Here is a 63,759-nt window from a genome sequence, read left to right on the forward strand (position 1 = left end):
AGCACACACTGATTACAGCTCGTGCCGCACTCGCCACACAACAAACCACCTCAGGGATGAAAACCTAAGTGCAGCTGTGTGGCAGGTGATACCTCAGCACCACACAAGTCCAAATGGTACAGTGTGAGTTTTTTCCAGTGGCTGGAGTGCCGATCCTGCCACCAACCCCCAAATTTCCCTGTAAGTTGGAGGACCTCCTTACATGCAGTATGTGAAAAAAAATCTGTAGACTAGCTACTAGCCTTTATGATGCTATGAGTGGGAAAATTTATAAAAGGTCCATTACCTTTCTGACTGGAGGTTTCACAATAAAATCTTCAAAGGGATCATCCACTTTAACCATGTTGAAATTTTCATGCAAAATACCGATTTTCTTCTCATTATCCCAACCAGTTGGACTATGGAAGAAGGGAGAATTAAATTAATTAAAAACAGAATAAATCCTTATAGCTAGTGGTCCAATTGATCCTGTATTTCCAATTGTTTGCAGTGTTAATGGAAAAACTGATAACTAACAACTCGGCCACATTTATCATGATTTAAACCAAGTTTTACACTGTAAAGCAGGGGCACTTGAAACCCAGAAGGAAAGATAAGCCACTCACATGAAGACAGCATCCTTCTCCACCACCAAAGCAGGTGTGGAGAACTGGAAGCCATATAGTCTGTGGACAATATATTTATAGAGAAGGTCTAGGTTCTTCTCCTCTTTGACAGAAGTATAAATCAAGGCAGCTCCGTCTATAGGGCTTGATTAAGGGCAGATTCACAATGGAATTTCAAGAGCGTGAAGGGGAAGTGGTTTATTAAGAGATGGGAAAGCCAGTGTGGCTGACTATGAAAGGATACAGCGAAGGCAGAAACGTCGAATGTGGGACTGAATGAAGTCAAAGTGCTCCTCTCTGTAGTCATGCTCCTTCTCCAAAACACTCACTGTGTCACACTGAGAACAAAGAGCACAATTACTTACAACAGAAAACTCAGATGCAGGTCATACCTTTCTAACAAAGAAAAAGATTCCTTCCTGCTGCTCTGGGACAGTTCCACTCTCTGATCATGTCTGAATAACCACAGAACGATTACAAGACCAGCTAACACTTCCTGAATTTAAAGGCACCAGTGGCGGAAAGTTCAGGTCCAGAAAGTCCAAATCCAGACCAAGGTTTTATTTCAACCAGCCAGTAGAATACCCTGTGACTGTGACCTTTAGCCTCAACCGGTGGGTTGAAACAAAACCTTTGGTCTGGATTTGTACAAGGCCTTACCCTGAAGATCAGCATATTTCTTTTTTTTTTATTTTTTTTTATCGCCCATGCCTTACAAAAGTAGTTACTGCAAACACAAAAGAACTCAGAAACTTTGAAAGACAGGAATGGATATCCTCCAAGCAGTGGAAACCATTCCAACACACTGTTGTACAGGACATATCATGCATGTGAAAAAGCACATGAGAAGTCAGAATAACTAGTGGATAATATAAACTTATAAACTTTTAGTACAAACCCCGCACATACACATACATTTGATCAATTTTAGCATCCCCAACAGTAGCTGCTTATCTGCCGTGTCCCAGTCTCTTGTAAGTCACTTCGTATTGTCTCGTATTGTCTCTTGTCTGTGTCTTTTTGCTTTGTCATCATTGTCGGATGACACAAGGTGGCACTATTTTTGCCTCCTGTATGCTTGTTATTTGTTTTATGTTGCATTTGAGGTTTTTGTATGTTATGAGCCCCCCCATCTACGTGTGATAAAAAAGTGAATGTAAGCATTTATTCTTTTTTTTTTGTATACATGTTGTAATTAAACATAAAGTTGTCCTCCGAAGAGGGGGGGGTGGTGGTGGGCAAAAAAAAAAGAATATATAGTGGAATATTTCTTTGCTTGAAGCAGCTACCATGGAAAAGTTTGGAAACTGAATAAAGGATAATATTCATCACGATAATTGTTGCCTTTCAGGCACAACTGGTAGCAGACATCAGAAAAGAGGGATGATCAGGCAACAAATCATGAAAACCACAGACCAGAGGACACAAAGAATCGGTTGTAATTTTAAGCAAAAAATATTACAGCCCAAGAGCCATTGGGACACAGCAAACCTATTTCTAACTACGGGTTCAAAACATCTATGGAATGTCCTGATAAGAAGTGAATCTCAAAACTTTAAGATCGGAAGGCTACTTGACTCACCTTTGTGCAAACTACTAGCACAGGAACACCCAGATTGTGCGTTAATACATTCTCCCCTAGTGGCAACACCACTGTCTCATCTGTCCCGCTGGAAGGGATCCGTCTCTGTGGCGAGCCTAGGGGGGCCTCCTCAGGTCCTGTGTACTCCTGAAAGTCCTTCACCACTGGGAACAGACAGACAGGAATGACTTTCACTGATCAAATATACGGAAGGCACTCATCACTGCAAACCTATGAAATGCTGCCTAAAGTTCCTAGTAGTCTTTACTTTCCTTCATTGATACTGTGGTTAAGTCAACAGCATGTTTGTGAAGTACTATTTGCCACACTTGAGGACAAGAGAATCTGGTAAATAAATGGTCGAACGATAAATTTGAGCCATGATAATTGGGCAGCAGCCAGTTTCATAAAGGAAATTTTCTGTGCTGTAGTATAATTCTAGCAGAAACTAGACATCATTCACAGAATGCACTGCTTATTCAAACACGCAAACACAGTCAAGCAGACAGCTCAATTCACAGCCCAATGCAGAGCTAACCTGTCAGAAGCCTACCCCACAGACACTCAAATACTCCTGTGATGCACCTCGACAATGAAACAAAAGCTGTCTTGTATAGCCTACACATCAGTCCCAAGCTCCTTTTCTGAAATGGTTTCATACTTGTCCAAGGAGAACAGCTGGCAACTGGAGGATGATTACATCTCTTTGCTGTTGAAAACTGGTCCTCGCATCTCTGCCAGTACATTCCACGCAGCAGGTAAGAACTTTCAGGACAGATCACTAGGCTTTTTTCAGCACAACTGGACTGAATGCTACTTCTCTACTGCCTGTCATGTCTCTCACAGGAGGAAAAAAATAACCCAAGCAGGTGCTCAACACAGAAACAGAACATTATCTTCTGGGGGGCCCACACTGTATAATTTATCAGGAAGCACCAGCCTTTTTAGAGCAAGAAATGCATAAAACTTGACATGCTACAGCAAGGGAACTCGTAGTCTTACTATTTTAACGTGGGAAGAGAGCTGAATGAATGTGCTCTGTGTGACAGCTGTATGGTAATAAGCTCAGACATCTGGCAATACAGGGTATTTTTAAATAAAATAAAAAATAAAATTTGTCTAGAAGCTTCTAAAACTCCCTAACGTTCACATAGCTGATTCTGCATTTTGAGATCACAGCCCCACATCTGAAACAACCTGGGAAGATCATATTTCCTTTAGGTCTCCAACAACACTGAAAAGGTCCGGAATATGCCAACGCTCATAATTTGTGGCTGCCAGAGTCAGTCTGAGAATACAATGATGGCTGCCCCAGAATTGGTAACGTGACGGGTCCCCACTAAGTGCCGACACTGGTTCCAATGAAACCGAGGGCTTTGATAGAGGCTGCAGCTGCTGAGACATCACTTCCAGTGCTAAGCAGAGTTTACCAGTTATGTGTAGCTGCCACATATCAAACAGAACCTTAGCAGGACAGCTGAGAGCCTGGTGGAATGGCATTCACAGGGACTGCTTCACAAAAGGGAGACTACAATTAGTACTACAATAGGCTTTCTGCTAGAACCACATTAGCATGGGAGCGGAGAGCCTGGTGGAATGGCTTTCACAAGGCTGCTTCACAGGGTCACTTCCTACATTCCTATTTTGATTCAATCAAATGAAAAACTGGGAACTGATAAACTGAGAGAAAAACTGTCAAGGTCCATGGTTCCCATAATACTAATGTTCTTATTACACAAATAAAACTTCTTGGGTTAAAACATGACAAATCACTTGACTGGTACTTAAAATCAAAGTTAGATCACATGGTTCCTGGCTGACTGCCCAGCAAAAACACTGTTTTAAAACCCATGACTTTTGCGTTAAAAGTAAAGCAAAAGAAGGCTAAGTATCTATGAGCCCCAAGTCTTTCACAGCCTGAGCAGGGTGGAAACAAAGCAGATAGCAATTCATCTTTTACAGTTTTTCCATTTTTCTCTATACAGAGGGAATTTGCAAAGTAATGACAGGTTACTATAAGTACAACAGAACATTCCGACAGCAAAGTTTTATAATGCTAAGCATCAAGTGCATAAATTTATAACCTGTATTACATGTTGAAATGGAAGCCAAAAACTTCATATAGTTACAAAACAAACATACATGACACACGTTAAGGGTAGAGTTGAAGATTTGATTTACACACAGGGATGAGTAAGTGTCAGTTCATAAAAAGCACATGATCTCCAGAATTTTAACGATGTCACAACTTACACACAAAACATGAGTCTGGTCTGAGATTAAACAGCCTTAATGACAGTTTCCTCCTCCCTACTTAGTTTTGGGCAGTGCTAGAATGACCCCCCCCCCCTTCCTCCCTCATATCTTCCTCCACACTGTGACCCTGGTGTCAAGAAACATGATGCAACTCCCTGCAAGAGCAGCAAACTGGATCCGGTCCCTTTGTTTCGCTGTCTCCCCGTACAATGACGTCACTCTCCATCCCCCGCTCGCCCACACAACCCCCCTTCTCCAGAGGAGGGCGCCAAGCTGCTGCAGTCACAGTGTCACTTACGAGCTTGACCCTATTTCAAGTCCTTACACATGTTTGTTGCTGCAGGAAGCCAAAGATGTCTGGCTTATCAGCCAAAAAGCAGGAGTGCTTTCCTACAGACCCCAGAGACACATTAGTAAGTGGAAGGTACCGGCTCCAGCAGACATTTTCCATGGCCCTTCTTAAGCTGTCATCTAATCTCGATATTCGGCATTTTAAAACAAGGAACCGATTTAAACTCAACAACGGACACTTCACCACCACACTTCCTCTTTCTATCCTCACACACTGATGGAATTTTCCAACAACATATAAGTAAAAATCCCATGTTTTTTTTGCTTTTTTTTTTTTTAAAAACCATGGTTCTGTGTAATTATTCAAAACAGCTGAAACGTACTTCCACAGCTGTTTTAGTTACTCATTTTGAGTTTAAATGGCCCTTGGTGACTTTTTCAACTTTCTATGATGAATTTAACTGGAAAATGTTTGCGTTAAACCCTGGCTGTGTGTTAAACCACAGTCTGATATTAAGAATACCACATATTACATAGGATGTAAAAATAAATGTCAAAACAAATCCTAAGGGCCGTGTTTCAGCATTAAATACAGTAAAATACTGACACTGTAGTGCAGTATTCAAGTACTTTGCCTATGGGTAATTATACAAGCATTTCCATTTCTATTGTGGGTGTTATTTAAGTACCTTGGCTTCATTAGCACAGACCTAGTGTTCTCATTCACCAGGTTAATAACCAAAACAGCAATGCAAGACTCACACTTCTGTTCCAGCTCCTTCAGCTCCTCTGGTGGGATCCTGAGCTTGTCCACCTGGTCACGGAGGACACTGGCCCACTTCTGAAGGGACTCCATGATGTTCCATGGGCGAGACATATCCACCACAAACATGGCCAGGGTGTCCCTCAAGGACTCCGCTGATGCAGCAAATTTCAACAGACCTTTATGATAGAGGTCACCATCCAAGATCCACACATTACAACGCGTCAGATCTGTAAGTCACAGAAATTCAAACACACACTCAATCTCAGAAAGTAACATTCAATGTGCAAACTCTGTTTTATACCATACTGCTCAAAACCAAAGAGGTATCCATCATTTAGATAAGACCATTAAATGGATGCCGAAGACCAGACTTCACTTTCCAAAAAAAAAAAAAACACAACACTAAAATAATTCTGTACTACTGCATATGACTCATCAGGATGGTTTTTCAACCAGCAAAATCAACTGCCATTGTTATTTCAGAATTGAAGACTTATTTCAGAAATGTAGTATTGAAGACTTATCACTCAAACTCATGAATACATTAGATTGCTTCCACAAGTTAAATGCTCACTGCAAAGTCAAAGCATCCTGCATATTATTCTATTCTGGCATTAAAAGCACACACCTCCAAGACAGGCAGACGCTTAAACCTACCATCTCTGTCTTCATCGTGGACATTCAGGTACAAGTACTCAAGTCCTCTTCCTTTTTTATTGTGCTCGGCACCCTGGAGTTTTGCCATAAGGGTTGTCTTTCCTGAACCATCTTCTCCTGAAAACCAAGTACAGAAAACCAGTCATTTTAAGACTGGAAAAGGCTTTAACGTCCTCCTTCTTGCTTTCTTTTGAGGCACACATACAGGCGTGAGAGTGAAGTTTGGAGACAGTGCCTAGGGTCAGCATGGGCCCCCCAGCAGTTTTGGGGGTTAAGAGCCTTACAAAAGGGCCAAACAGTAATACAATAAAATAACCATCATGGCCATGCAAAGACTTCTTGAGAAGTGGGTGCTCAAAGTTTTAAAAGGGGGGCACTCAGTACCTTTAAAGCTTATGCACAAAATCACATTAAATAGTTTGGTGATCAGGCACCTCCAATGCGTTCCCATTCACAATCAGTAGTTTTAAATAATATGATCCTTCTTTTGTCCGATATTATTTATAGAATTAAAAAAAATATATTTCATATCACTCACCTTGAACTAAACTAAAATTTACAGAATTACAGAATCTTGTCTCATTAATATATGGCAAATATACTGATGTACCAAAACAATGCATTTTGCCACATATTACAATGACATTTCCTGTGAATGCAGGGGTCCAAGAAAAACTGGTAATAACACTGCACAGGTAGACACAGTACACAAATTCACATGCAGCGTTACAGCACTACTCACCGAAAACTAAAATATTTTTCCCAGATGGTAATTTCGAGCTGGAGCGGGTAGAGACGTCGCTGAGAATGGAGTGCCTACAGCGGGAACACTGTTATTGTCACACAGACTTCTGCAAAAAAAAGTATCAGTTACAGAGGCCAAAATAATTGACCTCCGTTTAGAAACCAACCTCTGAAATCAATTCTTCTGAAATGACATCTCTTATTTGCATCTTTTAATACTGTCAATTTTGGCCGAGATCTATGGATTTGTTGCTGTAACGCCTCCAATTTCCCTCTGGATCAATAAAAGTTCTGTTTACCTCTCTATACGTCTCTCTTTCCATCTAGTTCTTCATCTACATTTATATCCTTGTATATCATCCATCTATTCAATACAGGCTTTGTTCGGGCTCAGCGTGCTAGCTGTCAATAGCGTTAGCATCACGTTATCGACAGGCCAGGAATCACCACATGCCGGTAAACCAATCTCAGAATTATGCTTTTTAAATTCCCATAAAAGGTGATCGCACTGATAATTAACAAGCGCTTAAATCCCGTATGTAGCTAATTTTGCCATCTATTTCTGTGGGAAGTGTCCACAATTTTTGGTTAAACCGCCGCTTTCCATAGAAGGGTGCGCTGACAGCAGGTTACAGCCCAGAACAGACTCATGCAGGCAGCGACCGCTGCGAAATGGGGCCCGTCAGCTATCACGTACATTTCTGAAGCTGTGGAGACATTGTTGTTCCGATATTAAAACACAACACCGTGTTGGTCGTGGGTTACTAAATCCAGCCAAATAACGTAAACTAGCCGAATTAGACACTGTTTTGAAGGGAGTGCGGCCAGCCCCTCGGCCAAGATGCATCAGAATTTTGAACCAGGACAAGCACAGAAGGTAAAGTACATTATGCACAAACAATAAAACGAACAGCTGTAAATCAGATTTGTACGTACCATAGGTTCTGCCCTTCCTCGTCTTCGTTGTTATTTTCCTTCCTATCTGTAGCCCCAGCAGTGCAGAACGGTTTCTTCGTTATTACGGGCGCCATTTTGTTTCTGCATCCACAAAGAGAGGCGGCAACTGGGCGCCCAAGGACCCCGGCAATGTGCACTTCAGCATTTCTGTCAGGCTCCTCCCAGCCGCCGCATCCCATTCTGACTTGTTATCTAACGTGTCTGCACTTGCACTGATTTGGAAAATTTACGAAGCATACAATCGTTGAATTCAGACTTCATAATTTGGATCAGGAGATAAACTAGACAGCTCCACCTGTATCGCATAACCGAGAATGATGTCATCACCCTGAAAGGACAGTATACAAACTACGGGACTTAAAAAAAAAAACTACCGGACTTAAAAGTCATTTATGGTCCAGTTTACTGGCAAACCTGTCAATAAATCAGTGTCTGTGTGTCAGCTGGGCGCATTAAATATTTCAGTATTGTTTTTATCACAATCATTTACCGTATCCGATATAATCAAAAACTAAAATATAAAATAACAATAAACACCTGTAAACAAGTAGAAATATGTAAAATAAAACAAATTGGGTTTATTGTCCTATGTTAGTATGAAAAAGGGACACAGCTTTAAAAACAGTAAAGATATTGCACACAATCTACTTATAGGCCTACTAAAAGTCTTAGTAAATGATAAAACCACTAATATAGTTATTTGCAAAAGGAAATCAGTAATCAATTTAGATCAAATACAATATGAAACCATTACATATGTTATATTTATTAAACACGGGAGCTAAGAAAAAACTAAATGATATATCCAGTCTAAATGTTTAGTGTTGTTTTTCTCATTCACAGACCAAAGGCATCACTTATTCCACCAGTTCAGCTCAACAGCGCACCGCTCGATTGTGCAGAGGAATAATTAACAGACTTTGCCAGGCAAAACCATAACCCAGAGTCATGACCCAAACTCACAGCCCTGCAGCTATCAGATGAAAGTGAAACCAACTCAGCCACATGGCCATCAAGTGCTTGTTATGAAATGTATCACGATGGGCCTCACTTACCAATAGAGTCAGTATCCATTCGTAAGCACTGCAAGTTATTTGCTACACTGAAACATAAGCAATACAACAAACAAAGAGATGCAGACTTTTTGAGCTATCAGAAAAATGGTGTTAGATTTTCAGATGTATAGCTAGATGAGTTATATTTTCTTGCTCCAATTGGTGAATCAGAATAGTGTTTTTTTATTAAATCTAGCTGTCCTGCCTCTTTAACTGTGTAGTGCATTTAATACATTGTCAGAAAGTATTTGTATGTTTGCCAGTTTGATTAAATTGAAGACGTAATTTGTAAGCTACAAAAGTATTTGAAAAAGTATTTAACATAATATTAAATATATTTTAAAAATATTTAACATATTTTACTCTGCTTGGCTCTGTAACATGACAGTATTAGCTAGATACAATTATTAATGATTGGTTGTCAAAATTGGAAAGTGGATGTTGTAACCACCAAAAAGAGGTGAGAGAGCAAGATATTGCAATTGAATATTGTATTGTATATACATGGGGATATGCTTTGAAAAAGACCACTAGAATAAAGTCATAAAGCAGAGGACTTTGTGGATTGGTTCTTTATTTGTTTTTACAACACAGGTTGTGCATCAATTACTCATAACAACCAGATAATAAATAAATAAATATTTTAATAACCATAAAATATGTATGCATCAAAAGCTATATTAACTAAACTGTATTGGTAAAAAAAAAAGAAGAGATATTTTAAGTGCTTCAGTATGTATTGTGGAGATTATGCTTTTCTAGGGTCGACCTTCTGTAAAACCACTATTTCACAGTTTTAACACTAGAGGGCACTCTATCCATAATAAACTACACGCGTAACGTTCTTGATATCTCCGACTATGTATATTTATATTGATATATTATAGATTTAAAAAGCATGTAATTTGAGGAAGGGTAAGTTTACCTCCCTCTGACAGCTGTCAATAAATAGCCTAAATATAAAATTTATTGAGTATGGTCTATAATTGGGTCACGTTTTATACGTCTGTGAAAGAAATCTTCAAAGCACCGGGGACTATCCATCCATCCATTGTCCAACCCGCTTATCCTACTGGTATGTCAGTATGTCTTTGGACCGTGGTGGGGGAAACCGGAGTACCCGGAGGAAACCCCACGACAACACAAGTGCAGTGCACCACCATGCCGCCCCCATCACCGGGGACTACTTAAAAAAATTATCGTGAATCCACAACTGCAATGGCAGCGCCACTAATTTTACCACTCCGTATAGTTTAGATGAATAATTTACGAACAATCACTTTAAAGTTTTTAGACCCTTTGTACGTTTAATTTTGCCACCATTCTAGAACAACCACACGTTTGAATAATATAGTCACTACCTTGGATGTACAAAAGAAAACTATTATATTACAATAGGCTACACTCTTGAGTAAAGGAGTCAGAATAAAGTTGAGCATCTGGATCATAATTCCCAAAAAGGGAAAAAGCTTGCTGTAGAAAGGCATTGGATCGGTGAGGACACGGATAATTACTGATGGGTTTCTATAATGGTGAATTTGTCCAGGGAGGGGCCAAGGGGTGGGAGTTGCCTATAACAAAATCCGCATAGCCCTGGAAGAGTGTACCTCTGGGAGTGAATAGGAATGAGTGCAGCTGTGAGTCGCCAGCTTGATCCTTGCTCAGTCCTGCAGGGAGGTAGACAGGACCGCCGACTTTTCTGTGCCACTCTGGATTTTAAAGTCTCATTTAAGAAGGAAAACAGGTTGGTTTGTTTTACAAGGTGTGGTTTCTCAAATTACATTTAGAATATATTGAGTATATTGAGAAATTTTTGGCAACGCGTGGTGTGATAACGGTGCGAGTAAAGAGAGAAAAAAATGATCAGATAATGAGAGGAGAGGATCGCATCGCTCCTTTGTTCTCGTGCTGTACATGTGCTCTTTTTTTTAAGAAAAGTGCAAATGTTACCATCCAGGGATTCATCACAGAATGTTCTCTTCAATAATAAGTTTATACAACATAACGGGTATTTCTCGGACATTTCTGCGAAAAAAATCAGAAAAAAGATCAGCTTTCTAGTGTCTGATGGAGCAAACCGAAGGTGTGGTTCTTTGACAGAACATTAAGTCACAATATATTGAGGAATAATGACAATGAAGTTAAATGGGGAAATGGTTTTTGTTTAGTGGCTTTTAATAGGCTTTATTTATATGCTTTAAACTAAAAGGTCTGGTCACTGCAAGTTATTTTAAGAGTATTTCAATGTAATTTATCGTTAAATGACTGGATTCTCATGCCACTTTTTGTAAACCATTAGCGTCGTTAAATTTGGATTTATTATTAACAACGAGCTCATACCTGATATTTTTGCTCAGTTTGTTTGTTCACTCGATCGATCCTAAACGTAGTTGAAAATTTGGGAAGCATTTGAAGGTTGCTCTAGATATGGTTTTGGATGGAATGGGGAGGGGCGGGGATGGTGACAGGGAGCTTATTGTGGACCTGTGAATGTATTCATTATATTCAGCCTTGAGATCTAGCGCTTGATTAAAATCAGTGATCAGAACAACATACCCTCATTATCCAGAGATCTAGTTTAAGGGTTAATCATTGTTGTTGAAATTTGTTTGAGATATCACACTTTACTTCCTGCACTACCTGCCCCACCGCAGGCATCGAAATGTAACGTGATGGAATTTCCTGTGCTTCCCTTTGGATTTAAGAAATCGATTAATTTTTTTCATTTGGATTACAACAGTGCTAAAAATAATTTGTATTTACCTGTTTCATTCTTTTTTCATTGTTATCAGGTAGCCTATATAAGCAGTAGCAGTCTACTGTTGTCGTAAGAGTTCAGCACATTAAAGTAGTAAAATGTACTTCGTGTTCATTTCCTAGGCGCGATTGGCATTTCGCTTCACAAATACGTAGGCCTATAGTTACTCTCCTGGCACCTTTATGCCACATTCTTTTTTAGAACTCTCTTAAATTCTTTTCATATTTGGATTTTAAACACGTTTTTGTGTAGGCCTATCTCATTTTTCAAATTTTACAAACGTTTATTACAAATAATTTATGACTATGGAGCAACGCTGTGGCTCATTGCTTCCAAAAGAACCATGGTAGTTTAAACCTAGTGTCTGATCGAGTTAACCCTGGTACAACGGCTCACCGCTTCCTCTTGACTGCAGTACTAAGGACAGTTCCTTTGGTAATTACGGGGAATTGCAGGTTTAATGATTTTGCCTAAAATAATTATGCGATCTATTTGCCTAAAGGGAAAATAGGCTCATTAATTTAATTGACTGGATAATTTTATTAAAATACTGAATATTAATATGTTAAATGTTAAAATCCACGTTCCCTAATTAAAAAAGTTCATATTAACCTAGCTAAACTGAACATAGAAACACTAGATGTCTTCTTTCTTAAGTTCAACTAATTATTATTAGGCTATTATTAATTATTATTAATTTAATAATAAAAATATTATTTAATCATGGGTTGACATTTGCCAAGAAAAAAAGTAAGATCGAGTATGCTGTGTATAAGATTTAACGTGTTTTTGTGGCGTGTTTAAATGTGTATTTCACTGTGCAAATGTGACGTGTGTAACAAAAGTCAACCGACACCTCATTCTTTGTCAATTTAGCGTTTTTTCTTGACCTTCTCTTAGTCTCATTTACTTTAAACTTTATGACATTTTATAAAGTTAGTGATACATATAAGTCTAGCCAAGTATGTCATTACGCAAATGCAAACCAACATGGTGATTTAATCATATTGCTGTCACAGTGATTCATAGTTTTCTGCTTAAATGTATTTTTAATCTTATCACTGGACCTACAGTGTTTTTACAATGTTTTCATATTGCACATACAATCCACCTTAAGGTTTCAATGGACATACTTCCCTTTGGCAATTAAGCAGAATTTTATACAGTAATAAGTATCTTCCGTAACTTCTTGTGCAGTTCAAAGTTACAGTGATTTTGGACCCTATCGCAGATCCAGAGAGGCAGGGGACACTGAGAATAGGGCATTTATGAATACAGGGCACATTAAGCAGTGTAAAGATTAACTTTTACAACAAAATACACAATAAATTTGAGGGTGTTGCTTTCATTAGGTATATGCTTAGCATTGGCTGCTGCATATATATCATGCAATTAATCAATTGTGGTTTAATTTAGGAGGCAATATGGGAGGTAAGCTGACCAAGAGGAAGAAGGGCTACAATGTGAATGACCCAAAAGACCAGAAGGAGGAGGCTGCAGGGAGACACACCGGGAAGCAAAATGAGGAAGACACTTCAATGACATTTAAACTAAAGTCAGAGTCTGAAGCTTCAGGTTCTTCCAGCACCGTCGTGGATACTACTGCAGTTGAGAAAGCTGCAGTGGAGGCTAACAGAACATCACAGGAAACAAATCCACCAGAAGAGGCAGCTCCTGATGCATCTCCAAAGGAAGTAGAGGAAGCATCAGCAGGAGGAGAAACTGCACCCCTCACAGTAAATGAAGAGCCAAAGGCTGCAGAAGCATCTGCAGCAACTGAACTGAGCTCTCAGGCCAAGAATCCAGGACCAGAGGTCTCCGGGACAAACGAGAAAGAAGTTTTTGCTGAACCTCAACAATCAAGTGAGTCATCTCCACCAGAAAGTCAAGATGTCCAAAGCAGACCTGAGGCAGCAGGAGGCTCCATCACATCAGCAACGGACGTGACAATCGAAGAATCCCAGGATTCTGAGAATGAAATTTTTGCAAAAGCCACAGAAAAAAAGATATCATGCACTGAGTCAACAGCACAGGACCCAGACCCAGGGTCTGTTAACCAGGTACAAAGAGATTCTGCTGACCTGGAACAGCCTGGAACATCCAGCACTGCAATCAACTTGATTTCCAAGCCAGATTTAGAATCACCCAAAGATCCCACAACATTGGCTGTAGCTCCAGAAATTAGTCTGGGAGAATGTCGTTCATCTGCCCTTGATGATCCCTCCGAGATTTCAGCAATGGCCACGGATACGTCAGTGCACCACAAACCCTGTGTTCCAGAATTGGAAAGCACTTCCCAAGGCTTGCGTGTTCCTGAAGATGCTACTGTTGATTCCAAAGTAAGTGAGGTGGTAGAGGCTGAAGGAAACCCAGTACCAGAGGAAGCAGAGAATATACAGGAGGCTCCCATTTTCCAAGTCAGTCCAACACTTGACAAGGCCGAAGGTCAAAGCGAAAGCACTAAAGACACTGAGACAGAAGCCACCTTAACAGCCAATGGTACTCCTCAGACCGCTGTTTCCGAGTCATGTACCCCTGTTGATGAAAAGATGGAGGAAACAGGTATGCTGGAAAACGTGGTCAATAGTCCCACAGAGGGGAGCTCTGAAGCAGGTGAAAACCACCTGTATGATCATTCAGAAGGGGCGAGCACAGAGGCCATAATCACAGCTAGTCCTTCTGAGGACATAGCTCTGGGTGTGAAGGTGAAGCATGAGAACGGTGAGGTAGAGGACGTCAGGTGCTCCACGCCTGAGCTAAGCAGCCCGTGTCTGGAACAGGCTGACAAGCCAGCTGCTGACAAACCCACCAAAATACAGCAGGAGTGTGTTGGCGGCATCAGCAAGTACCTCGAAAACTCAAATGAGGCCGAGGATGGTGAAATCCTGCAGGAGACACTGGGAGTTCCTGATGCTTCTCAGGCCCTTGAGCTCGTTTGAAAGAGTAGCAGATCAACCTGATAATTTACTCATTTTAATTCAGTCTTAAGAAAATTTACAGGTCTGTTATAGTGGTTCAGGCAAGAGAAAAACATTAAAGAAAACATGGATTAACGGCTGGAAAATAAGTACTTGCTCCTGTATCTTTTACCTACGTGGTAATTCATAATCAGAAATGTCCAAATAGAATGATGATGATGGGCAGTTTGCTGTGTGCTTAAACTGGCTTAGCATAGCATACAACATTAATAGTAATGATAGTAACAATAGTCTGGTCTTTAACTTAGTGATGAATGAACAGTTTAAACTTTGTGTGTCTTTTCATAAACAAAACAAAATCACAATGGCATTGTTTTGAAAATAAAGCTTTACTACAGTTAAAATTTGACTCCTTGGTTTATCTTCTTAAAAGCAATGAAGTATGTAACTGGATTGATTATCAAGTTACCCAGCATCTACCATTCAGTTCTGAAAAAGCATGAGTACACAGTGTGATACCCCTATATCTAAACTACATTGTAACCTTTTAACAAGAACGGGCTCAGCCTGTTCACAGTAGGAAAAATGTTCAGGGCTAAAAGCAGTGCTTCTGTGGGCTACTTTGTCTTTTTTTGATTAGCCGCTATCGTGTGTGACAACTACCAACATAGCGACATGAGAAATGTGTTGGGGTACACAGGTGGGATGGGATGCCAGTCCACCACAGGGCACATACTTACAATGGGAAATTTGGAGGTAGCGATTAGCCACACTGCACGTCATTGGACTAGGAGGAAACCTGCCAGTACGCGGCAACTGGCCAGAACAGGAGCCTAGTTTTTCAGTGATGTCAAGGATGCTGCACAGGATGCTGTGCTCCCTGTCCCAGTGAGTCACCTTCAGCTCCCCATCCACACAGACAGAGACTGACTCACGGCGCTTGAATGACAGACAATGCAGAGGAATGTGCTTCAGACTGTCAGCCCTTAAATGATGCCAATGTATAAATGAAAAGAGCACCAGAGCGTAATAATGATACCACATGATAAAGCATTTATCATAAGTATGACATTTAAACGTTTAACATTTTATTTGGTGAAAAGACAACAGTGTGTGCTTGTCCACCTACATGTACACTACATAGATGTATGTTCATGTACAGACTGTAGAGTGCAGTTTATACTGAAAATGTTCCCGTTGCTGCCCCATGCTGTCCTTTGTCCCTTGTTGTCCTGGCTCCCTACTTGTGTACCTGTTGCATTGTACAAATAGGTGGCCCTTCAATATTTAATTAGAAATGGATAAAAGTAATACCTTTCCTTATTTAGCTGTTTAAAATTGAATTTTCCCCTAAATAAAACACTGTATAATTTACTATTTTCCTTTGGATGTGTTTTGAAAATATTAACTATGCACACAATTAATTTCACTAAGCCTGCCGTCTTAATAAACCATGACAGACATTTTAATAGCTGCAATACTAGCAAACACTGTAGAGTATTATACCAACATTAATGGTAAAACCATAGTGATTTCTTTGCTTAATAGCCAAGCAGAAGATGTGCTCCTTAAAATTTGCAGCATTGAAGAGATACTTTTTTAAATGAGTTGGCCTTGATTGATTGCTATATCTTTTCATAAATGGGGTGTGGAAGTTGTACTCTGGGATGTGTAGGATGTCCAGAAAAAATGCCCGCTTATGGAAATCGCCCAACACCTCCCCCCTTATCCCCCAACACCTAAATGGTGTAAGTGGCCAAAATTCAGAGGAATCCCATAGCACTGACACTAATGGTATTATAAAGCATCAGCAAAGATACATCCTTTGCAATCGGATTTTTGGAGTCTTGGCACTGCCTGAAAGTCGGTGAGGACTTAAATGTCTAATGATTGCCAAAATGTACAATGTTTCCAAGAAGTAAATGTGCCGTAATGGTTATTGTTGCCTTTTGAAGCCATTTATACATGACAGCAAATGAAATTAATCTTTCCTAATTATGGAAACAGAGGCTGGAGGCCATTAACAAGTCTGGAGAGAATGAAAACCCCAAAAATCAAATCAACCTCTGTGGGTATTTAAGTCTGTCTGCGATGACCTTGGCTTGCAAGACGGCCATGATCACATGCCTATGTCACGGCTTGGGGTTACATAAAAATACGGAGAAGCTGTTGCAGTGAATTATTTATAAATCACATAAAGGGTAGAGGGACAGAGAGAATGAAAGGCTATTTTCTGGGGTGGATACCCAACCCCCCCAGCTGCGCGATGGTAATGTACAACAGTCCATTCGCAGACTGTTGCGCAGACGCCAAAAGCCGTGTCCTATCATAGCAGGCAAAAATACAGGCAGTTGTGGGACCATACACTAGATGATGGCCAATCTGTTCCTCATCCTGAGTTCATAATAACACTTGCCAGGTTTCCGATGATAGAACCCCAGACAAATCTTTGTGACGATCAAGGAATATGCCTTTGCTCTCACTGCAGAAATATAAAAGAAGTTTTTAAGCAGAGAAAGAAGGCTTTGAGGAAAAGTCAGGTTTTCAACTGCCATCTTGTTTAAAAAAAATAATATGTTTATGGATCCAATTGTCCTCATACTAGACCATCAGAAAAGAAGAACAAAAAAGTTACAATACAACATAATACAACAGCTAAAATTATAAAGCTGCCGTTTTCTAATAACAGCTAATATTTATTCAACAGTTTACTATTTCTCGCGATGCATCTGATGCAGATTAAGGTGTCAGAGTTATGATAAAAAGACTGCTCTTTCACACCATGGATATTCTGTATGTGGTTCTGTCCACAAAAGGAATACATTTACTGTAGCAATATTGAATATGATAACATTGCCCTGAGGTTGTCAGCTGAAGTATCCTCTATTCTTACAGATTTTACAACCAGGCAAACTGACAATATTCATAACTAAAGTCAACCATGCAGAAAACAAGATTTTGAGAAATCTACATTAACACACAAAATAGAAACCTTGAAGATTAAAGAAATACCATTTATCTAATTTTAATCAACTAAATGAAGCAGCATTATTTAAAAATCTTTCATAGATCTTTTTTTGTCTCATTCCAATTTCATTCAAGATTCAGGACTTCTCAGGGATATTTATAAAACCAAAGGCACAAAGTACATCTTTCAGATAAAAATGCTTCTGTTTTTCTTATAACATCACAATATTATTATTTCATACGACTTGTTTGTATAAGAAGAGCTTGTGGCACTAGCTGTGATTGCAGAGAGCCGGCGATCCGCAGGAGCTGCTGGCTGTAAAACAGCCTCCATGACTCCTGCTTGAAGCTCTCCCTAGGATACTGTGTTAACACAGATTAGCATGTTGATCTTAAACCACGCCAGCACCAATAATCAGGGGCCTCAGCATGAGCAGAGGAGCCAAGCTGAGGAGCTGGCAGCGCTGTGCTGCTCGTCAAAGCCAGATCTGAGAGACATCCAGAGAAGCATGGCTGAGGGAGAGGTGGGGGCGGGGTAAGAATTTAAAAGACCACTGGCTGGATGAACCAAGAGGCCCAAAGTCGTGACTCCCGCACCACTACCGTGGCCTTGATCATTGCTCATAACCTACTTTGGATCAGTGTATCTGTCATGCTCTTCACTGACAGAGGCAGGAGAGGTAGGCAAGCTTCATGCTGCTTGTCAGTCTGTTCACCATTCTCCTAGCTAAAGGAGAAATTAGGCAAGAGGCAGCTTAATGTAAAATAAAATATATAAGCAAAACACATGAGCCATTATGAGATTTTACCCGCCATCATTTGTTTCATTTACGGCCGCTCTGAGTCACCAATATTCGAGCATACATGATATATGTCAGATAAATGCCTAATGCAAAGTAATCTCTGCAATGTTAAGTCACCCTTGCGAATTTTCATTTACACATGCAGTAAATTTTACATACATTTCCCATGTGACTAAATCAAAAGGATGCATGTTTCATAAGTCTCTCTCTCTGCTCAAGACGTCCTCATCTTACAATTAGGTGCTTCTTGGATGGATGGAGCTGTGTTCAGTGCAGCTGCTCTCCACCAGGGTCTTCAAAGACTTATACATGCAGCTTGTTTTAAAAATTCTCCACACAATTCTATGTGGTGTTAATGGCCTCAAGACTTGACACCCGCATTTTTCAAACATTTTCAGTTGCAGCTGCAGAGGAAATACAATACAAATTTACGCATGACTGACCAAGTCCCAAGCCTTAAGGCCTGAGGCTGCGCCTCTTAAAATAAGAAGACATTTTAATTATGAACAGTTACCTGCATTGGAGAGGGACAGTCTAGCATCCAGGATTCATGAGACACAGACCATATTGTCCAGTGTAAATAGTGAGCTATATATAGTATAGTCAGCTATATACTTATGAAGAGTGTAAGAGAGATAACGGTGGTGTGTTCAGCGTGTGTGTAGGTCAAAAGCCAGTGCAGTACTGTAGGAGAGGACTGAGAGGGTATATTTCTGCTGGAGGAGGCAGAGGGATGTCCCAGTCCTTCCGTCGTCCTTGGTTGGCCAGCTAGCAAACACATTGATGGGAACCGACAGTCTGGTACATTTAGGGTATCTGTAGGGTATCTGGGTCAGCCAATGCTCACAGTATTGTCTCTTCAGAGCAGGGAAGTCCTGATTCCTTTCAGAGACAGGGGAGCAACTTTAAATCACTGGGGGGAGACAGCCTAAGATACAAGGCATTTTCAGTAGAGAGAAATGGATCTTTTTGAACAGAAGTGTGTTTTTTTCCAGTTTTCACACTCATTTTAATGTAATATTAAATATCATCAGCATTTGTCTGCTTTTCAAACACCTCTAACTGGCAGTGGTAACACAATCCATATTTATGCATGGCAACCTTTTGGCATTGCGACCAAGAACCGAGCTGTACCTGACCCATACCGCGAACTGGTGCCTTTCCGTTGCAAAATATGCATTACCAGACTGAGCTGGTTGCGTCACAGCCATCTGATTGATTGAAATACACAGAGATACTGGTGTTCTGTGCATATATTATCTGAAGGGGAAAGGGTATATTCTATCTATTATTCATTATTAGTAGCATCACACATCAGAATATCTAACATCCTACTTAAAAAAATATATAGAACAGCTGAAACGGAATGGATTCGCAATGCAAAGTTACATAAGTGAATGCTAATTCAGCTAGCATTTGATACTTGCATAACATGATGATTCTCACAGACGGAAATTAGCACACAGATACAAAAACAATTGTGTTTGGGCCCCTAATAATTGCACAATGTTATATCATGATGTACACCGTGTGAACAGCAAATAAGTGTCTCTTCGATTTTACGTCGCTGTTGCTCTACAAACCTGGCAACGTCTTTACCAAGCAGACCCTTCTGCAGTGGAAAACCGAAATGACCTGGAGTCACACCCCTTATGAAAATTCACTATGGTTTCCTATGGTTTTTATGCAGTAACCATAGTTTTACTACAGTACCTCATGGTACTTTGGTGCTACCCATAGTACTACCATGGTTTGGAAAGACCATGGTAAAACAAAGACCATGGTAAAACAAAAACCATGGTTTATGACCAAGATTATACTACGGTTTAACTGTAGCGAAACCTGATATAACCATAGTCATGGTTTCCATAGTTACCCAAAAAACCATGAAAAATGGCAAACCATTGTTTATTTAAACATAGTAAAACCATGGTTAATTTTCGTGAGGGACAGTAACTAGTCTCTCTTCTCGGTTCCTCTTTGCCAGTGGAAAAGTGACCTTTGTTCCACTCTTCATCTGGAATTCTTAGCATAAAAGAATTTCATTCAAATAGTTAGTTTTGGGATCACAATATGTCCTTTCGTTCTACATACTGTATCATTCCCTGCTAAAATCTATGACCTTATTAGGGAAAAAGTCCCTTTCAAGAATATTCACACTTCTATGGAAATTCCTTGAATTTGATGTCAAGCAGTCTGTTTTTGTCCAGCTCCGACTTTCTTTCAATGTCTCTTTATCTGCTTTCCCCCAAATGTAGTTCTGAGGTCTTGATTAATTTACTTACCCATCAAAATATTAATATATCATTATCTACATAATTACAGTTATTGTCAATGACATTAATGAAGTGATAAAGAAGTGACAGGTAAGTGACAGGAATATGACAGGGATGTGGTGTGGAAGTAAAACAGGAAAAGCACTCTCTATGTGTGTGTGTTGGGGGGGGGCATGTATAGATTACATTGTGGGGATAAAAATGTGTTAATGTGATACATTTGATTAAAACATGTTATTCTGACATTGTGGAAGTCATTTTTTTGGTCTCAACAAGACGAAACTCAATTTTATAAAAATCTGAGACTGCAACCGAAGTCTTGTATTAGGTTAGGGCTGGGTATGGGTTAAGGTTGTCATTGCTGGAATTGGGGTTTTCCCATAGAAATGAATATATGGTCCTAATAAAGATATGCATACAAACGTGTTTGTGTGTGTATGTGTGTTTGTGTGTGCATGTAAAGCAGCGAGAGAGAGAGAGAGAGAGAGAGCAGTGCACATGTCCCACCTTGAATGACTCTCTTGAATGGTCTCACTGTTGTAAAAAAGCTGATGCAAATAGTATTATCAAAAGACCTCTGAATGGCGCTTTGCACACTGAGTGCATACACAGTGCTTTCCTTCAAATCGAATACACTCACCCTGAACAAGGAAAAGGACCCTCTACGGGTCCTCACTGCCCCTTACACAGTGTGACATTTAACAACAACTGCCTAGCACTGAAATGTCAGAATGTCAGAAGTGCAACATAAGAAAAATATTATCCAGTCTGCAGTAACTTGCATAGTCAGCTAGACACTGTACGTATCACCTTTATCATGGCTGTTTGTTCTAACTCTGACTGGATATACTATTTTCTAGCAATAATGTAAATTGTTTCCAGGAAGACCACAATGAAAATTAAGATGATAATTTTTTTTCATCTGGTTGCACATTTCATTAAACAGTCTCTGTTATGAAATTCTTGATTTTTTTTAAACTATAAAAAGACTTTGTAGAAATTCCATATACCTTATCAAAATTATACCCTGGGTTTAAAACAATATTATCTTCAAAATTAAATATTTACATTCAACATCGAGAACAATAGTGCATGAGCCATCAACTACCCTGTGTCAGACATGGTGCTTGTCAGCCATAGATGTAGATTGCTGTGGTGGAACATTCCAGAAAAAGAGGAACACATGCACAAGATCCCAAACTGCAGCCTATACGCTGGCAGCCTAGAGCCACACTTTTATCAAAGGTACTCTTCATTTGGCCCTTTATTAAATCTAGATGTCTTGGTGACCTGGCTTACTTCCAGGATAAGGTACTTCAATCAAGTAAGGATATGGAATGTTAAAAGCTGCTCCAGCCTTCAAAGACTGATCTGAAACTAAACAATGACATTGACCGCATTTCAGTAATATGAAAACCCACACCCAAAATTGAAGACACCCAGCACTTAACCCTTATGTCCATGAAGCTTTACCCTGGAAACAATGGAAATACCCAAACATCAGCAAAGATACAGTCCATTTGCATGTGATATGCTTTATCAAATATCAGCCAAGTGCACTCCCTGCTGTGAAATTCTGCTGAGGGGGAAGTTTGCATTGACAGACTGATTTTACAATGTGGTTTTGATCACACGACCCCGGCCGGCTTGCCCTTTATTCAGCACATTGTCTAGCTGCTAAGGTTATGATAAAGGCTGAATGAAAGGAAGACAACGAGCAGGCAGGGAGACCACATCTTCAGAAGGGCTTTGGGGTGTCTCATTCACTGAACTATCACAGGTTCAAAATAGTTGCCCCCCCTAAAGTGGACTCCTAGAAATGTGGTAAAGTAATAATAAGAATGAAAATGAAATAAATTAGAAAGAAGTCAGATCTATAGATATATATAATACATAATGAACATAATGAAAGTACAGTTTATATATATGTGTGTGTGTGTGTGTGTGTGTGTGTGTGTGTGTGTGTGTGCGCATGCGTGTATAACTAATTAAACTGTAATATTTTTGATGTGCACTTTTGGTATTTGATGAAGTAGAATGAAGTAATTTAGGGATAGTAATAGGGATTCAAGCATATATCTCTCCAGTTTGCACACTGACTAGTGCTGTCAAAATGCTGATGTCAGCCTGATTTGAGCTTTAGGAAAATGTGTTTCTGTTGCCTATTACAGACTTCATTTAAGAGTAAGAACATGATCTGACTCAAGACAGAGAGACGTATCACATCATCATGTTTGGGTGGCATGTCTCTTTAAATCTTTAAACACTTTAAGATATTTTTACCCTGCCTATAAATCATTCAGCCAGCAAAGTTCATATTTATTTTCTAAAATGCCATTCCAATGTTTAAAAAAAAATATATTCCCAGATTTTGGTGGCCAAGAAGTAGGGATCCAGTTTTGTTTCAGCACTCTGGCATGATGGTCAAAAGCAGCACATGCCAGGGAATCATTTCCCTTCTCACACTGGATGCCTGGAATTAAATTTTTCCCATGGAAGACATTTATACAGCCCCAGCTCTTATCTGAAAAAGAGGGAGCCCAGTGAGAGAAAGAGATGATGATTTTAATGACTATTATGTCACTTCTATTAACTAGATGTCCCATTAAAGTAACATTTAATAATTTGTTAGATCTAATGAACACTAGGTTAAATTTTCATTAAGTTTGTACGTGACCGTAACATGGGAAGAAATAAACAAATACATACATACGAGCAAAAAAGATTCATTGTGAAACCTGTGATTTAGATATTATATCACTTTTATAAGATTGGTCAACATGAACTCAAAACACTGCATGTCAGTTATGGACAGATTTCTAAGCTTGTTAGAGTCCCAGAACACAGGACCCTGTTGCTAAGTATCTTTAAGAACTATGTTGTTAATCCTTTCTTTTGAATTAACTCCTGAAGTAAAATGGCAACTGCATAAAAGAATCTCAGTTAAATACAAGAGAGGGTCACTGCAGCTAAAATACTGTGGTCCTAGTATGACCCAGACACCTGGAATGGAGACTTTCAGTTACAACCCAATAAGGTGAAGTGTTAAATGGAATTTGCATTATGAAATCAGGTTATTAAAAATGACACCAGGAAACAGCCAATCTGCATCCCTATGTCTGACCACAGGTCACTTCACTTCTAAAAACCTCACTGTGTGCCCACAGGCTACAGCTTAATGTCCTTTGTTAATTTTCAGTTCTTCTTATAAATGCAAATGTTGTGTGTGTGTGTGTGTGTGTGTGTGTGTGTGAGTGAGAGACAGAGAGAGAGACAGAGAGAGAATTTATTTTGTAATTCACAATAATATAAAGATATTTACACTGATTGATATAGTATACTGTTTTCCATTTTTAAATGCCATAATCAATTTTGCCATTATTGAAATGTTTGCATTTGGGAAAAGAAGTACAATATTCCAGCTTGACTTCGTCAGCACACTTACCCTTCGGTGTTAAGTGTCAACTTTAAAGCCTGTCAATAAACAGAATTCGGAAGTTTTTATTTAAATCTTTCCAGCCAGAACTACAACAATTGTTCTCATGAAAACACTATACACAGCGCCACCTGCTGTGGAATCAGTACAAAATATATTTTTTAAGGAACTAGGCTTGATAATAATCACACATGTAGCAAGAAGTGTTAATATCAAGCGCAACTTATGTTGTCCTCAATGCAAGGGCACTGCTAGAGACTTTGGGCCACAAAAAAGCATATCACATTGGGTCCCCAATCCTGACCAAACCAAATTTTAGAGCCTGTGTCACTCAGGGGCCCTTGGAATCTCCTGTACCCCCCCACTCCCCTTAATGACACCCCTCCCTGAGCGGGTATTTGATAAGGACTGTTCTGTAAGCGCCCATATATTGGCTGTAATCATTCTGTCCAGGTCTTACTTGCAGTCAGCATGCAACAGAATTTCCCCCTGAGGTCAACAAAACACACCCTAAGGTCTATATCTTACCTGTAATTCATTTCACCATATGACCCATATGATAATAAATCACCTGACCTGTTCTCACTGTCTAGATGAGGCCCGCCATCAATGTCTCTACATGTAATCTGTAAAGATCTGTATAGAGTAGGAATGGGAAATTTAACTGGACTGACTGGTAGAATGGTTCTCACTGGATTTAAGTGTTCTGTGATAGATTCCTATACAATATTTGACAAATGGCCACCACCCAATGTTTGGAAAAGAAAACTATAAAAGCTACTGTAACTGGCTGATTGTTCTGCATCTGCAATACTTTTCATTTTCATATTCATATCGCTTATAGGGGGGGAAATAGTTGCTGGATACATTTGCAAAATTCTCCAGAGTTCCCAATGAAAGTCTTAAGTAATGATTTGTGTACAGAAACAAGTCATTAGAGCAGAGGCATCGAGGGCAGAACAGCCTGTAAGATTCATTATATTCCTGAACACTGTGTATTCAATCATTTGGAAATAAACTATATCCCCCGGCAGTTGCAGATGATTGTGTTACTGATGCATGGCTTTTCAGGCTGTCGAATATAACTGAATACCTCGGGGACATTTCTTTCTATTCAAGCTATGACTGCAATTATCAAATTGAATTCTGAGACAGGAACGAGTATTTCCGTATCTGGCCACCAAGGGGCACAGTTGTCCTATCCTTCACTTTAGATACCACACTAACATCAAAGCGAATCAGCGATGTTTTTCTTATTTTTTTTTATTTTTATTGGAGAACCTCCTATAACATCCAATGACGAGGAAATATCCATAATTTTAATAATGGTCCAAGATGAAATTTTTTATATAAAGGCATCAGTAAAATACCTGCATTAAAAATTCCACATGAGAGCAGCATTTCCCAATAAAAACTGTAAGGCTTGCAGGAGAAATTCAGCTTTGAAAATATAAGGGGGAAATAAATAACTGATCACGTAGTAAAGAGTGGTATAAATCACAATTCAATATGTGACTTCATGCACAGGCTCTGTAATTAATTGATCAACATGGACAGACTATTTTTGTATTTAAAATAATTCCAAATAAAATCTTGCATGACCAGAAATGAATACCCACCAGCTCAAGAGTGCGCGATCTACAGGAAAGCTTCGTAATAATAATTAGTTTGACGTTGTTCACAGCTTATCGGGAACACAGACGTAAAACAAATTATAGTTTATTGCTCAAGAAGACGCGTGGTTGACTGGGACCAGGAGCAAATCTGCTTTATATTTACAATTTACATTTCGCGTTGTTCGCGTTGAGCCTACAGCCAGTGATGGGGAAAAAATCCGTCACACTTAATTGTTTTGAGTATCTTATGTATGTTACCAGGAACACTTGTGCATGTGTATATATTTGAAATGTTTTATTTATTCACAGACTTGTCGCAGACATGCGTCTTTGGCTACAAGAGTTTACGCGGTTTCTAGGTAAAGAAAGTCTGTTGTTTCCACAGTCTGTTCCCAGTCACACAGCTGTCGAACTTGAAGATTATCCAGGACCCTGCAGGTCCCAGCCCAATGCATTTACAGACTTGGGATCCACTAGAATACTTTCATTATCACGTTCAACCTGTCTTGGTGTACAAAGTGGTCCCCGATCCATGGGTAAAATGTCACGGTCAAAAAGAAAGCCTGATATATGAAAAACAGATGAAAAGTAACAAAAAAAAAGCATAATATAAGAACTAGAATCATAAACGTCATGCAGTGTCTCTCTAATCAACATAAATCATTTTTATAATGAGAAGAATACACAGCTTTGTACTCTGTGCTACCTGTCATACACTCAAACCTACCTACAACCCTGTCCTGGATAAGCAGTGGGAAGATGAATGACTTGGATGGATGGATGGATGGATGGATATGTGTGCATTCTGGTATATAAAAAACTGCGCAACGTCATTGCAAAGCTAATGCTAAGTCTTATATCTGGATGCAAAAAACCCAAATATTCATAATTCCACGTTTTGACCAACCACAAATACCATCATTTGGTATTGCTCTCCGTGCATATGTGTGTGTGTGTGTGTGTGTGTGCGTGTCTGACTGTGTGTTCCTTTGTGATAGAGTACAGCATTTACAGTACATTAAAATAAGTATGTAGTATGTAGAATCAGAGGACAAACACCATAGACTCTGCCTGCTCTTTTCTTACTGGTAGAATTTCCCAAAAAGTTTCTGCCTGCATTCATCCTGCCGAAAATCAATCAATAAAATAATCCCGTAACATAATACATAAACCGGAACCCATAAAGCAACAGCGTGATGACTCATTTACTAAATGTCTGCCTCTACCTCTAAAACTGCAAACAAAAAAACAGTTAATGATAATATTCTGTCTGTTGGCCATGTGGTTTTTAATAAGGTTGCTAGATGTGTCTCCTGTAAAAGACAAAGGTGGCCTGCTATGTATAGTGACAGGATTTGACACATCACTCTGTCCGGTTACTAGGCAGAATGGACTCACTGCTTCCTCTATAACTGATCGGCCTGCAGCTACATAGCTAATCCTCCTTTTTCTCTCACACTCCCAAGAGAATCATGCTGGGACAAAGTTCATCCATGTATCTTAAGGCGTTTAAATGTTTCAAAAGGAGAACAATCTGCCAATCATTAATCAAAAGGACAGGGTGGCCATGGGTCCTGTACTGTAGTTAAGTCTTTGTACTGACAAAATGGGTGTTACTTCCCTGTGAGAGTAGTTTACAGCGCAGGAATACTGTCAAACCAAGACTCGCTAATCTAAATAATAAGAATTCATAATGAGTTTTGCAACATCCATTTTAATTTGCTGAGTGTCTAGATGTTCAGCTTAATTTCTGCCACCAGCCACATTTGATGTACATATAGCTCTGTTGGGACAAAAATCAGAGAAGACATAAACATATTAAATCAATGGTTCATTTATTTTGCAGCATGATAATGATTCATTCCACTTTTTTTGCTTTTTTTCCCTAACAAGTTTTTCTATTATATTTGTCCTTCAACTGAATAGAAGATGTTCTGTAAGATTTAATTAAACCACCATTGCTGTGATATTTTCTCCACACTCTGTTAACACCATTTTGGGTTTCGTGTGAATCATTCTGTTCCCTAAAGCCACAGAATCAAGCAGTTTTTAGAATGAAAGCTACAGTACAAGTTATGTTGAATTTAGAATTAAGAATTGCCAACAAATGAAATAAACGTCTATGCAAATATTCAATGAAAAAGCTGCATTTCATTGATATTGCCCTGTAAGTAAAAATGTATTACTCTAACCTTTAAATAAAAAGTTTATTTATATTACTCTACAAAATGTAAGTTCAAAAAACTTTGCCTCTAATATTGTACAACATAGAAAATTTTGCTTTTTACAGATTTTTACTGTAACATTTTTTTTCTGTATTCCTGGACCTGGGCACAATAAACATTAACTTTTCATCTCTGTCAGCGATCTGAATGGCTGCCATTTGCCAAAAATAAGATGCAGTGTAAGTTAAAGTGGTTTTCTGGGAAAAGCAGACATCCCTGCCAGGATTTGGAGTGACTTCGGCAAGCAAGCAGTAGTTCGCAGCCCTTGCAGTTTTACTGGTTGAACATGGCTTCTTTGCATGTGCTTGACTCACTGCAAGTATTCATCAAGCATAGCAAATCTTCTGAGGCAGGCTTGGAATCTAAGTACTAACAGAACCCGTCTTTTAAAAAAAATAATAAAAATTTTATGATCAGTGCTTCATTCTGGTATGCATACACCTAAATTCACTAGAATACTTACATTTTAAATGAGAAAGATTAAAGCTTGCAGGCCATGTCATGTGACAACCGACACAGAGTCTGCTGGATAGCACATCAGACTGATCACCGAGTTCACACAGAAACAAACTTGCAAACACAGAGATATATTCATCTGAACAGCAAGCAGAAATTTGTGAAACAAACGATTAACCAGCCAGTTCTCTTTCTTTTCCTGGATGCTTTTTTGTCTTCAACTTGTATTTCAGCCATTGTATATTGTTCAATTATTCAAATAATGCAGCAAAGGGTATTCCAGTAACGATCCAAACAATTCTATGTATGTTAGATGTTAGAATTGCTAAGGGATTTTCAGTGTTCCATACCGTGGACATCTCCCCAGAAAATGTATGCTCCATCTTTCTCTGCCATTCTTATTCCAACGTGTCTTGAATTTGTTTGACCTCTGTTGTTATGCATTTATCTTAGAGGATAATTTATATATAACAATTTACATAGTGCTATTTCATGCCAGGCTTGTAATTATGCACTGATGACTCTAGGGATTATGAAGTAATTAAAAGTAGGAACGAGCTTGTCTTTATATAGCTCTGCCATTGTGTGTGACTTCAGCACCTACTGCATAAAATCTGCGTAGCTATTTAAGCCATGAAAAGAGAGCCTTGCTCTGCGGATAGACTGTCATGCCTTCACAAACTTGGCATCAGTGAGTCAGACTGTCAAAGGGTGAGGGGGCTGTCATTGTAAATTCTTTGCCATCATTCAGGGCTGGTTATTCATTAATGCTTTGTTCATTAACTCATTGTGCGCATTAATGCTTGACTGTTGTTAGCAACCTCCAACTGCTTAAACAGTGGTATGATCTTGTATTTATGGTATTAAATCCGCTTACAGCCCCTCATTAATTGCTAAGATAGGTATATTATTGTTATCTCCTAGAAGTTTTATTTTCGATGCCCCTCATGAAAGTTTGCTCAATATGTAGTTTTTTTTTTCTTCATTATGTGTGTTGAACCAGGGTTCAGTTAATTATACCTCATGAGTGCTGCCCCAAAGCTTTCGATGGTTTAGGGAAAATGATCATTTTGGTCATGTCAAAACTCAGAAATTTTGCTTGAGAGAGACTCTTTGAAGCTCTTTGAACTGCAAATGCAGTAAAGGTCAATGTCTGGGAAGCTCTTTGACCAATAAGAGATGCATTTTCAAGTTTTTGTTCATTTATAAGAGAACTTGGCTCTCCGAGATATATCATGGCATATATTCAGTCCTATAAATTATGGATTATATTCATACTGTTTAGGTACCAAACACACACAGACCGACGAATATAGCAGCAACTGCCTTAATTAGAAGAGATGTCTTTTTATGGGAAAATGATTTTTTCTGATAGTTTGTTAACAGTCATATGTATAGCCAGTTATGTATTTATCAATGTACATAACGGAGCAGTGGCTTTGAGGGACAGTAATTGATGATATCATTGGCTACTGCTCACAGGTGAGTGTGGCATTAGCAGTCATGGACAATGACAGTGAAGATGAGACTGGCAGTGTGGGAGGAAGTCTATTCATGGAAATGATACCAATGATATCAACATGCATTTTTCATGAAGTGTACTTTCAGATACAGAGAGTACTTCAGGAAAGCTGAACCTGCTCATATCTGACTATGGACAATGTGGTAGACCAGATATTTGCATAGTATTAAAAGTTGGTAGACCAGACATTGAAACATAGACAGTAGAATTTTGATCTTTGTTGAACATTGATAAGCGAAATGCCAGTCCACGTTTTGTTCTTCTGCTCAAATGATTATGCTTATATATAAGCATATATACATATATACTGTATATACATTCAGTACATTTAATTCAATAATTGCGAGACATGCGTACCTGGAAATAGTGTTTGAATTGAATGGTAGGTAGGATTTCACAATGTTGAAAGCATTGGTACAGTATGTGCACAGTATGCTATATACAGCAGTAATAATAAATATAATAGTAACAGTGAAGTTCTGCCTTTCTGCATTAGTTTGCATCTAAAAACTAGTATATTGCATTTCAAAGAATTAAAAAACTGGTTATCACCCCTATTATTTCTGAGGCATGTGCCGTCTGCCCAGGTACATGACGCTTCCTATTGCTCACTGACTTGTTCTCCATCCTTGAGTTAAAAGGCCATTCTGCCCTGTAAACAGTTAATGCCCAAGCTGGTAACCACAATTATGAAGTGATGTCGGGGAGAAGAGGTAGAGTGGGGAGGGGTTATGGGGGAGAAGAAGAGACGAGAGGGATTTATTTTAGACGTGTGACTCATGACTGAAAGAAACCATAGCACAGTCCACAGTTAATCTATTTTCATCTTTTTCACTGTAGTTGAAAGAATTCACATTCAAGGTCCCTGAAAGGTGATAACACAGCCAGTAAAGAAATGGCTACATTTATTCACTGCCCTGTTCGGAACGAATAGCTTAGCTATAGTTAAATGAATACAGAGCAAAGTCAATAAAAACAGAAGACAAATAAAAAAATAAATTGCTGGTAGGGTATTTTTTTGTCACAAGTAGACATGTTTGTGTGATATTTTTTTTTATGTTTTAATCATCAGTACATTCCATACTATTTTCAGTGGATTATATTCTCTCATAAATGTTACTTATTTTGACTTGTACTTTTACTTTGTAAAATATGAACATTGTAACACAACCATGATATAAACATCCATCCATTTTCTGTGCTTCTTGTCCTATGAAGGGGGTCCAGAGCCTATCCTGGAAATTCCGGGCACAAACCAGGAAATAACACAAGATGTGGCATCAATCCATTGCAGGATACCAGTTAAACATGTGCTTCAATTTTCTGTACAGTGTATGATATCACTGTATGATATACAGTGATTCTTATTGAGTTCCACATATATTTTGATCTGCTGTCTTCTTTGCTCCCTAATTTTGGATCCCTTCTTTCAGCTGTACCAACTGGAATGGTTCTGTGTATTGTTAATAGCTATGAAGAAAGTAAAACTCATTTTAAAATACCATATGTCCATGTAACTTGGAATAATTTTTTTTCTCAGTTTGCTTCTCCCACAATCTAAAACTTGCTGCCCTCTACCTACCATAGTCTACATATAGATCCTCGCTGCAAAGTACATTAGCTAATGCTATATTTGATCAGGTAGACCATAATCCCCTCTTTTAACTCCAGAAAATCTCCTTTACAAAACATCAAAATAAATGACAACAGTTTAAAATTTCAATACATGTCTGTCACATTTTGCACAGACAGCATTAATATTATTTCTGCGCTCAGCACCAGCTTCTGACGTCATTCCCTTTGTGTTCTATTGCTTTTCAGTTTTATTCCCTTAATTATTTATTCCTTATTTTTATACAGTGTGTGCAACACCCCTCATATTATTAAACTCTTATTAAACTTTCATCCTTCTCATAGCCTCATATTGTGACTGTCACCATTCTTTTCCCTCTTGATACCATTTTAGTTATCTGCACTATCTAATTATTATCAATGACCACTACAAAAATCTATTTGTCAACCAATTTGCACAATGAAAAGGGTTTTGGTTCCATAAACTCCAGAGTCTGAATCATCTCTGACGCAAGTATATTCTCCTCTTCCACAATACTGCTTATTACAGCAAGACTAAATGTTAACCAAAGGGATGACTGATCTCTAATACACAAGGACAGCTTGTTCCTCATATGTATGGAATTGACCCTGAAAGTTTTCTTAGCATTTTAGAATATTCTTACCTTAAAAAAATACTGCAACTTTAAATACTGCTTACCTGGGCATTCAGCAGAGGGCCGGCTTGCCAGCACTTATGGCATTTATGTTCATAATGTGCTATTTGCCTCACTTATGGATCACTTTCGACAGAAGCATTTGTTAAAAATAAATATAAGTAAATGTAAATAAGTGATTTTATAAGTGATCTTCTATACCCATTGTCTATGGCAGTAAGATTGAATCCTATCTCAGGAAGCACAGGGCAGAAGGTAAGGGACATACAGAAAAGAATTGATTACATCCTTCCATGCATCCATCCATTCATCCATCCACCTATCCATCCATCCATCCATTAAAAAACCATTTATCTAGTACAGGGTTACAGTAATCCTGGATCCTATCAGGAGAAGCCCAGGTCACAAGTAATGGAGAACTATGAAAAATAGCAATTTACTTAATTTTTACAGTGACCCAGCCCCAATCCTGGGATTGTCACATACTGCAGTATCCGTAGATTACAAAAAATGATGGGATGAACAAAAGCATCTAGTGAATATAATTCCTGTGGCCAAAAACATCTTGCTAATGAGGGTGGTTAGAAAAAAATGGATAGACTTGTTAAAGCTAACAGGAGGGCCATAAACGCAAAAATAACTGTTCAGAACTGTAGTGGTGTGCAAAAACGCTTCTCCGAACAGAAAAATATTCTAAATATCTTGATGTGACAAAATGGAGACTTTGGTACTAGTTAAAAGAGTGGCCACTGTTGTGTTTTAAAGTTTATTGAACACTTAATTTAGAGAGACAGTATTCATAAAGCTGGTAGATAATATCAAGCCTTTTCATATTTACTTGATTTTTTTTAAGCATTAATTTGCTTTGTTCATGTATCTTAATTTATAGGTACATATCTGTTTTGATATATTTCCTATATAGATACAGGATCAGATAGAAATGGTTCATGTCATTTTGCACAATATTCTGTTTTGTACTATGTGTACTGTCTTTGCACTTTGTCTTTGCAAACTTCATGTGCTTCCTGCTTTTTGCAAAATATTCTCCCACTGAGATCAATATCCCAGTGTATTGTTATTACCTTAGGATGTATATTGCATGCCTCACTGTGATTTAGGGATATTTCAAAATCAATGACATCTTCGGCTTACTGTTTCTGTTTTTATGGAACAGATAAGGGTACTGAAAGCAACATTTTTAGGTTGCATTTTTTTCGGTTATTGGTCCTCAGCCTTTTGCATCATTCCAGTGATTAATTTGGTATATATGTGGAACCTCTTGTTCTGTATTTTAGTCAGTGGTCAGTATATTTGTAGAACTTCATGTTCTGAAGGTTTCTTGATACCACATTGCCTGCAACCTGCTCAGATTCTCCAGCTTGTCTTGTAACCACAAAATTGCCTGCAGCATCAAAATTAGACAATTAATGTAGCCAAAGCGAGAGTAGAAACTTTATAATTTTCATAATATTCCCAAATTCCTAATTTTTGTATGTGTATTGTGGGGGAGTACCTGCAATAAAATTTGTCAAGTGGGGGGGATATGCAGGCTGTATTGCTAAGCGTCCTACAAGCAGCGTACATCATGTGATATGCCTCCTTAGTCATTTTTATCTCACGAGCCCCCAACTAGGATGACCCACCAGGAATTCTCCTGACTTTCCTGATTAGCCACTCCAGCACTGAGTCCTACTTATGAAAGATTCATTTAAATACAGGTATCTCATGATTTATGTCCTATCGCATAACGTCCAATCATATTTACATCCGAGGTCCATTGTAAATAATATACGCTGATTTAGAGATGCCTGGAAGCGGAGGCAGTGGGACATTATAGCTTAGTGTAACAGGGGCAGGTGAATGGGCAGCTCTCTCAGCCTCATAATGAATCACTGTCCATATCGAGTTTGTAATAGACCTACAGTATGCATACAGTAATGTGTATGTGCTAGACAGCTACAATAAGCAGATGTGATGCAGATACTGTACCTGTACTGTGCTATATCATTACATGAAGTTACTTACTATACCGGACATTAAAATGTTTTGCCAGTTTAATGCATCTTCTTTCTCAACTCACATTGTTTGCTACAGTACATATCTTTTGATTTCGTAGTGCAGTTTGTGTCTTATTTTTTGTGAAACTTAAGTGCAACCTCTTTTTATTATAACATATTTACATTATTATTTGCTGTAGAGTACCGTGTGTATATTACAGTACCAAACTTAATGTCTTGTTTCTGCCCTATGACTATTGATACGCCCAAATTGACTTGTGTGCAGTGGGCCCGGTCACAAATGCAGATGCAAATTGACAGATACCTGTATACTTTTATAAGAACAAATATTACTCAGTCAGTGTCTTTTATCTGAATCTTTTATTACAAAAATTAAGATACCATAAACATATAAAGGTCAAGTCAATAGTCCAGGTAAATGAAATGTTTAAAAAATAAAAGGTCACATCACATACATTATTGCTTCTGTTGCATTCATTCATACTAGGAGTGTCTATTAGAAGACGGTATAAGAAATATATATATATATTTTAAAAACAAGATACCAGCCCATGATCTTGCACCAGTGTATGGTCACGTAGTTGTCTAAGACAGTGGCATTTACTTCATCGTTCTGCCCTCATATATGAATGTAAGTGCGCATCTTTTACCTTACTGAGCAGTTAGACCTACAGGTGTGCCTCAAAGCTAAAAAATAAAATAAGTACAAATAATGTAATATAACCAAATCTTTCCTACAATAAGCATAAAGTACATACATATGCCAAATTCCTAATTATGTATGCTAAAGATGCAGTTAAATAAATAACTATACCTTCCTTAAGATGTGTTAGAATATGGTTACCATATGTGTTACTATATATGTTACCAAATAACCAGAGCTTGTTTGTTTTCTTCGAAAAATAACTTTGAGTAAACAAGATACAGAGTAAATATATTTGTGTAAAGTTTGTTTAGTCCTGATGATGGTGTAGAAAACACAAGTCCGTGTCACAGCATGTGGTCATGTTGGCACAAGCAGAGCTTCTGGGATTTAAAGGACACTGAGGTCATGGCAGGACTTTGACTTCTGCTTGAAGGCCATTTTCTTGTTCTTCCTGGCAACCATCTGACTAATGAAGCGCTTGGCTTTCTTGCTGACGCTCTCGTGCCTCCTACAGGTGGCCTGCCGCCGGGCGTTCTGCTCCTTGCTGTCTTGGCGCAGCCGGATCTGCCTCACGATGCCCTCAAACAGCTCCTGCACATTGTGGTTCAGTGAGGCTGACGTCTCTATGAACTTGCAGTCAAAGACCATGGCGCAAGCTCTGCCCTCTGATGGAAACCAAGAGGAATAACTGAGAAGCCGGATCAGCAGTCCACATCAAACCTGGGATCTTTCCAGATCCTTCATGCTTGATTCATCCAGTAATCAATTAAAGAGCAATGACCTTGGGAATAATTTGTGTAGCATCAATCTTATTTTATAAGATGTAATAAAAGCAAATACCAAAATTAGACATTTTTCAAAACAGGAAAATTATAGCAATGTCATGACAACTTTTATGCTAGAGAAGATTTATTATTTGAGAAAAAAACACAGTCTTACCATCCACAGAAACCTCTCTGGAACGAACCAGGTCACTCTTGTTCCCCACCAAAATAATGGGGATGTTGTCTGTTTGCCTAGCACTGCGCAGCTGGATACGCAGTTCTGACGCCTTCTCAAAGCTGGTCTTGTCCGTGACCGAATATACAATGATATAAGCATCTCCCATGCGCAGACATTGCTCTCTCTGCCATTGGTTGTTATCCTATAGGTTCACAGAGATGATGCACGTTGTCATTTGGTTATGTTCCACGCAAATTACACTTCAAACATCATAACCTGTTTTATTTGCATAGCATTTCTACAAGCAAAGTACAATGTCTCAATAGTATTTTATTCTCATGTAACGTATAAGGTCAAATTAACTGCTTGTAGCTGCATATTTACCTGCTCTGCGTCATATAATAAAATTGTGGCTTCTTCTTCATCCACAACAATGCAGCGGTTATACGTGCCTCCTGAAATGACAGTTGGGTGGTTGGCAGAGGTGCAAATATCAGTAACATATTTATAGTGCATGAGGATTATTAAAGAATCAGAGTATAATTATGCTACTACATTCACACGCCCGTTATTACCCGTTATTTCGTTTAAATAAGAAATGGATGTGCTTATATTGACTTATCTAAACGAAGAGGTGAACGACAATATAAAGTTTGATGAAAGTACTTGTCTCATTTTAAACTGTTTGTCTGTTAATGCGTGAACCTACACAAAGGTGTTTTTTATATAAATTGTTGATAAATTGCCCTTACTTGTTCTTACCAGGTCATGGATTGTTCATCATCATTATTATTATTATTATTATTATTATTGTTGTTATTATTATTATTATTATTATTAGAAGTAGTAGTAGTAGTAGTAGTAGTAGTCCACGCCGCCTCCAGTAAGTTATTACCTGCTTCGTCGCAGTCGTGCCCGTCCTCAACTTGCCCGAAAATCTGTGCCAGGCAGGACTTGCCAACGCCATGTTCACCCAGGAGAACGACCTTGTGCACGTGTCCTTCGGGGCGGCTGCCGCTGAACGGCTCCAGGGCATCGCTCCGAGGCACAGCTGCCTGCCTGCCCGAGAGCACAGGGAGCGCGGAGTTTATGCCGCTGTCCGTGGTGAGGCTTCTTTTGTGGCGACTTTGATGGTATCCCGAAAAAGGAACGGTATTCCTCTTTTTCTCCGTATTCCGCAGCTTATTGCCTTTGTTAAGAGTCATGATTGGAATCTGTGAATTAAAGACGGTAGTTAACAATCACACGTAATGAATAACAGTTTTTGAAGCTTAAGTTAAATTCAAAACTATATAACGCACACTTACAGCAAATTTAGTCGATGTCTTCCAAGAAATGCAATTAAAGATATGCATACTTAAATTATGTTTTGCAAAATGATGTAAATTTCCAGTAAATATATATATAAAAAACAACGATGATTCGATCAGACAAGTATTTTCATACACAAACCAACATTTCTGCCTTTCCCTTTAACTGCTTCTTCGCCTGATAAAACGATGCTTGATGTCCTGAAGGAAAAAATATTTTGTGCTGAATTCTCTTGCACTGTATTTGTTCTTCCTGTGCTGTTCAATACCGGGGAGAAGTCGTCTTTCCATATTTATGTGGCCGAAAAGTGACTGACGTCAGCCGCAGGAAGTGTATGTCGGCGAAAGTGATGTCGCTCTTTATAGTAGTGACATCATAGTGTGCATGAACGTAGGGCAGGTACCGATCTCAAGTCTGCTTCATCGAGACGTGAGTCACAAACAAACGTCGACCTACCTACTCGGTGGGAGGAGAGAAGGAGGGGTGGCAGGGATTCTCCCTCCGTCTCCAAGCCTACAGGAATGATGTAATACAGTTGTGCGCGTCAAGGACAGCCAACAATGTGCCTGCGGAATGAAATGCTGCAAGCTATCGGAGAATACAATAATGCATTTGTTTTTTGATGTGTGGTGTTTCCCTTTAATGTAATTTGTGTGATTAGCTACTAGATTTTGCCGTTGCGTTTTTAAAATAAATGTTTGTTATAAGGTTACAAAAGCAATCGATTGACAGTGCTTTTCAAAAGACGGGCTATCAACGGGTGTCACCTTCAAGGAGGGAATTTCTAGTTTTTATCCAGGAAAACGGGCAACTCAATCTCTCTCTCTCTCTCTTTCCCGATCTCTCTCTCTCTCTCTCTCTCTCACACACACACACACACACACACACACACACACACACACACATATATATATATATATATATATATATATATATATATATATATATATATATACTGTATATATATAGCTCAAGACTCGTTAGTTAGTATCAGTGCTGCAGTACAAGCAGAAGAGCACAAGATCAGGAGAGCTGTGTCAGAAATGAGATGTGTGAACCATGGAATCAAAGGAAAAGCCATAGATGTGATAATACAGAAAGCTACCAGCAGGGGATGCGTGGACTGTGTACGCTAAGGGTCCCCAACCTTTACTTTATTTTACTTTTCTGCGTGCGCTTTCAGGTTGAAGATTTGTTCTGCACGTGGAAATGGTTCACACATTTCACATCTGCCACTAGTCTCGTGATCGAGTGCCCTTTTCCACGGACAGGTTAACACCATACAATAAATGTTATGGGCCCAGTAGGAGAGGTGCCCCAAAACTAAAATTTGCCAGGGTGGGTGGGCAGTATGAAATGTATACAAAAATACAAAACAGATAGTGTATTTTCGTGGATCCATATGGGCAGAGGTGCTGCTAGATTGATACCACACCCAATTTGATGCTAAGGAATTTGTGGAGGGTCCAGCAGGAGAAATCCTTGCACATTGTGGCTCTGTGGGGGTGGCTCGCTGTGAGCATCCTGGATTGCATTTTGAGGAAATTTATTCATTATTAACCTGAAATTTAATTTTGTAGTTTGCTAACTTATTTCAAAATATTCCCTAAGACATTAGACCAGGGGTCTCCAGCTCCGGTCCTAGAGAGCTACTATCCAGTAGGTTTTCTGTCCCACTTGGCTTCTGATGAGCCACACCTGTTCCTGGTATTTACCTGAGAACAGGTGTAGCTCATCAGAAGCCGGGTATGATAGAAAACCTACTGGACGGTAGCTCTCCTGGACCGGAGTTGGAGACCCCTGCATTAGACGAATAGGCCAATATGTCTAATTGCCAATCATGGAAGTTGTATTTTATCAGCTTATATAAAATATTAATTTGCAATTTGATAGTGTTTCATTCAACTTAACAACTGTATGCGTCTTTCAATTGTAAACGCATCTGACACATAAAAGAAGCTGCCAATGACTCCCCAAATTCAAGTTGACACATCAGATGGATACCACATATTAGAAAACCATGAATAACATCAAAACAATGCTAATTTTATTGCACATTGTGAGGCATCAAGATTGTACATCATGGATCCAAAATTATAGCTGTGAACTCAAGTTGTTTACAAGGTACAGTATATGATAATGAAAAGGACCATTATGACTCAGTGCTTTAATAAGGGGGAAAATTAATCTTATATTTGAAACATTGTATTGAAACATTGTATCACCACATCAAAAAGCTTCAAAATTCGTCACAGCCGCAGAACCTGTTATTTGGTTATTTATGAACAGATAAGCAGAGGAAGGGCCACCCAGATGGCAAAATTCAGTAGGGCCACAATCAACCCGGGTAGGATCGACTGATTTGAATCTAGGTCTGGTTGCCTGTCAGTTCAAGAGGGGTAGGGTTATGGTTGGGGCACATCTAGCGGCAGTGGGCTCGCCAGAGAGACGCTGTCATTGAGGGGCCCATTATCAGTTCAAAACTCTATGTCAGGGGCCACAGTCCCAATAATGACGACCACAATGACGTCTTCCACTTCCCCAATTCTCTGCAAGCAGCCCCAGAACCCAAGGACCAGAACCAGCCCCCTCCGAGGTGTGGACGCAGGATCACTGCCTGTTCCCAAACCGCCCCAGTTTTTCCTGAAAAATTGCAGTCACAGGTCTAATAAAAGCAGCTGGAACTGGATATTATTTCAGCAAACCAGCCTTTTGTACTCTCTGCTTGCCTTCTATAATTGTTTTTATTAAAGCAAGTCCATCAGCATGCAAGAATTAATCACCTGTCATTGCATTGCTCTCCAATTCATTACTATGCCTTCAGAACAATGCACTCTTTCCACCTATACTGGTAGCACTAATGATTGAGGAGCCTTTTTCCAAAACTCAGTCCACAGGATGCACTTTTGAGAAAATTTTGGTGGACTTAGTGAGTTTTGGAAGTTATTCATGGATTATATGAGGCCTGAGTGAGTTTTGGCTCCCAATACTGTAAGTGAAACTTATGCTGTTACTGGTTTGCCAGTTGCTCTGGGTAGTAGGTACACTTATAGAAACACACACACATACTGCATTATACAGCTTTAATGTGCCTATGGAGTGTGGACTGTATTTCACACCGATCTCCCAGATGGAGCTGAGATCTTCACCCACTCAGTTGAGGCACCACCATTAAGAAAACACTATTTCAGGACCTGCCTGACAGGCTTGGCATTGTGGCCAACTGAATGGTCAATGCCAATTGCAAGTATTATTAGAGAATTTGGTGGCATATCAATTAATGTATGAATTAACTGTTAATTAACATTGCTTAACTGATGACCTAGTTAGTGTTGTTATCATCACAGTGATTCATCATTAATTGATGGTGAATAACAGGAATTCATGGTAAATATTGTATTAATTCATGCATTAAATCATCAAGTGTACTTGAGTATGATTTTTACCCTTATTATAAAGTGTGACCTTTTTTCTTTTTGTGGTAGTAAGTGGCTACTTAAGTCACTGACCCGCTAAGGGAGGAAAACCTGATTGTAGAGTTTGGTACAGAAGTAGACGTGCCATTTGTTTGAGGGTGTTCCAAGTTCAAGGCGAGTATGTTTATATAAAAAGCAGGCTGCTATTTTTATCAGAATCGGAAATGCTATCTCTCTGAGGAGACAGCTAGCCTAAGAAAGGGTGAAACTCCACAGTCATAAAAGCAAACATCATGCAAAGCATTGCGTTTTCTCTGTAAAAGCAATCCAGTGGAGCAGTTTATTCATCTGAATCTGTATTGCAGTTAGTCCAGAAGCCTGATGTCATTGTGACCTTAGATTTGCCAGAAAGTGAAAGACAGCAAGTCTCTCCCTGTCTTGCCACTGTGCCATTTAGTTCCCTTCTTTCCATTAAAGGGGCTTTTCCATTCTTTCACCAGTTTGACATAGTGATGAGATTTTTATCCTTCCCTGTAACAGTGGATATTTTAAAACAAAAATTATTGAATTAGCTACTCTGTGGCGTCATTGACTTTAAAGTTTTATTGGAATGTTTCCATTAGCTCAGAAACTCAGCCAATCTTTGAACTTCATTCCATGTACTTCACAATCACTTGTTCAAGGACCCAATGATGAAATCTCTCTGCCAACCCTGGGATTTGAACTGGCAACCATCTGACAACAAGAACAGAACCTGAACACACCAAGCCAGACACCACCCCCATGACTAGAGATTCAGAGAGGTTCAGTTGAAGCAGTTTACGTGAACAGATGTTTCTTTTTTTTAATTTATTTTTTATGTGAATACCGACAGACCTGGCTCGGAAGTAAACCACACTAAAGGAGTGAATTCTGTTTTGTAGAACAGTGAGAGATCCATAGCTTCACCAAACACAATAATATCTGATCCAGAAAATGACTGACGAGTGAAGCGGTGAAGACCAGTGTTTATTAAGGAAACTGCTACAAATACAGAGTAAAGTTCTTATTAAACCTGAAATAGTATAATAACTTCTAAATGCACATGACCATCATCATTAGTTATTTGTAAATGCATAAATCACATTGATCCCCAAGCTGGGAACTGTAGCCAGTGAATGGTAAATATCTTTCCGCTCATGTGTGTGTCAAAAGGAGGCTTCCTGACTTGCCATGTGCATCGTGGTCCATCGTCATCAAAGGAAGCTTTGATGGTGGAGTTCCAGCCACACCGGGCAGGATGGGTGATGGCAGTGCGATGCCGAGGATTCAGAGCAGAGTGTTGCTGTGGATATGCGGCCACTTATGCTCATTCTTCCACTGCTTTAGAAGACCCAGGTCTTCATCATCAGGTGACCGCATACCAAAACAGGAAGCACACTGGCCAGGTAGTCTTCAGTTTTGCATTTTTTTGAAGGCCACCTTGCAACTCTGACCAGAATATGCGGTTAAAACATGGACGGTTGGGTGGATGTTTCGTACTCTCTTTCTACTACTCCTTGATTATTTTTTCTGCAAAATATTTCACTCACAAACTCCTGCTTGTTACTTTTGCATGCAGCGATTTTTAATGATACAGTTGGATCGCATGAAAATATTTCTTCCATTATTTTTGCATCTGAATGGAATATTAGTTGCAGACACAGCTTTGGCTTGCAAACATTTACAGTACAGATAGTGCACCTTGCTGGTGATTCATCTTGGGATTATTAATCAAGACTAAAAGTAAAAAAAGAATGGAAAACAACACCAACAACGCTGGAGAGAGAAAAATCTCTGCTTTGCTCTGCTCTGCTTTTTTCTGTCAAGCATTTTCACTTTAAAAAAGAAAGATGGCTTAGAAATATTTACAAAATGGGATTATCTGAAGTAGTCAAATATAGAACCTAAAGTGAAGGAAGAGGTCTTACAGTGTTTAACATCTATTAACAGAGTTTGTTAGCCTAGATTTTAACCACTGTCCGAATACTTATTGCCTCTAATAGTAAAAGTAATAACACCACTCGTAACAGTTTAAATATCCATCCATCCATTTTCCAACCGGTTATTCTGGTCAGGGTCCTGGGGACAGTTAACATTGATATGCTCATTGTAATCCAAGGAAACGGTCTTATAATTTCAAAAAAGCTTAGTAGTTTATATATGTAATTTTCTTTATAACCTTTATAATGCTTTAGGCTTGCAACTTTTTGAAATCATGCTGACAATAATCATTAATCACTCCAACACCATGTGCACTCTCTTTTTAGTGCTTTTAAGATGTTGGGGAATTTCTGCAAATACAAATGGCATCTTTGAAAGGACACCCTCCCCCATTATAGAACACTCTTAAACTACAGTACAGTACATTAAATATAGGCCTATGCCCCCTCTTCTTGTACAGTAATATAACCCTAACAACCACTTAACACACATTTGTATTGTTTTAAAAGAAGCTGAAATGTCCAAAAGCTAGAAAATGTTTCTTAAAATAGTATTATGAAATCATTTAAACTTAAGTGCCATACAATGAGGGTTAGCAGGTAATCTCACTAGCAAGTCGAAAGCTCGCAGGTATTCGCTGGCCACTGCCATTCCAACAAGGATTTGCTGTACTGCCAACTGCCCACATTCTTTATCTGTAGGACTGAAAACTACAGGGAAAATAATATGCAGAACACTGAGGCACAAAAACAAAGATCAGAGACACGCACGTGCCTTGCAGGACTGAACACCAGGTCACATGTGCGTGATAAAAGCGTCGAGTCATCTTGAGTCATCTCTTGACCGGTGGTGTAACTGAGGTCCTGCTTCATTCGTTTTGCCTGCATAGCTATAGTGCTCTACTAAGAAGCATCTCTTCTATCACAAAACAGCAGCACATTTATTAAACTTTAAAAGTATTACCAGATATTTTTTAAAAATCACAACTGTAAATGACTTACCTAAAAATGCTATGTAATGGCCTGAAATTTGTACTGTGTATAGAGATAGATATCTCTCCTCCTGCCCAACTACAGAGAGAAATTTGCATACAAGCTTGTAAGAGTTCTGTACATCTGGGTATTACACATGCAGAAAGCTTTATGTTATTAATCCCACTCGGTGAAATCCATGGAGCTCAGGACAATATCACTGACAGAATAAGGATGCTCGTGGTGTCTGCTGTCTGTGCACACACTATACAAATCAGGTCTGAAACAGTCTCAATCATCCTCACCTACCAAGAACAGGGCACTATGTCAATGGACACCAAAAAAATATAAGCAAATGAACCAACAAACCTCTAGCAGTCAGACATGTGGCTCACTTTCATGCTAAGTGCAGCAAGTGAAACTGAATTTTGTTTTTCAAAAATATATACTTTTTATATGCTTCATAAAAAAATACTATTGTAGCAATTTAATCAGGTAACAGCAGTATGAAGAATAAATGTATTTCTATTCCGTTTAAGTTCAAAATAATACAACAATTTAATTATGTAGAAAAATGTTAATGTTTGGAAGTATTCAAGGACCCTAATAAAAAAGGTAGAGTTTGTACTGGGGACGGTCATTGCATAACCATGATGTCAGTGGTGACTGATGTTGCCTTATCTGTGCTCAATTTGTACAGTACTGTTTACCTCAGTACAGACCAAACTCACACGCACACACACTACTCTGTTTGTATAGGAGCTGTAACAGCAATTTGGTCCCTTCTTCAACACAAAGAAGTGAAAACAAAGCGACCAAACATGAACTGCATGATGTGGTTTTCCCAAATTAAATACCAGCACTTAAAGAGTATTGTCATCTGAACCCAAATCCCGCCTTTTCATGTACTGCAGTGTTTATGTTTCAGACCCGTTTCAGCGATGGATAGCTGCTCCCCCTAGTGGGCATATGGAGGAGTTGGCGCTGCAGCTGGGCTGAGCAGCAGAGTGTGGAATAACTGCAACCAGAACAAGGAAGAGGGGGTTCAGTTCTCTGAAAGCGAGAGAGCAAGAGCAGCTTGCAGGGCCTCCTCTTCATCAATGCTGTAATCCTGCAAAAGGGAAACAGCATAGCTGGTCAGATGGCTGATTTTATTCTGTCTCAGGAGCAACCAAGGTGAATCAAAATGGAGTTTTGCTGATGTGATGACATGATCTCCATCGAAGTCCATTTGAAAAAGTTGTGAAAACAGACAATTGAATCAGACTGATGTTCAACACATAAGGCTGACTCATTTAGCACCTGGTGACTGTAAAGAAATTATTGTATACTGTCCCAAAGAGGTGAATTTAAAATCCTGGGGCGGCAGTACATACTTGGTTCTGTAAAGAGTTATAGTGTTATAACAACAGTCATTAGTTAATTTCTTTGTTAGAAACTCCTCACCACAAACGTGTCGTAGGAGAACTTGTGTCGATGCAGGAGGTGCTGCAGGAAGTTGGAGCTCTTGTAGCTAGGGTCACCCCAGGGCATGGCAGAACACACTGGGCAAACCTGGCACAGGGACGGAGCACCACTTATTAAAGAGAAAAAAAAAAAAACAGTGTCACCACTGTACAGGAGCTCATGTATAAATACATGATGTTTCTCCCCGTCTCCTTCTGCTAAATCTGCTTCAGAGACATCCTGTGCCCTACTAATGGCATACCAGCCGGCTGGCAGACTCACCACTCTGTTAGGGTCATTGCGGTGATTCTCCATGCAGTGTTTCACCAGCTCCTGCTGGTCCAAGTTGCGGGCTCCACAGTACGGGCACACGAAAGTGGAGCGGTTTGGAATATTGCTATGGGTCAGAACCATGATGTTAACCACACATGATGTTGTGTTCACCACACATGACAGATATCTCATCTTGATGAGACACGCAAAAAGCCTAGTAAATTCTAGTTGAAAAACATACCACCAGATGGTGCCATACTCCCAGAATGCAATAGCAAATTCTATTCTTCCTCAAACAGAGCACATTAATGACCAACAGGGCTTTCTTCATTTTTTTTTCTTTCTCCAACATTTAAATCACATGCCTTTGGACACTAGCGACAACAATCAGTCAGAAAGTTTGCCTGAAGATATACCACCTTTACCTACTTTTAACGGATGTTTACAATGAGTCTTGTATTAGGAAATAAAAAAGACTTTGGACTCTTTAAAAGCTGTAAGAATGAGGTTAAAAAAAACAGAAAAAGCTACACTGTGGAGTCACTGCAACTATTAGGGAGATAGCAATCACAGATTCCCCATGAGGGTTTCGTCCTGTAATGGTGTGTGCCCAAGGCAAATGACGTGCTTACCTGGGAATAGGTTGTGAGGTGGGCACGACTGGCACAAACTTTGGACAGTTTGCCATCTGTTCCTGAACTTTAGCGCAGGACGAGATGTGAGAGCGCATTTTCACCAGGGTGACCTGCAAGCAGACTACGATGTTCAAACATGGTGTCTCAAAGGCAGAGTAAAACAGCTGAGAACAACAGTCATTTCACACCAAGTCTGATCTTTCACAGCAGTACTGGTTGGAAAATGGTATGAGAGACTGGCATGCAGGAACATACAACGGTGGGTTAGGTGCCCCTGGCAGCCGAGAGGCATCACATAGAAGTGCTGCAGGGCAACAGGCTTTGCGGCCAGGCTCCATCCCACCCCCAATCCCATGTCCCAGGTCCTGACCTTTTTATTGCAGCCTCGGCATGGCGCTTTATACGAGGAGAGCTGCTTCTCCGCGGCGGAGCACCTGTCCACCTTCTTTGGGTCAAAGGGCATGCGACATAGGGGGCAGAGAGGCGAGGCCACATGCAGGCAGGGCTGTAGACACTCGCCACAGAACCTAAAGGAACAAGTCAGGGCAAGGAACACAGTGAGGAGGACCAAAAATCCACGCTCCTACCTCATCAAGCACCAAACAATGTAGCCAAAACATAGTTATCTTATACAGCCTAGTGTAGGATATATGTGCTGAGCAGGTGACACAGGAAGACACCCAGATAACCTTTGGAATTTTATAGCACAGGGGCACAGCAACCTGGGAATGTCTAACAGCTAGCATTACGGATGAAGATCCGTGAAAGCTGCAGGTAGAAGACAGCACCTGCGTCCTGGGGACTAAGAATGCCTGTTTAATTTAATGCGCTGAAGATAATCCTGTAGTCAGCGCTGCTGACACGGGCAGGGGTTCTAAAAACAGAGTTTAAAAACAGCCCATAACATGTGAAAGCCCTGTGTAAGGAAGTCAGGCATAGGGGAGGCGGGGGCAATTTATGGAAACACAAGGCATGAAGTTGCTTGCAGTCTGAATCAGTGCTTCGTGCAGCATGCTCACATATGGGGGGGGGGGGGGTACAATTTAAAGAAGTAAGACTACACATTTGCGACAAGAAATGCATTCGGCATAGGAGATGGCCTCCTCAGCGCCTGTTTGTGAGATACATCTGAAAAACCCTGTCACGGTCAATGAGAGCACGCAACAATGTTATGGTGTGAAAAGTTTGGGTTTATTTTGTAACTTCCTATCAGGCAGCAAACCCTACACACAGCACACAAGTGACACTAGAAGGGCTACTCTGAAATCGCAAACCTCACAACCCACTATATGAAGATAGCAGTTGGAGGAAAGTAGTGCCTCCATTCTGCTCTGCTTTTTACCCGCAGGACATGTAAACGAGGTTAAAGAAGACAGGTGAAGCTGCACACATTCCTTTAAAAATATATCTAGTAGCTTTGCCTCTTTATAACCAGGGCTGCAGCTATCAAAAATTTTCATATTTGACTATTTGCTGACTTTTTTTTTTTTTAACACAACATTACCAGTTTTTTGAAAATGGTCCCAAACTTTGGATATTTTCTGTCACTCTTTAGCAGTGTTAGAAGGCCCATTTGGACTCATAACTGAAATCCTTTTTTGTTTTGTGTATTTGTCTGTTATGTTCCCAGTGCTAGAGTATCCATTTCGCATTATTAACCAATTGTTCAAATGTGGATTTTTATATACTTTATATTTGAATTTCTCTAATATCATGAATATTTGTTGCTGCATGAGCAAGTTCTTTCTATTTCTCCAGTCACTGTAGTTTTTTAAATAAGAATTGTTTTAGAAGAATAAGAACCCTTTAAGAACAAAACTGCTCCACCAATTAATACACCTTGCAAGGCTACAGCCCAACGAATGCAGACAAGCACAGCTGTTTCTGATATTACAGTGAATATGGTTCAATGAGGCCAAGCCGAAATCTTTTATAAATACAGCAGAACCTTGGAACTCAAACACCTCTTAACCAACTCAGACATTTAACGGATCTGTTGAATTTATTTTTTATTTGTACCTCGATTTAAATCTTGGAACTCAACCGCTCCTGCTACAACTTGTATGGGTTAAGACGAGATCAACTCTACCAATTCGGACCTCGAACAGGCCGGTCGAGAAAAATCTAACCAAACAACTTGACTGAAAACGTGGAAAACAACAAAACAAAACAGACCTGCTAAAACTTAGATCAAGACACATGTCTGATCAAGACACATGTCTGATGGGCAAACACAAAAGCAAACGGACCTACTGGGATGCTGATGCCTATGAATGGCTCATAGTCCACAGTACCTCACGACTCAGCTCGACGTGTGAAAGCTCAACGTGATTTTTTTTTTTGTGCTTTATAGTACATTTAGTGATACTGTAATCATGGCCCCTAAGAAAGTTTGCAGTGATCAGTGATAATTTCGTTGACGAAATATTTTCGTTATAATTTTCGTCAACGACAAATTTTCACTGACGAAAACGAGACGATAACTAAATAAAAATTAAGTGATGATGACGAAAACTATAATAAAAATATATTGACATTTTCGTTAACTAATAAAAACGAGACGAAAATGTGAGTGAGGGACGTTTTTGGAAATGATCCAATCAGAATTAATCTTGGTGCGTGGCGCGGTGAGACGCACACGCACATTTGGAAAATTAAGATACTGATTCACCTTGCGACGCGAGATGCGACAGTACATCTTGCATACATTGGTGGGTGTCTGTCTGACTTAAACTAAAATGACATGGCAATGGCTGGGAGAAAAAGAAGAGAAGATATATGGAATAATTTCACGTTTGATGTCAAGACAAACAAGACCTTGTGTAAACCGTGTGGAGCGGAAATCGCTGGTAAAAATACAACAAATCTAAAGCGACATCTGCAAGGTAATTTTTTCAGGTCATGCAGTATTTGCAATGGCATTACTGCCAAATACAGTTTTTCTTTTAAATAATTTGGAGTTGCACTTTTGCTTTACAGAATGAAGAATGTCATATGCAAGTTCTAAACAATGCATATCTAATTTTTGGTTTTTATGGAAAGACGATATTCCACATATTTAATGAGACTTGGCTTTATTTAATTTTAAGTTAGAATATTTTGTATATTACCACGGTTTAACTAAAATACATTTAAATTAAACCCAATATATTTTAGTCAACTAAATCTACAGTAGATTTAGTCGACTAAAATCTTATGCTTTTTAGTCGACTAAAACTAGACTAAAACTAAAACAAAACAGATGACTAAAATATGACTAAAACTAAAATTGCATTTTAGTCAAAAGACTATGACTAAAACTAAATTGAAATCTGCTGTCAAAATTAACACTGGCAGTGATAACAGCAAACCAAAGAGGAAAGCAGTGAGAGTAATCGTAGAACTTAAAAAGGAAATTATAGTGAGACTTGAAGATGGTGCACATGTGTCTGCTCTCGCTTTGGAGAATGAGATTGTCATTTATTTTGTTTATTGCTTTTAGATGTGTCCTTTTTCATGTGTGCATTAGTTTTATATTGATTGTTAATGCTTTTTATTATTAGGTAGGTAGGTAGATAAGTTTAAATAGGCAAACATTTGGGGGGTCTAGAACAGATTAATTTACATTATTTCTTATGTGGAAATTCGACTTGGACCTCGACCAACTCGACCAGCCTTCTGGAACGAATTAAGTTTCTGTTCCAACATACCACTGTAATTACTACTAAGTATAACGTGATAAAAAGAAGCAATAAATGGTGAGAAAAGCTGATGGGACGCTAAAAAGAAGCAAATCGGTCAAAGCTCTAGCTTTGTCTGAACTGGTCCATGTGGTGCAGAATGAGGGCGGCGTCAACCAGCCAGCCATTAAAGGATTAACCTTCAGTTCTAGTTTGATAATTGGCCATCACACGCAACATCCGAGTCCCAAAAGCAAATCAAAACTCACTGTTGTTGCTGGGCAAAAACTAAATTGGTAGGACAGCGCTTATATTTACAATATAGCTGAGATCATTACAAGTGAGCTTCAAAATTTATACCTGGAAATTTTACTGGAGTAATTCTGACTGAAGGTCTTTATCAACGGTGCTTCAGTAGGGCTCTTCCAGGGCCTTGAACTGACAACCTTTGAAAAATGAGTCTTTTTAAAACAGTTCAACCCAGATGATCATCTGATAACATGAGGTGTGATGTTAAGTGATCACAATGCCATCTGATATCAAACAGATCAGGTTCAGACATATCCAATGGCAGCCATGGACACGACTTATTCACTGTCTAACTTCTTGACAAAAGAACACAGACTTTTACTGCCTTGAATTACTTATGGCTAACATAAAGTGTGCTTCAATATTCAATCTCATTAGCTTTCAGCTAAAGCTTCAGTGTTATCAGGTATTAGTTGCTAAGGGTGCAGAATGTTATACACAGACATGCTAAACAGCCTTTTCAATCACTCTAAAAAAAAACAGGCAGGGGAAGAAGCCTGGTTACTGAGGACTGTGGATACAAGAAGAGTCAAAAACAAGCAGAATAGACTCCAGGCGAAAGGAAAGTTTTTGTGCACGTCCTCTAAATAGGGAAAAAAAACACTGAGCAAAGGTCTGGTGGAATGAAGGAGGAGGTCAGCTGGAGAAGGCAGTAGAACATTAGTGATCTCATTCAGATCACATGACCCAGCCACCACATTCCACTTCATGCTGCATATCGAGCTCATTTTAAGCCCGAAACACCTTCCACACCTGTTAAAAATCCACTGCTTGAACTCAAATTCTTATACATCCAGGCAGACAACTTAAAAAAGGAAGAAAAAACAGGAAATAATAAATGCTTGACATTTCACTGCTACACTGGAGCTACACTGAAGTATATCTGTAGCAAGCTGTGAAGTTATAAAGAAATTCCCAACTGATAAGCTACTACAATCCAAATACACTCACCTAAAGGATTATTAGGAACACCATACTAATACGGTGTTTGACCCCCTTTCGCCTTCAGAACTGCCTTAATTCTATGTGGCATTGATTCAACAAGGTGCTGAAAGCATTCTTTAGAAATGTTGGACCATATTGATAGGATAGCATCTTGCAGTTGATGGAGATTTGTGGGATGCACATCCAGGGCACGAAGCTCCCGTTCCACCACATCCCAAAAATGCTCTATTGGGTTGAGATCTGGTGACTGTGGGGGCCATTGTAGTACAGTGAACTCATTGTCATGTTCAAGAAACCAATTTGAAATGATTCGAGCTTTGTGACATGGTGCATTATCCTGCTGGAAGTAGCCATCAGAGGATGGGTACATGGTGATCATAAAGGGATGGACATGGTCAGAAACAATGCTCAGGTAGGCCGTGGCATTTAAACGATGCCCAATTGGCACTAAGGGGCCTAAAGTGTGCCAAGAAAACATCCCCCACACCATTACACCACCACCACCAGCCTGCAGTGGTAACAAGGCATGATGGATCCATGTTCTCATTCTGTTTACGCCAAATTCTGACTCTACCATTTGAATGTCTCAATAGAAATCGAGACTCATCAGACCAGGCAACATTTTTCCAGTCTTCAACTGTCCAATTTTGGTGAGCTCGTGCAAATTGTAGCCTCTTTTTCCTATTTGTAGTGGAGATGAGTGGTACCCGGTGGAGTCTTCTGCTGTTGTAGCCCATCCGCCTCAAGGTTGTGCGTGTTGTGGCTTCACAAATGCTTTGCTGCATACCTCGGTTGTAACGAGTGGTTATTTCAGTCAAAGTTGCTCTTCTATCAGCTTGAATCAGTCGGCCCATTCTCCTCTGACCTCTAGCATCAACATGGCATTTTCGCCCACAGGACTGCCGCATACTGGATGTTTTTCCCTTTGCACACCATTCTTTGTAAACCTTAGAAATGGTTGTGCGTGAAAATCCCAGTAACTGAGCAGATTGTGAAATACTCAGACCGGCCCGTCTGGCACCAACAACCATGCCACGCTCAAAATTGCTTAAATGACCTTTCTTTCCCATTCTGACATTCAGTTTGGAGTTCAGGAGATTGTCTTGACCAGGACCACACCCCTAAATGCATTGAAGCAACTGCCATGTGATTGGTTGATTAGATAATTGCATTAATGAGAAACTGAACAGGTGTTCCTAATAATCTTTTAGGTGAGTGTACAACAATAGAACATTAACAAAATTAATGGTTTTTACATTTCTAGGGTTCTATTTTCAGCATTGCATGTATGGAGTTTGCAAATTAACTCCATTTACACAAGTTTACTTCCTCAGAGACATGGTTTGTGTACTGGGGTCATATAAGCCACTCTCAGTGTGTGACTGCATGTGACAGTCTGTCATCCTGTCCAGGGTGTCTTGCCTTCTGCACCTTGCTTCCTGAAATAGACTTAAGGCTCACTGTGAACCTGTACCAAACTGGTACTCATAATTAGGGATTACTGTAGTAAGACTTCATTAAAATTTCAATATGACAATAGCTTTACAGCTTAAATTTACTGCTAAATTCTTTGCTGTACACCAAGGGGAGACTTTTTGAAAATGCCGACTGTACATTTCGAAGGCTACCACTGCTCCCTAACCCCCCTTCCCCCCTTACCCAAATAGACTTACATCTCGCTTCATTGGAAAAATATTACTGGTTGACATACCCATCCATAATGCTGGTTTTGTTACTAAATATTTAAACATGCTATGAAGGACACAAAAATAAAATTGATTGAAAAACTGAAAATGAAGCAGGATAACATTCATGTGGTTGTTAAATGACCATTAAAATATTTTGTTTTTTGAAATGGCCTAATACTAAATTATTTTCAAAGTTGTCATGCGGAGGGTGTAGGTACAGCTAGGAGTGGAGATGGAAGCTAATGACTAATGCTTCCTCCTTATAAGGGTCTTATAAGGTTAAGATTTTATCCCTTAGTAGAAATCAAGTGTACAGCCTGAGTGGTACAAAACACTATGGAACGTATCGTTATTTGCATAACTGGCATGGAAATTACCAGGACGGAGTTTGTGTACGTGAACAAGTACACACCACATGATTCTGAGCTGGATTTGCTCAGCGAAATTCACTATATACAAATGTACCACATTTGCAGTGTTACAAAGCTTCAGTTAACATGACATGCAAATACATGCCGTTAAGAAAACAATCTGATTTCATTCATTCTTTCACTTCTTTATATCCTTAGCAATAACAAGCATTGAGGAAGTAAAAGAATTAAAAAATGACTGTTCAATGCATGAATACCTGGACAGGAAATTTGTGTGTGACAGAGTGAATGTGAAAAAATAAGGCAACAGAAAGCAGTTGTGAAACCTTACAGGAAATGGCAGATGTGCACACCAGTGTGTGCTTTTCAAGTCACTTCTCACTTCAAAAGATAGCTGCCTAACTTCTGAGCTACATCTTTACCACAGTGTGCACTCCAGTGTGCTCAAGCATTTTCTGACTTTCAAAATAGTCAAGCCAGAATGAGGCAAACCTCAAACACAGCATCGTAAGCACTAACTCTTTCACCCCACAAAGCTGCAACATCGTTTTCTTGCAAATAATCTATTCTGAAGGTAGAGAATTACAGCCAAAAGCCTGCCTTTTTGCCTTTATTACTAAACTCTATCTGCAAAAAATCCCCTATGCCCCAAAATAAACAGCAGAGACACATTCAAACTTTCTGATAACCAAACTCCTTGGTCTAACCATGTCTAATGGATACAAAAATACTCATTACTCTGTTGTGTCGAGTTCCTGCTGACATACAAATATATAGATAAACCATCTCAAAAATTCAAGAAAGATGAAACTGAATTCAGAAGTTTTCTGAAATGCACACAGCTGTGCCTGTTAAAATTATCATCTCAAATTGTCATTAGGAAACCACCATAGAGGGGTCTGAATAAAAGGCATCACTTTCTCACAGCAAGCCTTCAGTGACATCCCAGGGTCATGCAGAAAATCCCCCTGGGGCAGCAAACGTACCGGGCTGCAACTCAGTAAATAATAATAACGGGACCTTCACAACATAACATGCTCCATTTTTAAAACAGTTTTGGGGGGGTTTCATTATGATATATAACGGCGACTAGAGGAATGACGCTTATAATAATATGCCAGTGAGAGACATTAGGTGATATTTTCAGCCTAAAATCATAAAATGTCAAGTGTATGTGGTTTCTTAAATTGCCCAAATTATTTACCCTAAATATAAACGCCCTGATTAACTAGCCTACATATCTTTAATTGGTAAATCTGAGAAGAAAGACGAGTAGTCTTGATACACACAACATCTCATCTTGTCTGCACATTGTTCGGTTTTATCCCACTTTTCATCAGCAGACTAATACTTAACCTTAACGATGTCCTGCATAGTTCAAGTTTCTGGAAAAAAATCTCTTTAAACATGCACACTCACACACACACACACACACACACAGAAAAATAAATAAATAATAACCCTGCCTGCTAAGGCCACTTAAAATTAATAAACTGTTTTACATGATTCAAACTTCTAAAATATTGGTGAGTAGGGGATTTTATATTTTATATTTTTAGCGAAAAGACGAACGGCAACAGAGATATACTAAAACTAGAAAAGTTCTCAAACAGCTCGCGAAGGGTAATATATATTACTCGGTATATTGATGCCCTGCCAAGATTTTAATACCGTGGGCCCACACACAATCTGACAAACGATAAAAACCATTGTCCGAGAAGCGTCAAATTGAAAAATCCGAGGCTGACATTCAAGATTTTTCACCCACAGTTTTTGAGGTGAAAAAAACGGATTTATAAAATATAAAAAAAATCGAGGCGGCACCAAAAAATTGAGGCGGGCGGCCATGTAAAACAATTTATTAATTTTAAGTGGCCTAATAATCAACCCATCGACGACGACAGAAAATGCCCCGTCCCGATACGTCACATGTTCCCGGGTGCTGAGCTATAGCCTACTTAAAATCATTGTCCCTTTTTTATTTCACATTTTACACATATTCTTATATTGACTCCAAAGGAAAATCCTTGTTGAAAACCGACCCCGGTTGCCGTCGATTTTTGGACAGTGACGTGCAATCGGACTACACTATTTGACTTGAGACGGAGCAACACGCATTATGCCGAAAAAGGCATCCCTGCCGTAGAATGCATGCCGGTGTTCTGAGGAGTTGAGCTTTTAGGGTTTTAGGTTTTTTTTTTGGGGGGGGGGGGGTTAGGGTTAGGGTCTTAGGGGTGTTTTGGGGGTTAGGGTTTTAGGGTTTTTTGGTGGGTTAGGGCTTTAGGGGTTTTTTTGGGATTAGGGTTAGGGCTATCGATTAGCACTACAGTAGCCTAACTCGACAAATTAGCTCAACTCGTTTCAGATCAGCGACCAATCGGTCATTTACAGACAGGCATGCATTCTACGGCAGGGATGCCTTTTTCGGCATAACACCGGCCGGCTTTCCCATCGATGATCCCGAGGTTGTCGGAACACCGGAGCACAGTAAACAGCACCGTACTGCAAGCACCTTAACGAGAAACGCACATCGCTGCGTTACATTTCCCCGGTTTTGCATGATTTCGCCAAGCCTTTCGTGGCCTTTTTTAGGATGACGGCTCTCATTCCCACAATTAAAAATTAAAATCTACAGTACAGAACCCTGTTCCTAGCCGGTGCACAGTAATATGGGACACCTGATCGTGACTCGATGAGTTACAGTAACAATAACTACTGCAAAAAATTATTGTAAAAGTCTTTTATTACGACAGAAATGAATCAAAATTGCAGTGGCTGATTAATGATAGTATTGTTTCGGAACCAAATCGATCCGAACACTCACGTGTGAGCGCAGGCGGCGATGCTGACAGGTTTGTGGTAAACCTCCAAACATATCGGGCATGAGAACTGGGCTTCGATGCTCTCGACAGAGGCAGCGGCCGCTGACCCGCTCTGCTGAGCGTCTTGCTGATGATGTTGCCTGAGCTGGGCAGCTGAGACAAAACTGCGGAACATCGCCATTGCGGACACTCCAGAGTCGCCGTTCGTTGTGACCGCTTAGCGATCTAGCCCTGGTTTTGCTTCACCGACTTAAAAGGTGTAGCATCTGTACAGTTTAGAATAGACGCCGATGCAAGAGAAAACATTGACCGTAGAGCACAAACGCTGCCTCCGTGTCGAAGATGACATACCGTGCACGAAGGAAGTAAACATTGCAAGACAGCTAAAACAATGTACTTTAAAGTCCCTTTCAGCTGGGGGTATTTCTGGATACTGTAGTTCACTTATGGTATCTCTTGTACGAAATATATATATAATTGAACTACAATCCCCAAAACCATCGGTCAAGTGTATATGCGCGATCGCTGTCTGGTTTTGTGCCCAAAAATAAGCTTCAGAAGGAGGATCACAAACGCGGGTTAACTGTGCATCTAACGGACGCTATTCTAGAGTCCTTTAGTGATATCTGGGCAGCTGGTGTGCAGCTTTGACGTGATAGGACAATTAGGCCTTCTGAAACCTTATAGGCTTTTGGCAGATAGTGTATTGTGAAAACAAGCAGATTAAAGTTAATTTAGCTAAGCAGTCTATTGTGTTTGGTCGATAAATAGATTATTTAAGTACAAAACACGCAATGCCTATAGTGCCTTTTAATCACATTCTTTATTACTGAAATGACATCAGACGAAAACCCCTTGTCTGATATAAACAATCTAAAACATAAATTTCTGGAGCTATGTTGGCCTTGAGAGATTATCCAGTAAATCGTCAACTGTTTTATCCATGAAAATACTACTTTTTTTGTACCTGTATCATTACAGTTTATCGGGTGACGTCTTTCTTTAGCACCAGTAATAAATAGCAGTAAAGTATCAGTATGTTAAACTTGAATAAGTTTCATTGTTAATCACTTACATCAATGTCGCTGCTTGTTAGCGAGTAGCAACGTTCAACAGAAAGAAGCGGCCAGATAATTTCATTGTCAGAGATTGTGAGTATAGGTGTCAAAAACTGTTAATTGCTTAACTTTACTTAGGTTTCCGTAAGTGAAAGGAAAGTGACGTTGTTGGCTATTTTAAAACTAATTTAGACTAACATAATGCTGCTGTCATAATTAGTTATTGTGATCAAAAACTTAATGGTAAGTGTCCCTGTTTTAGCTGTTTAGATTATTTGTTTTGTTGTTGTCGTTTTCTTCAGGGTGGAGCCTTCTAGATTAATGAGATAATAAAATTAAAGAAGCCTGTTTAGGTTTGTTGAAAAATTTTCAGCCCTCTATATGCGCTAATTCCTTCCTACAACCCTGGGGGCTAAGCCCCGCTTGTCTTTCAATCCTAGTGACGTCCCTGATCTGAACGTCTCTGATCCTACATGGTCTGTGATAGATCAGCCCATTGCTCTATACCTTTTAATGGTTTAAGATTTTGAAGACTGACCATGGCAAGCATTAAAATAAAAATTCAACTTTATTTTAAAGCTTAGCTATATGTGTGTGGATGTGGATTAGGCTTTGTGGATTATTACTTTGTGGGGACCATTTTTCAGGTCCCCACAAAGATCTGTGAAATAATCGAAAAAGTAAAAATGCCAAAAGTCTTGTATTTGGGTTGGTTACTTATGGTTATAGTTAGGAATGGGTAGAGGTTAAGGGTGTCGTGACTGGGATTATGGTTTTAACCATGGAAATGAATGGATGGTCCCCATTTAGATAGGAAGACCAACTTGTGTGTGTATGTCTGTGTATGTGTCACCCAACTTAATAATGTAACATACTTCAAACACCTACCATGTGATTCACTTAAATTCTTTATATGGAATGGGATTTTTTTTCGAACTCATGAGAGTCATTCAGCGACTTGCAGGAGGATAAGCACTTAGGTGAGGAAAATTGTTTAGAGACCAATATGAGCTAACAGTTGTATATCAGGTTGTTGCATGACTGGATTTCTTACTCTATTTCTCTGCAAAGAAATCAAATGAAGGAAGAGTATTGATTGAAAGATGCAGTTTTCTTAAAACTCACATGTGCTTGCTCTACTGTTTTTCTAACTGGAGATGATACTCGACCTTGAATCATAACTGTGAATGTCAGTTCAGAGGTACTTTTCTTCACAGTCATATCTTTCTTTACACTCCCACTAATCCACATTGACAGTGTATCATGGCGAGATACTAACTCTAATGCATGAAAAACAGACAAGTTCTCATTTAGACAGAACAGCATGTGGGACAGCAGAGAGATGATGGATTTTGAATAACTCTCCCAGAGTCATGTAAAAACAACTATGCAGTGCGTGTTTTATTGCCTCATTTACGAGAGTCCATCAATACAGTTAAACCAAGACATCCCCTGGTACAAGCTTCAAATACAAAGATACTTGCTCTTCAACAGTGATGGTCCTGTAAATATTATTCTGTCATTTAATAGCAAATGCTCATTCAAACCAAAATGCTGGCATAGGGACTTGATGTGTTCTGAGAATGAGGAATAGTGGCATAATGTTATAAAATAAACTAGGCTCCGAAACCTACACTAGTGGCCAAAATTGTGGAGGGATGCATGTACTGGTGTGACGTGGTCACGCCTCTTAGTGCCTGTTAAGAGACATGCTACAGTGTTGTGTACCAGCTGTAGGCGGGAGAGGGAAGCTTGACTGACTGGGTGTTAATCGAGTCAAGATGAAATAAACTAGGGGACCTAGGCTAATGTGGAAGGAATCATTGGTCCCACTGGGCTGAAAAATGAGGACCTTGGTTTTACTCTCACTGAAGCTTAAAAAATTAAAGCCATCCAGGCTTTGATGTCCTCCAGGCAGTCCAACAACAGTTTTAAAAAGTTGTTATCTTTCCATTTCAGATGCAAGTAGATTTGGGTGTCGTCTGCGTAACAATGAAAAGAAATGCCATATTTTTAAAAAATAGATCCTAGGGGAAGCATGTACAGAGAAATAAAGGAGAGGCCCCAGGATAGATCCTTGGGGGACTCCACAGTGGAGGGGTGCTGAGGAGGATATACAGTCACCTAAACTGACAGAAGAACTTGTATCAGACAGGTAAGATTTAAACCACTGCAACGCCATGCCTTTAATGCCCACACAATGCTCCAGACAGAAGATGAGTATGTTGTGATCAACAGTATCAAATGCTGCTGTAAGATCTAAAAGAATCAAGGTGGCATGATCACAGGAATCAGTGGATAGAAGGTCATTAAAAACTTTTAAGAGCGCTGACTCAGTGCTATGAAGGGCTTTAAAGCCTGACTGAAAAGGTTCAAGAATAGTGTGCCTATCCAGGTAAGATTGCTATTGTAAAAGAACAATTTTTTCAAGAAGTTTGGACAGAAATGGGAGCTTGGAAATTGGTCTGAAATTTGAGAAAACTGAGGTATCCAAATTAGATTTTTTTTTTAATCAGAGGTTGCACAATAGTACGTTTAAATTGCTCTGGAACAAAACCTGCGGCCAAACTACTATTCATAATTGCTTGGATGCTTGGTCCAATAGTCTCTAAAGGCTTTATAAAGAGACGTGGCGGAACTGCATCTTTGGGGATGGTTGATAATTTTATACACCGAATGATTTCCTCAAGAAGAGACACAGGCATACCAGCTAAAGGAGGCTGAGCAGGAAACAGAAGTCGATGGGTCATAGGAAGGGGATACAGTAAGCGCTCTAATGTTAGCAATCTTATCGACAAAAAATTGCAGAAACTTGTCACAGGTGTCATGGGAAGCCTCTAAACAGTGGGCCTGTGTGGGATTAAGAGCAGCGTTAATGAAGCGTAGTACACGGAAGCAGACACAGTAACAACCATCCGAGAACATTATACATAGAAATGTATTCTTCACATCTTCTAAAATGTTCTAATCTGCTACATAATTCAAAATATATACCATTCTATAATCGCTTATCTTGGTCACAGTTGTGGGGGGGCCTGGAGCCTATTAGGTACCTATTAGGTAGCATGGGGCATAAGGCAGGGGTACATCCTAGATGGGATGCCTGTCCATTGCAGGGCTCAAAATCTAATCTATATTGATGACTATGTTGATGAGTGATTTAGAGATACCATTTCCCCTAACTGTATGTTTTTGGACTGTGGGAGGAAACCAGAGTACCTTGCTGGGGGAACACGCCGACTGTATAAACACAGAGAGCAGAGGCAGGATGCAAACGCCGAACCCAGGTGGTGTGAGGCAACAGCACAACCACTAGGCCACCATTCCCTAAGATAAATAATGTAATTTTGTGATATATTATGTATTAAATGTAATTATAGAATAGCCTTAGTCATGACTGGGTTATTACTCATAAGTGATAGTGCCAACTAGTGACCCATTTCACCTCTAAAATCTAAAAACAGGACATTTTAGAATAGGCTGCTTCATCAGCTTTATTGGGGAATGTTCTAGAACATTCTTAAAATATAGTACTTGTTATTTTAGGCCCTAAGATTTTTTTCTTTTTCTTTTTTTCTTTTCTGATAACACAGGAACAATTCACAATGTTTTAATGTCCAGCAATGACAAATGAAGCCTATCTTACATTCACTTCCTACTAAGGTTCATGAGGAATTGTCGTTCCACACATTCATTTGCATTAATGCTTGTCCAGCGCAGGATTACACTGATACTAGAGCTTATTCTGCTAAGAATAGGGCACGAGGCAGAGGACACTCTCTGTGGTATGCCAGCTTGAGGAATTGTGTATCATGTTAATGGATCTGAGTCCTCAGCGGAACCACATGCAAAAATAAGCAAGACAAGAAGAAATAAAAACCAAGCTTGTGCAGCATGGGAAGTGGGATGAGTTTGCTAGGTGAAAGAGAAAACTTAGGGATGGAAACATTAAAGTGATCAACAAGACCAGGAGCAGGTGGAATTAATCAGTGCAATACATTCAGTCACCTAAGTCCTTCCCCCTGAACGACCATGCCTGCCAATAGGTGACTCTTCCTATTGGCAGGCCTTTTTCCTAGGGATTGCATGGTGAGAGCCTAACCAGTCATTCATCCAGATAAATATATATGTTAAAAATTTTGATAACGCTTTTCATAACGGTGCTCTTCATAAGGCTACATTACACCTACATAAGCCCTTCACGACAGCCGACATATCTTGACAAAACTTTTATAAAGGTTTGTTCCAACTTTTATAGCTGTCATAAATGCTGACATTGGCGAATGCAGTGTCAAGTTGACATGTCACCCTATGTCGACTGTCATCGGTTTATGCTGACATTAAGTCGTGTTGTGACACCATTTTTCTTTTAAGTGACATGACTGTCTCTACACTTCAGTATGTCTGAGTGACATAAACTGACAAACAAAAGGTGAATACTTTTTTAGAATCTGCTGTAGCGACGGATCCAGTGGTTCATCAGAGCGATGTAAAGTCACACAATTTGTCACGTAAAGCCAGCTGTAAAACAGAATACTGTGAATACCGGTACTTTTTAAAAGAGTGTTACACATGGCCACAATGAATAGCAGCACAGCCTCACACCTCCAGAGGCTGGTGGTTTGTATCTTGCCTTTGTGTGTCTGTGATTCTGTGTCAGCAGAGCTTACATGTTCCTCCTGTGTCTGTGGTGAGTTTGTATCTTGTATCTGGTTCTGAGTGCAGAGCTTAGATGTTCATCCTGTGTCTGTGGTTCTGTGTGTGCAGAGCTTACATGCTCTTACTCTGTCTGTGGTGGGTTTCCTCTAGGGTCTCTTGCTTCCTCCCATCGACAAGATTATGAAGAACGGGTGATGATAAATTATTCAAATTTAACATAAGAACATAAGAACATAAGAACATAAGAACTATACAAACGAGAGGAGGCCATTCGGCCCATCGAGCTCGCTTGGGGAGAACTTAACTAATAGCTCAGAGTTGTTAAAATCTTATCTAGCTCTGATTTAAAGGAACCCAAGGATTCAGCTTGCACTACGTTATCAGGAAGACTATTCCATACTCTGACTACACGCTGTGTAAAGAAGTGCTTCCTTAAATCCAGTTTGAAATGTTCTCCCGCTAATTTCCACCTATGGCCACGAGTTCTTGTATTTGAACTAATGCTGAAGTAACTATTCGGTTGAACAGCATCCAAACCTGTTAGAATCTTATAGACCTGGATCATGTCCCCCCTCAGTCTCCTTTGCTTGAGGCTGAACAGATTTAGCTCAAATAACCTTTCCTCGTATGACATTCCTCTAAGACCAGGAATCATTCTTGTGGCCCTATGCTGCACCTTTTCTAAGGCCGCTATGTCCTTTTTAAGATATGGTGACCAAACCTGTACACAATATTCTAGGTGAGGTCTCACCAAGGAATTGTATAATCTTAGCATTACCTCCCTTGACTTAAACTCCACACACCTGGAGATGTACCCCAACATCCTATTGGCCTTTTTTATTGCTTCCCCACACTGGCGAGAATGAGACATGGAAGCATCAACATACACACCAAGGTCTTTCTCATAATCAGCTACCTTTATTTCAGTAGGTCCCATAAAATACCTGTACTTTATATTTCTGCTCCCTACATGGAGTACCTTACATTTGTCTATGTTAAATTTCATCTGCCAGGTGTCAGCCCAGTCACTAATTAAATTAAGATCCCGCTGTAGCTGCTGAGCCGCTAGTTCAGTATCTGCTACACCACCCACCTTGGTGTCATCTGCAAATTTCACCAGTTTACTGTATATATTGGTGTCTATATCATTTATGTAAATTAGGAACAAAAGTGGTCCTAAAATTGAACCCTGCGGTACCCCACTATGAACGCAGGCCCACTGTGACATCGAGCCTCTTATAACTACTCGCTGCTTCCTATCCGTTAACCAGTTATCAATCCAAGTCGCTACAGTTCCTAAAATACCTGTCGCTTTGAGTTTAAAATGTTTGAATGTTTCTGTGTTCTGGTCAATAAACCAGAACTTTTCTCAGCCTGTCACCCATGTGATACACATATATGCATCAAAAGGATGCCCTGCAATATCTCCTTATACAGAAACTGTGTGTAAAGTTCAACATGGACTCGTCCTGAATACTTTGATACTAACAGCAGTGATTTCACGTATTTTCTTTTTTTCCTGATTGAGTTTAATTTTTAATTAGTTTGCAACATTTGCATGAATGTCTATGTAATGTCATGACACAGTAAAAACAGCATCGTGTCAGTTATTTCAGCTTTCATTTTTACACCACACAACTGGAACTGGAACCTTTATGCCTTAATAAGCATGGGAGACACAAAAAGCTCATAGGTTAAACTTCACACGCGTAATTTCATAGGAAACTACACCCCCACACCAAAACAAAGAAGCAAAAATAAGTCGTTTTGTCAGTTATTGGAGGGATGGATCGCGATCAAAATGGGACACAGATTATTATTTATATTTAATTTATATGAACCACAACATGTTTATAACTCATTATTAAATCTGGCCAGCAGATGGAGCTTTCATTTTCCACAGAACAAAAAGGTATAACCTACATTATTCCGCACTGGCAAGTTTAGTATTAATCAGAAATATGTCAAAATTTCTGACACACAAATCTGGATACGCAAGCAAAAACGTATTCATTAATGCATTAAATTTAACTGAAATACAAAAATAATTCCATCCGCTAAACTTCTGCTGTGCTACTTACAACTCTTTTACCACCATTTAAGTGGGCGTGACGTGTGCAATCAATCAGCAAGTTTATTGCTATAAGACAACGAGGTCATTGCACATGAGATCAAGCATAAGACTAGACAAGAGTTAATTAATATGCAGACACGCCACCAACTGGACAGGTGAGTGTATTACTCACAGTTATGGTAGATCACCCTCAGTAATACGTCAAAATGACAAATGGCTTTCGTATTTTCTCGTCATTATTAAAAAATATTCCGTCAATGACGGAAAATATTAGCTTAAGGCGACATCTGATCATGACACAAGGTAAAACCATCATGGTTTCAGGTGTCTATAGTTTTTACAGAAATTACTTTACATCCATCCGTCCATTCATCCATCCATTATCTTCTGCTTATCCAAGGTCAGGTTGTGGGGGCAGCAGTCTCAGCAGGGAAAC

The 63,759-nt window shown here is 39.4% G+C and overlaps 4 protein-coding genes across 8 annotated transcripts in view; 1 reads left to right on the top strand and 3 right to left on the bottom strand.

Moving 5' to 3' along the window:
- LOC111857432 (cytoplasmic dynein 1 light intermediate chain 2-like) overlaps positions 1 to 8,059 on the bottom strand; it is a 12,414-nt gene extending 4,355 nt beyond the window's left edge. Inside the window, exons 1-8 of one of the 2 annotated variants that reach the window (XM_023838302.2) lie at positions 7,838 to 8,059; positions 6,900 to 6,973; positions 6,158 to 6,274; positions 5,497 to 5,727; positions 2,188 to 2,351; positions 850 to 943; positions 606 to 741; positions 287 to 398 (exon numbers count right to left, since the gene is read on the bottom strand). In XM_023838302.2, the coding sequence (XP_023694070.1) occupies positions 287 to 398; positions 606 to 741; positions 850 to 943; positions 2,188 to 2,351; positions 5,497 to 5,727; positions 6,158 to 6,274; positions 6,900 to 6,973; positions 7,838 to 8,037 (1,128 nt within the window). In that variant the 5' untranslated portion in view covers positions 8,038 to 8,059. The remainder of the gene's footprint in view (positions 1 to 286; positions 399 to 605; positions 742 to 849; positions 944 to 2,187; positions 2,352 to 5,496; positions 5,728 to 6,157; positions 6,275 to 6,899; positions 6,974 to 7,837) is intronic. The other variant, XM_023838301.2, reaches the window with a different exon arrangement.
- A 2,468-nt stretch (positions 8,060 to 10,527) lies between these two features.
- LOC111857434 (uncharacterized) lies at positions 10,528 to 14,998 on the top strand. The gene is made up of 2 exons (XM_023838303.2): positions 10,528 to 10,657; positions 13,088 to 14,998. The coding sequence occupies exon 2, from the start codon at positions 13,096 to 13,098 to the stop codon at positions 14,608 to 14,610; it is 1,515 nt and encodes a 504-aa protein (XP_023694071.1). The 5' UTR covers positions 10,528 to 10,657; positions 13,088 to 13,095; the 3' UTR covers positions 14,611 to 14,998.
- A 19,479-nt stretch (positions 14,999 to 34,477) lies between these two features.
- LOC140578145 (GTP-binding protein RAD-like) lies at positions 34,478 to 37,594 on the bottom strand. Of its 2 annotated transcripts, none has more exons than XM_072698096.1 (5): positions 37,181 to 37,594; positions 36,620 to 36,938; positions 36,109 to 36,179; positions 35,722 to 35,926; positions 34,478 to 35,447 (listed from the first exon to the last, which is right to left on the bottom strand). In XM_072698096.1, exons 2-5 carry the CDS (start codon positions 36,927 to 36,929, stop codon positions 35,170 to 35,172), a joined length of 864 nt encoding a protein of 287 aa, XP_072554197.1. In that variant the 5' UTR covers positions 36,930 to 36,938; positions 37,181 to 37,594; the 3' UTR covers positions 34,478 to 35,169. The 2 variants fall into 2 exon arrangements, with proteins under 2 accessions (XP_072554197.1, XP_072554196.1); XM_072698095.1 differs by having other exon boundaries at positions 37,032 to 37,592.
- Positions 37,595 to 41,438: 3,844 nt separating this feature from the next.
- On the bottom strand, positions 41,439 to 56,094 carry LOC111857437 (E3 ubiquitin-protein ligase RNF166-like). Of its 3 annotated transcripts, none has more exons than XR_011982159.1 (6): positions 55,535 to 56,093; positions 46,109 to 46,265; positions 45,736 to 45,848; positions 45,113 to 45,227; positions 44,831 to 44,960; positions 41,439 to 44,495 (listed from the first exon to the last, which is right to left on the bottom strand). XR_011982159.1 is itself a non-coding variant. In XM_023838312.2 (6 exons), exons 1-6 carry the CDS (start codon positions 55,711 to 55,713, stop codon positions 44,430 to 44,432), a joined length of 738 nt encoding a protein of 245 aa, XP_023694080.1. In that variant the 5' UTR covers positions 55,714 to 56,091; the 3' UTR covers positions 41,439 to 44,429. The 3 variants fall into 3 exon arrangements, 2 of the variants coding, with proteins under 2 accessions (XP_023694080.1, XP_023694081.1); XM_023838312.2 differs by having other exon boundaries at positions 44,831 to 44,938; positions 55,535 to 56,091; XM_023838313.2 differs by having other exon boundaries at positions 41,439 to 44,960; positions 55,535 to 56,094.
- Between the last annotated feature and the right edge of the window lie 7,665 nt (positions 56,095 to 63,759).

The sequence above is a fragment of the Paramormyrops kingsleyae genome, chromosome 13, assembly GCF_048594095.1.
Source record: "Paramormyrops kingsleyae isolate MSU_618 chromosome 13, PKINGS_0.4, whole genome shotgun sequence".
NCBI classification, from domain to species: domain Eukaryota; kingdom Metazoa; phylum Chordata; class Actinopteri; order Osteoglossiformes; family Mormyridae; genus Paramormyrops; species Paramormyrops kingsleyae.

What these genes read in the sequence shown, in the direction of transcription:
- LOC111857434 (XM_023838303.2), top strand. Translation starts at nt 13,096, where the DNA reads ATGGGAGGTAAGCTGACCAAGAGGAAGAAGGGCTACAATGTGAATGAC.
- LOC140578145 (XM_072698095.1), bottom strand. Translation starts at nt 37,079, where the DNA reads ATGCATATCTTTAATTGCATTTCTTGGAAGACATCGACTAAATTTGCT. An exon ending in AGACATCGACTAAATTTGCT is followed by an intron (nt 36,939 to 37,031) that starts GTAAGTGTGCGT and finishes TTTAATTCACAG; the next exon opens with ATTCCAATCATGACTCTTAA. An exon ending in GCACGACTGCGACGAAGCAG is followed by an intron (nt 36,180 to 36,619) that starts GTAATAACTTAC and finishes CTGTCATTTCAG; the next exon opens with GAGGCACGTATAACCGCTGC.
- LOC111857437 (XM_023838312.2), bottom strand. Translation starts at nt 55,713, where the DNA reads ATGGCGATGTTCCGCAGTTTTGTCTCAGCTGCCCAGCTCAGGCAACAT. An exon ending in ATCGCCGCCTGCGCTCACAC is followed by an intron (nt 46,266 to 55,534) that starts GTGAGTGTTCGG and finishes TTGTTCCTTTAG; the next exon opens with GTTCTGTGGCGAGTGTCTAC. An exon ending in GCCGAGGCTGCAATAAAAAG is followed by an intron (nt 45,849 to 46,108) that starts GTCAGGACCTGG and finishes GTCTGCTTGCAG; the next exon opens with GTCACCCTGGTGAAAATGCG.